Genomic DNA, 72,089 nt, shown 5'->3' with positions numbered 1-72,089 from the left:
CATGTGAATTTCGGCCAAGGGTTAGTCACTGACAGGTATATTATGCCCTTCAACATTTAACAGGTAAAAATAGGCAAACACAACAGCGAGCGTAGGAACTGAGCGGTGTGTGGAGGCAGTGCATGTGTGGAGGGATGGGACAGGTGAACCTGACAACAGGCTCGATTATCTTTATCTGGAGCTGTTTGAGTCAGCTTCAGAACAGGAAGGTGAGGCCTCATATTGGACCAAGACAGAGAGGGTGCAGTTTTCCAGCCATGCTTCTGCTACATGCTTAAAATTGTGTTAGGCTCCCTGCTGCATAAAAAGCTACTGTTAGTAGTCTGTCTAAAGCAGGAATGGGGAACTTCAAGCGCAGGGGCCAAATGTGACACACCCACACCACCCAGCCTTTATACCTTTCCTAGTAGACAGCATCTTAAAAAGCAGAGACATCACCTTGCCAACAAAGGTCCGTATAGTAAAAGCTATGGTTTTCTCAGTAGTGATGTATGGAAATGAAAGCTGGACTATAAAGAAGGCTGATCACCGAAGAATTGATGCTTTTGAATTCTGGTGCTGGAGGAGACTCTTGAGAGTCCCATGGACTGCAATAAGATAAAAGCTATCCATTCTTAAGGAAATCAGCCCTGAGTGCTCACTGGAAGGACAGACCCTGAAGCTAAGGCTCCAATACTTTGGCCACCTCATGAGAAGAGAAGACTCCCTGGAAAAGACCCTGATGTTGGGAAAGATGGAGGGCAAAAGGAGAAGGAGATGACAGAGGACGAGATGGTTGGATAGTGTTCTCGAAGCTACCAGCATGAGTTTGACCAAACTGCGGGAGGCAGTGGAAGACAGGAGTGCCTGGCGTGCTCTGGTCCATGGGGTCACGAAGAGTCGGACATGACTAAACGACTAAACAACAACAACAACACTGTACTCTTCCCAGGCCACACTCCTTCTTGAGCCACATTAATCAGCAGCCCTGATCTGCACCCTCCTTGAGTGTTTTTTGCCTGGCTGGAAGGCGTCCTTGATCTCTGATCATGCCTCTTGCTTGCCTGGATGGAGGATGTGTTAATCTGGGGTTTGCTCCTAGTATTGTATGTCTAGTATTTTATTATTTAACCTAATTTATATAGCACTTCATCGGAGTATAACCTCTGAGCAGTTTACCAGAACTGTTGAAATTATCCATAAGAACAGTTAACAACAATTCAAAATAACTAAAATCAACAGGAAAAAGAGATTGAAACATAAGAACATCTACAGGTGTGGGTAGCCTTGCTTCAACAAAAATGCTTTAAGGAGGAGCTGGAAAGAGTAGAGAGATGTCAACAGGCAGGGACTTACAGCTGCAGAACTGCAGAAGGATTGTATATATATATAAATTTTATTGCATTAGCCATGTGGCCATAGCATGATATACATTAAAATAACAACATAAAATGGGGGTGGGGAGGTAAAGGTAGATATCGTCCTGGGCAAATACTTAAAGAGAAGAAAACACACACACACACACACACACACACACACACACACACAAAACTGCTGAGGCTGGAGGAGGGCCGTTAAAGGGTCCTTCAGCTCCTCAGATTTGTCCTAACTCCATTGTCCTTGTACAATAAGGCTACTTGGAACTTCGTTCGACTGTGCGGCGTATCGACTGCAGCTGTGGTGTTAAGGAAGAAGTTAGTGCCGCTTTCCTCTTCATCACACTAAGCAGGAAGTTAGCTGTCATCTCGGTAATCCAACAATCAGAATCCTGCAAAAAAAGGGACACTATCCAAGGCTGGATTGGGAGATGAAGCTTGTTCACGAGAGGGGTTAAAAACCGAGATCTTTCATCTGTCCAATTAGGACAGAAGAGCATTACATGTTCCATAGTCTCCAGGGCCACGTCATTACAGGTGCATGTTGTAGCCTTTAAAACATATTCATGTCCAGATATTACTTCTTGCAAGTGAATGATTGGCACTGTTACTGATTCTGCACATTATCCAAACTCTGGAAGTCTTTATGATCTTATTACCCTTTTCTCATCATCTCACAATATGGATACCATCCTTCAGTTAACAGTAGTTTTACCAGGATATTGCATCTTGATCATTGTCTGCTGACTGTGGCTCCAATCCATCGCACAGTTTTCAGTTCTGAAACCCACGTAAATCAATAGGGCTTACAGGCATATACTTTTGTGCTGAATTCTGACTTATGTATATTCAGTCTCTTTTTACAAGCTTCTGGCTATTATTGATTTTTAATATTTACTTTTTGAGGGTGTTAGTGACAACATATCCCCAAAGCAAGGGTTCAGCATCAATACCCTTTGCTGCTGAACTTAAATAATAACCCTGTTTGGCCAAAGTAATGGATATTAATGCCTATTATTATCTGAATAGGGTGGCCTTTTGAGATCTTAATTATATGATAGCTAAAAACAAACAAATGGGGAAATGCTGATGTATAAATGCATGGTGAAATTATATGGAAAATATTCACCAGTTCCCTCTTTTTAAAGAAAGCATAAAGAATGATACAGGGCTCATTTTCATGGTGTGCTGCTTCAAGGCAATGGGACTCATCAGCACAATAAGAAGATCATGTCTACTCTGGCAATGCTATTACAGAACTTAATGTTGAATGGTTTCTTTAAATGTAAAGGTTCATCATTGTTCCACTCCATGTGTATGTCTTTAAGGGGCCAGAGCAAGGGCCAGAGCAAGATAACGAGACCCAGCTTTACAGCTGTGAAACGTAGCAGGTGCTGCTGAGTTGTATTTGATTAAGGCGTGTCAGCATTTGGGTAGAGTATATAAGGAGCAGCATCTAGCTCTCCCATTACCCTGGGGGATGGGTTGGTGGTTGGGTCTGGTTTGTTGATGTATTTAGTGTAAATGGAGTTTTTGTTTTTCTTATTAAAACCTTCTTTAAGTTATTTTTGAGTCCCTTCTTTTTAATGCATGATCTCCCCAGCAAGCTCTCTGCAGCGTTACTATACTGCAAAAAGCCAACATCTTTGGTTATGGGCCCAGCTGCTGAGTGGATGACTGCATATTTTTGGACTCTGAGAAAGGTTTGAAAACTCCTTCTCCTGTTAGCGTAGTTTTTGTGGGTCTGGAAGAGTTCCAGAATGGTTGACCGGGTTCCTGAAGCTGAGAAGGCTCTGGTCTTCCCACAGCTAACAGATGAGAACTATAGTTTATGGTCTTTTCGGGTGGAGGCGCTTTTGACCTCTAGAGAAGTATGGACCTATGTAACTGATGACCCTCCTGACCCTGTAACTAATGCTTGGTCGAAAGGAGATGCAAAAGCCAGGGCGATAATTAATTTGGCAGTCAGCGACCAGCAAGTAGTCTATATAAGAAATAAGAAAACTGCCAAAGAAATGTGGGACAGTCTTGCAGCAGTGCATGTTAGAAAAGAGTCAGCGTCTGCATTGACGTTTTTCAAGCAGTTGTACCAGACGAAGTTGCAGCCTGGTGGAGATTTGGCAGCACACTTGAGACGTCTGGAGGCAATACGCGGCGAGTTAATTCAAAGGGACATGGAGATACCTGATATTCAGTATGTTTTTATCATCCTTTGTTCCCTTAATGAGGACTTTGATGGTATAGCTAGCCAGATATCTGCCGTTCCACCAGCACAATTAACTGTGGAAGGGGTAACGGCAAGATTAATGGGCGAGTTGGATAGAAGGGAGGCTTGTGCCATAAGCACTCCTGTTTCCAGAAAGAATGAGGAACGCCATATGCAAACCTGTGGTGATACAACTGCATTTAAAGCTGCAAAGCGTTGTTGGTTCTGCAATAAGCAAGGACATTTTGCAAGGGACTGCAGATCCAAAAGAAAGCAAAGTTCTCCCAAGCCTGTTTCCGTTCATCAATCACGGTCGTCAGCCCAGCAGCCGGCATCGTATAGTAGAGACAGAAACAAGCCGCGAGCTTTTCACGCTCGGACTACAGATCGTAAAAGAATTAAAGGTGCCAAGTGGAAGTCTTTTGTTGTCGACGCAGGTGCATCTCAGCACGTCTGCAATGATCGAAGCTTGTTTATTTCTTTCGAAGAGGAAATTGGTAATGTACACTTAGCCAATTCACAAGTCTTGCAGTCGCTTGGCAGGGGTACCGTTAAACTTGACTCTTTAAACATTACAATAGCGAACTGCATTTACTGCCCGTCAGTGGACAATTTATTGTCAGTAAGGTGCTTTGCCCGTCAAGGCATAACTGTGCGTTTCTTAAAGTCTATGTGTGAGTTTTTCGAGGGGAACAAACGTCTATTGTATGCCCGGGAATCTGATGGTTTATATAGACTGTATTTTCGCACCTACTCCCAATCGCCTATAAATTGCAGAGTAGCACAGTCAAGCCAGGGGTTAAGGAATGTAAGGCCACATTCTGGGTGTGTCCACGAGGCGCACAGAATTCTGGGACACCTGAATTTTGCTGATGTAATTAAGGCAAAGAATATTGTCAATGGCCTCAACTTAAAACCATGTAAATTCTTTATGCAGTGTCTATCCTGTTGCAAGAATAAGATTAAGGTTGCATGCAAGGGTAGGTGCTCAGATAGGAAAGTAACTGAGCCATTTGAGCGTGTACATTGTGATTTAGTTGGGCCACTCCCACCCTCATTAGGAGGTTCAAAGTACTGGCTTACTCTCATAGACCAGTATAGTAGATATTGTTGGACTTATGCAATAGCTGAGAAGTCCCAAGCATTTGAGAAGTACAAGGTTTTTTGCAACTGGGTAAAAACACACTTTAACAAACCAATTAAGAACCTGTTTTCTGACCGGGGTGGGGAATTTGTTTCTGAGGATTTTGAGAAATTCCTGGAAGCGCAGGGGACTACTCATGAGTTATCTTGCCCCCGAAGTCCCTGGCAAAATGGGCTTGTTGAAGTTGTGCAGCGTGACCTGCAGGCAGGGGTTAAAACTTATCTGCACGATGCTAATCTGCCCAAAGCGTTTTGGGCTGAAGCACTCCATGCTTTTTGTTATGTTAGAAATCGCAGTTATCATTCTGGTTTAGATGTCACCCCCTATGAGAAGCTGTTTAAAAAACGCCCTAATCTGAAATACCTACGCATTTGGGGTTCAGATGTAATTATGCATTATCCTGCTAAGCAGAAATTGGGTGAACGTAGTGTTCAGGGAAAATTAATGGGCTACCAGCAGGGGGCGTACAGAATTTACATACCAGCAACTGGCAAATTTCATATTACCAGAAGCATGATACAAACTGTAAATTGGAATGGGGTTGCTGTTTTCCAAGATACCGATGGTATAAATGATACTGAGGAAGAAGAGGAAGCAGCAGCAGCAGCAGGAGGAAATGGTGATTCTGAATTAATAGAAAAAGACAAAAAGCCTGTTGAATCTGATAATTTGTTTGATGATTTAAAGTCACAGGCATCTGAGGGGAGGTTAGATTCTCTTGAGTTTTCTGACCGTGAGCTTAGCCTACAGGCACCTCTTCAGTCTGACAATGATGATTTACAACCTGAAACTAGTAGTTCACTCAGTCCCATTAAGTCTGAGGAGTCTGACTCTCCTTCCGGACTGAGACGTTCAGATAGAAAGAGGCAGAAGCCACAACGTTTTGCAGATGAACATTTTAATACTGTGTATGCCAATAAGGTGGTTTTTGAGCCAAAAAGCTACAGTGATGTTCAGAATTTACCTATGCACCAAGCTGTAAATTGGTATAAAGCTATGAACTCTGAGATAGCTTCTTTAAAAGAGCATAACACTTGGTCTCTCGTACCACAAACCCCAGATATGAGACTTATTGATTCAAAATGGGTTTATAGAGTGAAAATGAATGACAAAAATGAAGTTGTAAGGTACAAGGCAAGACTAGTTGCTAGAGGTTTTCAACAAATTCCAGGTGAAGATTATGATTTGTGCTATTCACCAAGTGTAAAATATGAAACAGTTAAGCTTTTGTTAAAAGATGCATCACAATGTGGACATTCTGTTTATCACCTAGATATAAAAACTGCATATTTGTTTGCAGATTTAAAAGAACAAATTTTTATGCGTGTCCCTGAAGGCATAGACGCTGCTGAAGGTTTGGTATGCAAATTAAATAAATCCCTTTATGGTCTGCACCAAAGTGGAAGGAATTGGCACCAAACTTTAGCAAAAGAATTGCTAGATATTGGTTTTTCACAGGGAAAGGCAGACAATTGTGTGTTTATAAAGGAAAGGGCAAACTCTGTAACAAAAATATGTGTGTATGTAGATGACGTATTAATTTCTACAAAAACCAAACAGGAATATGAACAGGTAGTTTCACAGTTACAGAAGAAATTTGATGTGGTAGAATTAGGCATTGCTAAAAATTACTTATCCATGCAAATTGAGAAAGGCAAAAATGGATCTTTTCTGGTTCATCAAACTGCAAAAATTGATGATCTAGTTGAAATGCTACGTTTAGAAAATGCAAATGGGAAGGAAACACCTATGGTGTGTGGTTTCACCTTTACAGGTGAAGATAAGCCATTTCCTAACAAAACTTTGTATCGTTCTGCTATAGGCAAGCTAAATTTCATTCAAAGAATCTCAAGACCAGATATAACTTATGCTTTTCACTTTCTGGCAAAATTTGTGGAAAAGCCCACTACACAATGTTTCTCTGCTCTTAAGAGAGTGGTAATGTACCTTAAACATACCAAACATTATAGGTTGCAGTTTACATCAAGTATTGACAAAGGTTTTGAAATTTTCTGCGATGCATCTCATGCAGTAGAACAAAATAATTGCAGGGGTGTGTCTGGTATGGTGTTTTGTTATAACGGTTGTCCATTTGAATGGAAGTCCCAGACACAAACCATTATTTGTCTCTCTACAACAGAGAGTGAATTATGTGCATGCGTTCAGGCCACTCGTGATGTAGAATGGTATCTGCAAGTATTTGCAGACCTACAGATGCAAGTAACACTACCAGTAAAAGTTTACCTTGATTCCCAGAGTGGACTTGCTATCCTGTGTTCAGAGACCAATACGCAGCGCACTAGAGTCTTAAGATTACGTTTAGAATTTGTAAAGAAACTAATTGCTGATGAAATGGTTGTATTTAAATATGTTCCAGGTGACAATCAAATTGCAGACATTTTTACAAAAGCACTTCCAAAGGTTACACATGAAAAACATGTACAAAGTATGCTTTATGTTTTTGTTCCACAATGATGAACCGCAGGGGAAATGTTGAATGGTTTCTTTAAATGTAAAGGTTCATCATTGTTCCACTCCATGTGTATGTCTTTAAGGGGCCAGAGCAAGGGCCAGAGCAAGATAACGAGACCCAGCTTTACAGCTGTGAAACGTAGCAGGTGCTGCTGAGTTGTATTTGATTAAGGCGTGTCAGCATTTGGGTAGAGTATATAAGGAGCAGCATCTAGCTCTCCCATTACCCTGGGGGATGGGTTGGTGGTTGGGTCTGGTTTGTTGATGTATTTAGTGTAAATGGAGTTTTTGTTTTTCTTATTAAAACCTTCTTTAAGTTATTTTTGAGTCCCTTCTTTTTAATGCATGATCTCCCCAGCAAGCTCTCTGCAGCGTTACTATACTGCAAAAAGCCAACACTTAATCATGTCAGCCAGGACATCAATAGTCCATTCATCTGCTCATCTTCCGATGTAATATATTCCATCATCTGCCAGCAATGCCCTTTTGTATTCTTCATAGGACAAAGAGGCCAAGATAATAAATGGACACAAATCTGACACCAGAAATTGCAATATTCAAAAAACTAGGGGGGGGGGGGTATTGCAACCTCCCAGGACATTTTATTTAATTATCTTGAAATGTCCATCCTTGAACAAAGAAACTTCAAAGGCAGACGGCATCTTGAAACTGTTATATTACAATTAATCGAGAGGTCAAGTTAAGAAGATTGGCCTGCTGGATCAAGCCAATGGCCCACCTAGTCCAGCGTCCTGTTCTCATAGTGGCCAACCAGAGGCCTATGGGAAATCTGCAAGCAAGAGCACTCTCACCTCCAGCAGCTGGCATTCAGATGCATTGCTACCTCTGACAGTGGAGGTAGACCCTAGCCATTATGGGTGGCAGGCACTGATGTTGACCTATCATCTGTGGCTCAAATGGGAATAAAGGCTGTGTGCGGTTTTCACTGTTTTATGAATGAATACAAAACAATCCTTTATTCAAAACTGGGATATGTTTCAGAGTTATTTACAAAAATGTAACAGTGATATAACATCTGTGGCAGCATCCAAATGACCCTCGTGTGAAGTGAATATTAAGAAATAAGGAAAAATGGTACGACATGCTGTAAGAAAGTATTAGAAAATATATCAAGAGGGAAGTAATAATTATAAGTACATTCAACATTACAAATGTTAATTACATTGGGAAATGATGGGAAGTCTACTTTATTTCATTTTACTTTATTTTGCTTTGTCTTATTTTATTTTATCTTAGTTTATTTAGAAAATATGGGGAAAGAGTAATTTAATATTTAACTGTAAATTTATGTAAGGTTATTTTTTTCTTTGTATGTGTGGATTTAAGATACTGTATGATATCTATGAACTTCAATAAAGGATTAAAAAACAAACAAAAAAACCCAACTTTTTTATGAATGGCCTCAGTAAATGATCACCAACTGAACTTCAGCTTTTCATTCCATTCTGACCTCAATTCATGCATAAATAGCTGTAACTCAGAGGATAACATTTAATGCACCCGAGAATTAAGCCCATGAAAGTTTATGTCATAATAAATTTGGCATGAGCATAATAAAAATAAGTACATTTTTTAAGGTGACACAAGCAACACTTTTGCTTGCTTTTACCTTTTAACACAAGAAGGGCACACCACATGGCTGATGACGTCTTTTGTGCACTCAGCTGTATAAGGGTGGTATTGACGGAGTCTTTTTTTCCATCAATCCATTCTTCACCCCACTTAACAGATGCACTGGATTCAGATCTGCCTTTTAAAAAAACTGTTCCCCTGCTCCATCTCTGCTCCATCAGTTGTCAGGTGAGCACAGCAATACATAACCCATGAAGGTTGATTAAAGGTAAAGGGACCCCTGACCATTAGGTCCAGTCGCGGCCGACTCTGGGGTTTCGGCGCTCATCTTGCTTTATTGGCCGAGGCAGCCGGCGTACAGCTTTCGGATCATGTGGCCAGCATGACTAAGTCGCTTCTGGCGAACCAGAGCAGCACATGGAAACGCCGTTTACCTTCCCGCCGGAGCAGTACCTATTTATCTACTTGCACTGTGACGTGCTTTCGAACTGCTAGGTTGGCAGGAGCTGGGACCGAGCAACAGGAGCTCACCCCATCGCGGGGATTCGAACCGCCAACCATCTGATCGGCAAGTCCTAGGCTCTGTGGTTTAACCCACAGCGCCACCTGCGTCCCTGAAGGTTGATTAACTGAAAGCAAATCTTAAAAGAACTCCTAGGAAGGTGGGAAACAAACAAATGGGAAGTACTCCCCACAAAATGTTGAACACAGTACTAAACAGTTTTGTGCAGCAATTTTCTGACTTCTCCTTCATTTTTTTTTAATCTGTGTTTTACAATTTCTTTGGGATTTTTGTAGAAGCAGGGACTCTTCATACGTTTTGTAACCCCAGGAAAGCAAACGTAAAGACAAAGAAATACTCACCTTAAGGAACACACTGTGAGAACTTTACAGTGAGACCATGATGGGTTTTGATGCTTCCCATCCAGGTGACCCAGTGATACTCTTATTTAACCATCGATTCTCCAGATTGAACATGCCATACATATTTTAACCATTCCTGAGAGTTTCCTTCCAGTCCCCTCCCCGGAAGAAGGAGGGGGAATGGCCTGCCGGAGGCTGAAAATGCAGGTGTTGGCAGGGGAGTTTTGACTCAACGTTCCTGGGCTTGAAGGGAAGGGGAATGGCACAGGCAGAGCAGAACTTTTTCTGCTGGGACTGACTATCACTTTCATGGGACTGAGATGTGGATTCCTGGAGCCAAAATCCTGGAGGTAAAGGTATGTAGCCACAGGAGTTGACAGGAGCTGAAAGAAGGAAGAGAAATGTTAGATGGGGGGAGAGAGACAAGTTGGGAGGAGAGGCTCAGGCTTGGGGACCCTGAAGTCAAGGGCTCTGGAGAGTCTCCCTCAAAGGGAAAAGCCTGCAGGACTATTATTCCCTGGAGAGGCTGGCTGGTGAAGGTGGAGAGGCTGCCTTCAGTAGCCAGAGGGAGAGCCTGGCAGGTGGTTAAGCTGGGAAGAGCTGATTTGGAAGAATGTTTGGCTCTCCCGAAGGCAAGGAGCAGCTGCTGGGTTTGCTGCTGCTGCAAAAAGCCTTACGCAGCACAACAGGAGGCAAAGTGGCAAGAGCGAAAGCGGGGTGGGATATGGATGTGCAGGGAAGGAGGTGCCTAGAGACATGGAAGCAACAGCAGGCCCTGACCCCTCAATAAGCCACACGCAACTGATTGTAAGGGTTTCATAGAAGGTTGGCTGTGACATCTGGAACTTGGGGGTCAACAAACAGTCAAGAAGACTATACTCCAGCACAGTACATTTCAGCACAAATCACTTGTAATTCAATCAGGAAATCAGTTTAATCAGGACATCTCTTTCAGCAAATTAAATGTAAGTCTGGCACCATTCAGTGGCAATAAAGGCCACTTAGCAGGACTGGTAATAACACAAAATTGGGATGGCTTCAAGTCATGTACCATTGTTTAAGCCTCTGCATGTGTGTTGCAAATAGCTGTTGCCTCATCTGGCTGCATAAAGACAGACGGCAATTGGAGGACTGAAATCCACCACTGATGCCTGCTCCTAGCAGTTACTGTACTTCACTCACGTCATGCCAACTATAAAAATTGAATACCTAACAGCTGGCCTGGCCAGCAGCCTTTGGCTGCCGGCACGTTCTGTTCCTGTCCTGGTGTGATGTCACCTCTCAGTTGAGGATCCTGATGCACTGAATGAGATAGCAGCTTCCTGAACAATGGAGGGGGGGAAACTCAGACCCGGAGCCTAACTGTGACCCCCACATCTATCAGGCCCTCAGTATTTTCGCCAAGGACAGAACCTCCCCAGACAACATTTCTCATAAACTCTGCATTACAGCCTCCAAATGCATACAGAGCAAAGAAACGTAAGAGAGGAGGGGGGTGGGCCTTTCCAAAATGCATGGTAGATCACTTCAAGTTGGGGATAGATGGAACAGTCTATTTCTATTCCATGTCAGCTTCATATGAGTTCAGTCAAATCAGTTCCATCCCATTTTCTCCTCTCTCTCTCATGTGTAAACCAGAATCCCCCCATTTCTGTATACATTTTTGTTTTTATTTATTTTTAAATAGAATCAAAATGCCACTGCAAAACTTATAGACATGCATTTTGATCTGCACATTAGGTTGCTTTGCTTTAGCAGGCAAACCAAATAAAAATATCCTTCATATCTAGTTCAAGCTGACTTCTTCTTTTGCTTTGCTCCCACCTTTATTTCTTTTAGTGCTTCAGAGCCACTCTGACGTTTGCTGCAAACTAAAAGGGTGGGGGGATAGCGTGGGGCTGGGGAGCTGGGAGAGAGAGAGAGTATGTGTTAACACACTGTTAACATACTGTTAACAAAGACTTAAAAACAAACAAACAAACACCAAGACATGATAGTCAAATGAGAGATTCACACAGAAATGCTAATTTTGTGCACACTTCTTGTCTTTTTAGTGCACCAACAGGCTCAGAAGGATTAGATCCATATCAATAAATGTCAATTTCCTGGTATATAGAAACTGATACGGAAAAGCAGCCTCAATGAAATACCATAAATAATAAAAGCATACAAATGAACTGATTTTTATATTGGTGCCGAAACCAGGGTGATTTTCAGAAACAGGTGTGATTTCTTTGCTCAATAATATTTACATTAGCAAATGATTCTGATCCATAACAACAAATGCTTTTATGAATATGGAACCACGGAATAGATGGGAGGATCCTATTCACATGGATACCTCAGCACCGGTTGCTGCTGCCACAAAGCTGGGCAGGTGAGTACTGAATTCCGTTGACTGCTGCTTTGAAATGGGGTTTCCACCTTTAAGTAATCAGCCACGCCCCTCCTTCTAATAAGTCAGATTGTATAAGCCTTAGCCTGGCTGACTTTTTCTTGTCTCCTCACCAGCTGACCAAGCATACAGACACCCTCCCCTTGGGCAAAGGGTTAAGTCTGTCTGAAAATATCTCCAGCAGCAAGAATACTTATTGCAAAATATTGGAAGACCCAAGATTTGCCCACCGTGGAAGAATGGCAGACGCAACTGATAGACTACATGGAATTGGCAGAAATGACTGGCAGAATCCGAGACCTGGGAGAAGAGGCAGTGGAAGAGGACTGGAAAAAGTTCAAGGACTACTGTATTTACAAAAACATTGTAAATTGTATGAGTGTTAAGAAAGATGCAGGACTGAAAACAACATGGCACCAGCAACTTAGTTGAAAGAAACATGAGAATAAGTAAGATCTGTGAAACAAGATAAACTTTGGAATAACATTATGTCTTAATTAAGTATTTAACTATTTGATAACAATGCTTAAAGTCGGGGACATAATATTTGAAAACTACAAAATAAGTGTTGAAATAAGGAGATAAATTGCTGTTTATAATTCTATAACTGGGAACGCAGAAATGGGAGATGTGAGGAAGTCCAAAAGCTTAAGAAAAGATGGATGTTGGACATTTGATTTTGTGGTGTGCTTGTTATTATATGTTACCTTTGTTGTTTTTCTCTGTGGTTTTTTGTGTGTTGTATCTGGGTGAGGGTGTTATATGTGAACTTAATGCTTAAAATCTTTAATAAATATTTTTTAAAAAATAAGTCTGTCTGAAAATATCTCAAAGACCATCTCCTTCCCTACAGACCCTCTCAGGTGTTAGGCTCTACAGAGGAGGTGTTTGCAGTAGTTCCAGCACCCTCAGAGGATCACGAGGTGGTGACCCAGGAGAGGACATTCTCTGTGGCAGTCCCAAAGTTGTGGTGTTCCTTCCCTACAGAGGGAAGTTGAAGACGCATCTCTTTACCCTGGCCTTTGACACTTAAGATATGTATATTTAAGTCCACTCTTAAAACTGTTTATAATGCAGTATTTTATGTTGCTGGAACCCTTCCTTGGCCCTTCTGGTGAAGGGCAGTTAATAAATCTAATAGGTGGATTTCACTGGCACGCTCTTCCGGTCATTCCAGCTTGTCAGACAGAACAATCTCCCCTCTCCTTCCTGCCCCTGTTTCCAGGGTTCTCCCAAGCCTAAACCTATTTTGTCATGTATGGGATATGTGTGGGGGAGAAGATGGGGGAAAGCCCCATTGCACAATTGGATGTCCTTGCACAGGGCTTCCACTGATGGGCTGATTGGGTGATGATAATGATGATGGTGGTGGCAGTGGTGGTGGTGATGATTTAGGAGAAACACCAAAATGAAGTCTATAATGAATGTGGGCAGGTAAAGTAAGCCAATGAAAAGAAAAACTATTGGTGTTACCCAGTAGTAGTTGGTGCAGTGGAACAGAGCTGTGGAGCCACCTTCCCAGCACCAGTGTCACTACAGTCTACCTGAATGGGGATCAGGCAGGGAGATAAGGTCAGGGCTACAGAAACACACAAGTGGAACCAATTCAGTACTCCTGATGGTATGCCTGCACAGCCCCAATCTTGCTGCCACCCTTTCCTTCCCTGCCCCGATCCCATCCAGGTAAGCTTTAGCAATGCTAATGGTGGGAAGGTGTCTCTGCAGCTGTGCCCCCGCATCATCTGCTTCTGGAGATACATGACTAGAAAACAGAGACAGGAGGCTGGGTAACTGAAATAATTGTGTAAAAAGAACAAAGAGCAAGAGAATGGTTGACCTTGTCAACGCCTGCAGAAAGATGAAAGAGAACAAAAGAAAGTTGGTTAGGCGCACAAATAAATTATTAGGTATTTTAGCAAGAGTCATTTCAGTGGTATAAAATGTATGAAAAACGTGTCTGAGGGGGATTCAGTAATTGAATTAACAGTACGCATTTCAAGACAACGTGGGGGAAAAACAATACCCTGAAATCAGGCCAATAAATATCACAGCAAAAAGGATCCAGTGAAATTATTTCTCAACTAAAGGGGAACTGATCACTTTTAAAATTACATACAGCGAATTGTCACTTCTTAATGTTGTCGAGTGCATATAATGTGATTTGACTTCCTTTTGCTACGTGCTGAAGTAGCCTGGTAGCCTAGATCTAAAAGCAAAAGAGAAAGCTAATTGGAAGAGAGGATGCTCAGCAGTAGAACATAGTTTTATTTCGGCCCACCTAATGAACAAATATTGATTTGGAGAAAGAGAATCTTTTAAAGCCATTATTGATTTAAAGACAGACTTTGATACAAAAATTTGAACTGTCTGGATGAATATTGTGGTTGCTATTCCAAACCCTTAATGGGAATGAATAAGATAATGTGTTTGAGTGCTCTGTCGTCACCATCATCATCAACAACAAAAACTATTATGGTTGTTAAAAATAACAACAAACAAACAAACAAATAAATAAATATTAGCCATGGGAAATCAAATTTGAAACCTAGAGGTGTCTCAAAAGTAGCTTACGACCCAGGAGACAGCTGTACAAAGGAAAAATGCTACTACTGTGTACACCCAAGCTCATGGGCTCAGCAAAAGCAGACATTTGGGAATTCAACTCAAAGCATTGCACTTTTCTACCAATTACTTTTTCCTTTTCTTGCAATCAGCAGTCATCCAGACATGACAGCTTGGTTAAATTTTATCATAGGAGAACTTTAGTTTCTGGCAAAATCTTCTTTGGCATCTGCTCTTCAAAGAGAAGCTGGAATACAAGGTCATGACATCAACAGCTGTCTTAAGAAATAGCTTTGCACAGTTCCCAGCTCCTTCCAGTCAAGCAATTCCTTCACATCCTTCAGAGCCACATTAACTGGCAAGCTGTCCTTGGTGGGCTCTGCACCGCTGCCATCATCTGTGGCTATGGCCTCTCCTTCTTGCCTCTATATTTTCCTGCCAAGAAATCTGGCAGACAAGCAACAAAGGAGATGGCAACAACTTGTCCTCCTCTGAGCTAGTGAGCAGCAGTGGCAATGAACTGGCAGATGAACAAATGGGTAGCTTTCAGTGTGGAGGACCAGCAGTCACTGCTTGCTCACTCACCTGCTGTCTCCTCCTCCTGAGCAACTCTGGGAATTGGACTGAGCACATCCAGTCCTCATCCCCTGCCAGAATGAGAAGGCATGTGACCAAGTGCTCTCTGTGGGAGTGGTATAACAGTGAAGAGCTATAGAGCTATGGTGGATCGGATATCGGTGGCAGTACAGGGGCATCAGCACTTGCCCAAGAATGCCAGCCCTTGCCTATAGTCCGAAGAACATACAATCCATGTATGTTAATTTGGATATTAGTCCTTACCTTACCAATTCCTTTCCAAAGCAGCAGTGTTATTTGGGTTCTCAAGTCAGAGTTTGAATTTTGTAAGTAGTAACCCAGTGAGATGGGGAGTAAATTACTATCGGTGATAAAAACCACAGATTGTAATTGAGATGAATCAAGATGAATTCAAGGCCTATTAAGTATGCTTATATTATGTAAGCTGCTTTAGGACCCAGATGGTGAAAAGCGGGTTATAATGATTTTGAATAAAAACATTAATAGTAAACTAGCATTTATTATCTTCATATAGTCGTTTCCCCTTCGTCCCATCACATGATGGTTGGAGAGAACAGGAACCTGTTTATCAATCCCATCCCCTCTGTTCCTCAAGGCTTAGCCTCACCATCTTCTACACGTTGGGGCTGGACTTCTGCAGTGGGGAGCCATCTCTACTTATATAAGCTTCCCACACAATTCAGAACCCTACATCGTGTAGGGATTCTGCATAAATAGAACACTGCAGTGGTTCAGCCCCAACACATGGAGGAGGTGGGACGGGGCAGCCAAGAACATGATGGAAGAGCTTATCTGTTTCTCTTTTTTTCCACTGTTACATTAAGGTCTCCATATTTCTATAGAAATTTATCTGCATTCTAGTGTGAATTTCTCCTAATAAACACAGTTTTGAATGCACATATTTTTGCAAGCATTTTCCCTGATATAATGCATTTTGGTATATTATTCAACTGGCACGTGCATTTTATACACAGTTCCCCCTAATATATGCATTTTTGTACGCATCGTTTGATTGGAGAACTGAGTTGCAAGATGTAGCAGATAAGTGCAGATGTAGAAGGATGACAGTGTTTAAGTTCACATGTTGTTTAAGGAAGTGTGGATTTGATAGACTTAGCTTTAAATGGGTGCTGAATTGAATTTCGTCCCCATCCCTAGCTGTGACCCTAGAAAACATAAGAACTCTTATACTGAGTAACTCACTACTGTCGACTGCTTGAATAAATGCACATTTCAAAGGGTAGCATTTTGGTTGCATATGGCTTCAGGAAGTGCAAACTGAGTAATTTCTCATGAAAATGCAAACAGAATTGAATTTATTCCCTATCCCTATGGAGGAGGCAGGGGCAATAAGCAAGTCCCTGCTCTGTTACCCCTCACACAATGGGGGGCATATGAGCACAATTCTTGAACAAAGGCCGCTTGCTGGGTAAAAGCACAAACCAAATAGCACAGGAATAATGTGAGAAATAGAAAGCACGGCTTGAATAATTTTTAACAGCAGATTTCCATATGCTTTCATGACCTTATCATTTTGGAAATAACCCCCCCCCCCCCAAATGCAAAAGATCTTACTTTCTCAATTAGATGTCCCGGTGTGAACAACTTGTAAGCTTTATGTAAATTTACAAATAAGAAGCAACTGGTTTGCTGCTGAAATACCACTAGATTTTCCTGAGTACAAAAAAAATCCATCTGTACAAGAGTATGAGATAATCATATCATCAGTGTATAATAATATCTAAGACATAACTCTTGGAGGGTGTTATCGATCCTCTTTCAGACCATCCATCACTCCATTAAAATCAAAGTTGAAAGTTGAAAACCAAAGGAGCCAAGAGGCAACCTTGTCTTACATCTCTTCCTGACAACTCCTTATAGTCCTTTTCATACGTGCATATATATATATATTGTTACATGATGTGTCCTAAACCCAGAAAGAGTTTAAGAATTTTAGTATTCAGTGCACTAAGAGAAAAGTGGCATGATCTGAGGATTCCTCTCGACCGTCACTATTAAGCACAATAAATACACTTCCTTTTTTAAAAATGGATTTTCTTGTGGTTGCGAGACAGGGAAATTCCCTGGAAAGTGTGGGGTGAACAAATGACTAATGGGAAGATGTGTAAACACCCCACAATGAAATCAGGATGAATGCTCATTATCCCAATATTCCCTGGAGTTTGAGAATCGCAGGCTGTGGCCCAAGTGGTACATTCTTGTTGAAATGCATCTGCTGTTGTCCTGTGGCCAAACCTCAAATGACGGAACTCATACCAGAACGTAAAATGATATAACACAAGTTTTATGTGATTTCCCCATCAAACAATGCCAAAGTGGCGTAAGTCCTGGCTGTAAGCGTGGGGGTCCAGACTGGATGCAGAGCTATCTCAGGTCAAGAATTATTGAAACCCATTGCGTCTATCTTGAGCTCAGCAGCAACTATAGAGGGGTGAGGTGGATCTGGCTGCATTGCTAACCTGCCTTGCCAACACTGCCTGCCAGTTACTGGAAGAGGGAAAGAGGCAAAGCAGTTGGGAGTTGGACATGCACTGAGCTCCCTGCTGCCTTGTCCCTCTCGCTCTCAGGAACTGACAGTGATGTGCAGCATTGGGAAGCCAGTTGAGCAACACAGCCCTGCCTTTCCCACTGCACCAGCTACTACTGCTTGAGATGTGATAATTGAGCAGTTCTAAATGCCATTGTAGGGACGCGGGTGGCGCTGTGGGTTAAACCACAGAGCCTAGGACCTTGCCGATCAGAAGGAGGTTGGCAGTTCGAATCCCCGCGACAGGGTGAGCTCCCATTGCTTGATCCCTGCTCCTGCCAACCTAGCAGTTCGAAAGCACATGGTGCAAGTAGATAAATAGGTACCGCTCCAGCGGGAAGGTAAACGGCATTTCTGTGCGCTGCTCTGGTTCACCAGAAGTGGCTTAGTCATGCTGGCCACATGACCTGGAAGCTGTACACCGGCTCCCTTGGCCAGTAAAGCAAGATGAGCGCCACAGCCCCAGAGTCGTCCGTGACTGGACCCAACGCTCAGGGGTCCCTTTACCTTTAGATACCATTGTAGACAGGGGTTGTTATTTTTTAACTGTTGAAACAGTCCCAGTAGCACCTAGCCTTGGCCTGAGTTTTTCCATTTGTATTTTGAGGATAAATATGCTGTTCTGTGAGATGATGCTCTTGTAAGGATTACTCAGCTAACACTTGGATCATTCTAAAGTATTTTAGATCAGGGACCTATGGCCCTCCAGTAATGCTTCTCAATAGGCATTGAGGGAGTTGCCACAGGAGGGAAGAACGCTCTTGTGCCTGGGGTTGTGTTTGCTGGTTTCCCACAGTGGTTGGCCACTGTGAGAACAGGATGCTGGACTAGATGGTCCATTGGCCTGATCCAGTAGGCTCTCCTTTTGTCAGGGATGATGGGAATTTGAATCCAACAACATCTGGAGGGACATACGTTCCCCATTCTTGGTTAAGACCTTCAGTGGGGTCTGCTGAAGGTAAGGGGGGCAGGGCAGATAAGCTCTTGCATTTGGTATGAAATCAAAGCACTCCAACAGCATGCACACATAACAAAATGGGGCTGTATTTATTAAGTAGTAATACACTACTGAATAGAGTGTGATCTTTGCTGTGCTCAACTGCTGTCCCAAAATGATATTAAATTTCAGCATTATTATGCTGGGAAGTGCTCACCGAAGCCATTTCTGTTGATTCAGAATGGTGTTTACTGAAATATGTATGGCAGTTTACCATTCCTTATAGAAGATAATATTGTATGTACAAGAGCAAATTGAATAGATGTAGTGCAGTAATTGACATCAGGCAGACAAAGATGGTGTGTTTGTATATTCAGGAGCGATAAGGTTTCTCTCAGGATTACCTCTCAGCATATTCACCAAGTTTAATTTTGTACTGTTACTTATAACTTCTTATAACTTATTACTCATTGAGGGGGCCGTTGAAGGGAGGGTAGGAGAGGACCCTGCTGTTAATATTTTCTTGGAGAAATATGCACAAACACTTCCCACAGCCCTACACTGGGGAACTTTACAAAGCAGTTTCATTTCCCTTCATTACTTCTCCTCCAGGTAACATCTCCATCAGTGTAAGGTCAAGCTGGGCTGATTATTTTAGGCAAACAATTTGCTGACTATGCAAATCCTCTTCTCTACCTAAATTCCCCAGTGTATTGATTGTGTGTTACAATTAGAGGCCAAACATCTAACCCACTTATCAGATACTGTTGTTGGAATTTTTTTATTTTTTTATTTTGCTTTGCTGGAAATGCTATTGGGTATTGGGAAATGTAAGGGTAAATGGGATATAAGCTCCTATTTATGATTTCCTGGAGGGAGTCGCTGCTCTTTTGTGACATGGTAAAGAATAAAATGCATGGCTGTAGATGTATGTCAATTGTCATGGAACCATCTTTTTGTCTTAGCCTTATGGAACCTGCTTGTTAAGACCATCAAAGTCCATGAGCAGCTGTAACCACTCGCTGTTTCTTCTTCTTCTTCTTTTTACAACACTTTTGAAATTGAAGAGAACTGACACAAGGGTCTGTTGCTCAAAGATGTGCATAAAGTTTTGGCCCACCCTAAACTAGATCTTTGGGCTTTAGAATGAATAAGCTATAAATTCACTCAGAATCATGACATTGTTCTGCCAAACATGTATTTTGTTTTATAGGCAATTGACAATCTTTTATATATGACAGTTCAGTGAAATGGTATCATACACCTGAGATGGTTCAAAGTTAGAGAGGACGAAATGGGGTGAACACCTTGTGGTGGTGATCACATATTGACTGGGTGTAGATGCCTCTTCCAGCTCCATAAACCATGGTTTATGAAGTCAATAACGAGCACCAGACTCACACTCTTCTCTCTCATCCATTCCCTTGTACACCAGCTTCAGTGCTTCATATCTGACTTGCATTTAATCAGAATTAGTTGTTCCATCCAAACTGTGGAACTTTGGTTTGATTTTGGTTAATTAACCAGGGTATTAAGCCATGGATCCTAAGGAAGCAGTACAAACCCAAGATCCACTGGGGTAAGGATCCAGGGGGTCTTTGGCTAAGCTGGGCAATTCCCAACATAGTTGAGCCATACCAATATATGCCTCACATTTAGGCTCAGCCAGAAATATGCTGGCAAACTCCCTCATCTGAGCTCAGCCAGGGCTAAGCCGAGTCTCAGCCAGACCTTACATGAGCAAGAGTGAGGGCATTCCAAGGAGTGGCAGGGCTGGGACTGGGCAGGAGAGACTTATGTTGGATCCTAACTCTGTTCATTTTTGTCACAGGATGCAGCAGAACCTATGACAGTCAAACTCTATCTTAAAGGTTTGTTTTCCTTCTGCCAGCCTGAGGCCAGCTCAGCCAGCACTAGCTCTGTTCCTGAACAGAGTTTGGAATCAGCGTGATTACTCTATCTTAATTTAAATTGAGTAAATTCCACCTGCTTCCTATACTTGGGGTTGCTCTGTCATTATCCTAGTAAGTTAACCAACACTAAATGACTCAGTTCTGACATAATAGGGATTTCTGGTTTAATGCAAGCCAGGAATGAAGTGCGAGGGGAGGAGAGGATGAGGGCCAAGGCTTTATGGGTCATGAGGCTTGTACAGATAATCTCAACTAAGCCAATAGATGTTCCTTTCTTAGCTTCCACACAGTTTCCAAGGTGCTGTCCATGGTTCTGATATTGTGTGCCTCTGTGAAGACATGATCACGATGTGCTCATGAGTACAGCCCAATACAGAGAATAATAGAATCATAGATTTGTAATGTTGAAAGGGACTCAGGGTCATCTAGTACAACCTCCTGCAATGCAGGAATGTGTAGATGCCCTGTATGTGGATCAAACCCACAACCTTGGCATTATCAGTACCACACTTTAACCAACTGAGCTGTCTTTCACTAATTAGTCAAGCCATTTATATTTGGACTACATTTATATTTGGATTCCATGCTCTTTTCCCTTCACTAGGTTCTCTGCAAGCTATGGATGGTATCCAACTGCTGTTCTTCCACTGTTGAAAAGCATCCATCAGTAGAGTGGAGAGGAAGTCAAGCAATTCCTCCACCCCTCTGCAACTCCTTCAGATGTGTCCTGGAGGGCTGAGGGATTCAGGGAGTGCAAGGGAATGGGGTGATAACAAAAGTTGCCTCTCTCTCTATTCCACTAATGAATGGCTCTTGACATTGGATGGACACTAGCTGGACACTAGCGGACACAGAGCAATGGATCCAAACTACAAGAAAGAAGATTCCACCTAAACATTAGGAAGAACTTCCTGACAGTAAGAGCTGTTCAACAGTGGAATTTGCTGCCAAGGAGTGTGGTGGAGTCTCCTTCTTTGGAGGTCTTTAAGCAGAGGCTTGACAACCATATGTCAGGAGTGCTCTGATGGTGTTTCCTGCTTGGCAGGGGGTTGGACTCGATGGCCCTTGTGGTCTATTCCAACTCTATGATTCTATGATTCTATGAATATTTATTATTATATTTTTGAAATAGCTTTCTTTCCTGTGCTTCCCTTATTAAACACCTTCCTGCATTTTATTTCATTTCAAATGAGTCAGGATCAGCTGAGCAATAGGTGTTGTTCTTGTCCCGAGACAAAGATTGCCTCATGTTTAGTATTTACTGCTGTTTTTGATACCACAGGCTAGCCAACCAGTAGGTGCCCCAAAGAAAGAGGGCATCATTGGGAAGGGATGGGAGAGTGTGCTGATGCCATTTATAACAGGTTTCCAGAACACCTGGCACATATGGGGGGGAAATAATGGCAGAAGATCAAACCTATCCATTCTTAAGGAAATCAACCCTGAGTGCTCACTAGAAGGACAGATCCTGAAGCTGAGGCTCCAATACTTTGGCCACCTCATGAGAAGAGAAGACTCCCTGGAAAAGACCCTGATGCTGGGAAAGATTGAGGGCACAAGGAGAAGGCGGCGACAGAGGATGAGATGGTTGGACAGTGTTCTCGAAGCTACTAACATGGGTTTGACCAAACTGCGGGAGGCAGTGGAAGACAGGAGTGCCTGGCGTGCTCTGGTCCATGGGGTCACGAAGATTCGGACAAGACTAAACAACAACAATGGCAGAAATAATAAAACAAAGAGGAAAGGCTGATGAGAGTGATAGCAATTAGGGTGTGTGTGTGTGTGTGTGTGTGTGTGTGTGTGTGTAGGAAAATGAGGGAGAGCTGTGATACAAACCAATGGCAAGATAATTTCATCACCTGCAGAATGCTGAAAATGACAGAGTGGAATTGGAAGAAATTTCCCCAAGCAGACAACAGTGAAGGAGCTCACACAGAAGACAATGGCAGAATCATTAGATAGAAACAAAAAGAGTCAAGGCCCCCTGTCCTGATGAAATCTCAGTAGAGCCACAAAGAGCCATTTAGGTCAGGGAGAGTTGACTTTTTATTGACTTTGATGAATGGCGATACTTGAGAAGAAAATATGCTGGTTGTATAGCACAATAACTATATCACCCAACCACAGTGGCTCCCATATATAAAAATAAGAGCTATACAAGGATGTGACAAGTGCAGAGGGATAAAACCGACGCCTCATGGAGACATTATGGGAAAGAAGGATTGGTTGCAAACTAAAGCAAGATGTGTAAGGAAGATCATATTTTATTTTAGGACTGGAAAAAGCCAGTGGAGACACATTCCCTTGGAAACAGCATGTGGTGCAGAAGGAACTTTGGCATGGGTGGTAATGCATTAAAATATGCATAGGCATGAGGCACCTGCAATGAAATCAATAAAACCAAGCAAACATCAAAATGCTGTAGCTCACTTTGCATGCAGAAGGTCTGAAGGTGATATGGAAGTCCATAGACCATACCAGGATAGAGGGACGTATACCCTAGCTGGTGGTATAAGGCAATTTCCTATGTTTCCCTATGTTTTTCCTAAGCCCATAGCTTGTCCTCAAATCTCGCAGCAGGCCACACCCTTCTGCAGCTCTGCTCTGTGGCCTCCTTGAGTACTTCTGCCTGGCAGGAATGTGCCCATGAACTGTGATAATGTCTCTTGTTTAATGGGCCCAGTACCAGTATCCACAGTAATGCCACCCAAAAAAATCTTACACCTTCCAGTTTCAGTTACCTATCCTTGTTCTATGTTAACCAGGAGTTGGCTGGGCCAGCAGACACAAGTTCCAGTGTCAGGAAACACCATAGCTTACACAATATTACAGTCCATAAGTTTCAGCTATACATTAAAGGTATTTTTCTTACTGTGTGAACAAAACAAGCCAGCCTGTTTTTCTGAAAAACAATACATGGGAGAAAGATGTCACAGTCCTATAATATCCCATTTCTAGTGAGCATTGCAGTACACAATTGCTTACATAATTCAGCACTGGGGAAATGTGGTTCATTGATGGAGGATGGAGGGATGAGTGGGGGAGGTAGAAACACCTGGCATTTACATGGGTGTAATATAGCAAAAAGGGACGCGGGTGGCGCTGTGGGTAAAACCTCAGTGCCTAGGACTTGCCGTTTGCATGGTCGGCAGTTCGAATCCCCGCGGTGGGGTGTGCTCCCGTCGTTCGGTCCCAGCGCCTGCCAACCTAGCAGTTCGAAAGCACCCCCGGGTGCAAGTAGATAAATAGGGACCGCTTACCAGTGGGAAGGTAAACGGCATTCCGTGTGCTGCGCTGGCTTACCAGATGCAGCTTGTCACGCTGGCCACGTGACCCAGAAGTGTCTGCGGACAGCGCTGGCCCCCGGCCTCTTCAGTGAGATGGGCGCACAACCCTAGAGTCTGTCAAGACTGGCCCGTACGGGCAGGGGTACCTTTACCTTTAATATAGCAAAGGTCAATTATATATGTTGCCCCACCCACATTAGTTTCTGTCCACACCCACTACTGACATGTGACACCCAGACATTTGCCCATGGGGAAGTGTGACCCACTTACCTCAAAGTAGGTCTCATTAAGCTCAATTGAACTTAAATCTGAGTAAACATACACAGGATCTTGCTGCATGTTCAAATACTGGGAGCTTCATCTGGTGCAGACATTAGCATCATTAGCATCTCTTTGGCACCAGGCAATGGCTTCCTCTGCTCCAAACATAACTCTTTCAGTCTATTGCTTTGTGATTTATTTTTTTGTAGGTTAACTTATGGTGATCCTGGTATGTGTGTGTTACTGCTTGGGGAATGACCACTTTTAGTGCATTCATAAGCTTTTATTTCTTTGTAATTTTGACCTTTGTTTTTTCCTGCTGTGGAACACCTTGATTTAGTTTAAAGCGGTTGAGGGGGAATCATTTAATATTTAGTATATTTTCTGCTCACTTACCTGAATATACTTCTGAGTTAATATGCATCAGATCGGATTGCATGGGATCAGGCTATATGTCATTCTCCCTTGTCTGTTTTCCAGTTTGCCATTCCTCTGTGCTACAGATAAATGAGCTAACAGAGAGATCAGATTATACCACAGCCAAAGCTAAAATTTAAATCTTTAACATGCCAGACCAAAGGCTGACTCATTCTATCAGCCTGTTAATAGTATTTCAGGTTTCCAGCAGGATCCTGCTTAACCAACAGGGAAATGTAAAGCCTCACTTAACAATGAGAAAAGAAGAACTAGTGCGTGTTAGAACTGCTATGCTAGCAGTATCTACCATCCCTGAATCTAATTACTCAAATATTTCAGTATTTTCCCCCCTGATGTTTCAAAGCACATGAATGAGGAACTTGTGGCCCTCCGATCATTGCTAGACTCCAGCTCCCATTATTCCTCACTGTTGGTTCTGCTAGTTGGGGCTGGTGAGAATTATAGTCCAACAACAAAGTGGAAAGTCTTTATTTAATTTCATTCTGGCAGGTGGTATTATTAGGTTTGAGCTAATGAGAACAATCCTTTCATTTGCTGTTGCAAAGAATCGCTCTGCCCTGAGTTCCACTGCTCCTGGATTGTGATTTAACTAGGAGAGCTTCTCAAATAAATTATGGGACTGAACTAAGTTCTGCTTCATTTCCCCCTTTTGTGTTACTTGTGTTTCCTTGTAGGAAAACCAGTATCAATATCAGTTGTGACATATGAGGAGGGGTGGAGGGACACCACCAATTTCGAGATCCCACCACCTCACCACAGTCTTGCCCTGCCACAGTGAGCACAGCACTGCAACTCTCAGGAAGATGCTACTGCCATAGTCGCCGCACCCCACTCAACTGCTCATCATTACTACTTAATATGAGCATATGAATAAATGCACCACGAAAATGAAGTGATGGAGGAGTCTTAAAATGCTGCTTCCATTTGAAAAACAAGGCCAAATGTGTTGGAAACTCAAAAGCTACAGAGTAATTCGGGTGAGACTTTTCAAAGCACCTCCAATTATGATCAACTTCTGCAGATCCAGTATTGGGAAATAGCAGATCGGCAAGTGTAGAGGTGCTGGACTAGGACCTGGGAGACCAGGGTTCAAATCCACACTCAGTCATCAAGCTCAGTGGGTGACCTTGGGCCAGTCACAGTTCCTCAGCCTAACGTAACTCACAAGGTTGTTATGAGGATTAAAATGAGGAGGAAGAAGACCAGATGGTTTGACTTCAAGATACTACAGATCTTTGAAAGAATAGTTAATACAACCATTGCAGGAAGTCTGTAATGAAATATTGGAAGGGAGAAAGGCACCAGAGTCGTGGAAGGAAGCTTACATTACACTTATACTGAACATAGAGACTGAAAAGACACAGCTCAAGAACTACCGCCCTATATCGCTGCTTAATGTGGATTACAATTTTTTTGCAGATATTTTGGCTAAAAGATTAAAAAAGGTGTTAGCAGAAGAAATTCATAAAGACCAAGCTGGCTTTCTCCCGGGCAGACATTTGTCTGACAACACGAGGAATATAATTAATATTCTAGAAAAACTACAAGTGAATATCAATACTAAGGCAGTCTTGATATTTGTGGATGCAGAGAAAGCCTTTGGCAACATTTCTTGGAGTTTCATGAAGAAGAATCTACAGGGGATGGGGGTAGGTCAAGGTTTTGAAAATGGTATAGGTGCAATTTATTCAGAACAAAAGGCAAAATTAATTGTGAGCAATGTAGTGACAGAAGAGTTTAAGATTGAGAAAGGGACACGACAAGGATGCCCAATTTCTCCATTGCTCTTTATATTGGTCCTTGAGGTTTTGTTAAATATGATTAGAAAGGACCAAGAGGTTAAAGGTATACAAGTGGGAGCTAAACAGTACAAACTGAAAGCATTTGCTGATGACTTAGTATTGACTTTACAGGAGCCAGAACCTAGTACTAAAAGGGTATTGGAACTGATTCAAGAATTTGGACAGGTAGCAGGTTTTAAGTTGAATAAGATGAAAACTAAGGTTTTAGAGAAAAACTTAACTGTGAATGAGAGAGAGAAGTTTCAGGAGGAGACAGGACTAACATTGGTTAAGAAAGTGAAATATTTAGGGGTTAACATGACTGCCAAAAATGTGAATTTATTTAAGGATAATTATGAAAAATGTTGGATTGAAGTGAAAAAGGATTTAGAAGTATGGACAAATTTGAAGTTATCATTGTTAGGCCGAATTGTTGTGATAAAAATGAATGTGTTGCCAAGGATGTTGTTTTTGTTTCAAACATTGCAAATTTTGGATAAGATGGATTGTTTCAAGAAGTGGCAGAAAGATATTTCCAGATTTGTTTGGCAGGGCAAGAAGCCTCGAATAAAATTTAAGATATTAACGGATGCCAAAGAAAGAGGTGGATTTGCCCTGCCAGACCTTAAACTTTATTATGAATCAGCTGCTTTTTGCTGGCTGAGAGAATGGCTGCTTCTTGAAAACACTGAAGTGTTGGATTTAGAAGGTTTTAATAATGCATTTGGTTGGCATGCATATCTGTGGTACGATAAGGTAAAAGCACATAAAGCGTTTAAAAATCATATTGTTAGAAAAGCATTGTTTAATGTTTGGATAAGATATAAGGATTTGTTAGAAAAGAAAACCCCAAGATGGTTGTCACCAATGGAAGCAAAGGCACAGAAAAAACTCAATATGGAGGCCAAATGGCCGAAATATTGGGAAATTCTGGAACAAGATGGAGACAGAATAAAATTGCAGAACTTTGAAAAATTGAAAAACAAAGTGCGAGATTGGCTCCATTATTACCAATAATGGAGGCATACAATTTGGACAAAAAAGTTGGTTTCCAGGTGGAAAAATCAAAATTGGAAACAGAACTGTTAGAACCAAAAACCAAGAATTTGTCAAGAATGTATAACTTGCTGTTGAAATGGAACACTCAGGATGAAATGGTGAAATCAGCTATGATTAAATGGGCACAAGATATTGGACATAACATAATGATGGCTGACTGGGAACAGTTATGGACCACAGGTATGAAATTCACGGCATGTAATGCCCTAAGAGAAAATTTAATGAAAATGATTTATAGGTGGTACATGACACCAGTCAAGTTTGAAAAAAATTACCATTTGCCCGACAATAAATGTTGGAAATGTAATGAGACTGAAGGGACATTCTTTCACCTTTGGTGGACATGCCCAAGGATTAAGACATTCTGGGAGATGATTTATAACAAAATGAAAAAGGTATTCAAATATACCTTCCTGAAGAAACCAGAGGCCTATGGGAAGCCCATAGGCATCCAGTTGGCCATTGTGAGAACTGGATGCAGGACTAAATGGTACAGAGTGTTCTTATTCAAAGTGACATGTCAACATTTTTGAATTAAAATTTCCAGGCTCATTTCTGATGTTCTGATGTTCTTATCTGATGTTCTTAAACTCTTTCTGATGTGCTGAGTTTGGGGCATCCTGTCTGCAAGAGCCATTCAAACCAGAGCTAGAAACCTTTGGATAGTTAGTTCCCTGCTTTTTGTGGTGAGCAACTCAAGACTCTGGAGCAAGCATTTCCAGAGCTATTACATTCTCCAGGGTGACTTGGGCAGCCTGTCATTTGCCTTCCTGGAAGTGGTAAGGTGTAGCAAAAATTTAGATGAAGAACTTGAGACCCAAAGATACTGGAAATGTCAGGAGGGCAACCTGAATAGCAGAGCTACAATTAAGAATCTGAACATCATCTGCATTTCCTGGAAGATCAGCACACAGAGTACTGAACAATAGCTATTAATGCCACATTGGGGAAAATCACTTTTTGTAGTGAGATAACCACCCCTAATCCTGATTTAAACAAGAGATAGTGTCAGATTTGTTAATGAACTCTAATTCTGTTGCATCTCACTCTCACTGCTCTCCATTTTTGCAAATCTGAAATGCTCAGAGAGAGCTCCAGGAAGATCGAAGTTGTTTGTTCCCCATTGATTTCTGTGTGATTTGTTTTGTATCTCTTCCTATCAAGTGCTGCTTTTGACTAAGTCATATTCAGAGTAGACTCAGTAAAATCAATGGACTTACTCAGTAAAATCAACGGACTTACTGACTTTAGTCCAATAATTTCAGTGGGTTTACTCTGAGTATAACTTAGTTGGAGGCAAACAACATGAACCAGCATGTTGCAGGTGTGAGTTATGTGATGCTTACCAAGTCCCCAGTGAATATGATACAAACATCTGATGCAGAAGGAGATGAGCAGCCTTATTTTGGACCATTAATTACATGCAACGAAGTGCAGCTAGAGATAGATCTTGGCCATTGCTTATAACAACACAGTGGGATACGAGTGAATGGAGGTTTTCCCACTTTTCCATGTTAACATTATAGAAGAACTTGAGGTTGTGGCACAGTTATGCTCTCCCCTGGATTGTCATTTTAGGATTTCCCAGCCCTTCATCATGTAGAACTGAAGACGTCACATCCTTCCTGTCAAGCTCCCAAATATGCAACCAACAAGATGGGTCTGATAGCAACAATGAAAGAGACCCAATGGTAATGCCAAACACCAATCTATCCCAGCTTCCAAAAGGTGTCAGACATGCCCACCTCCAAGATGAGGTCTGATTAGCTGGCGACTGCCAGCTGTCATTTAAGCCCAAGGAGGGTCCTGAGCCCTTAAAATGGGCAGCAGCTTTAGTCCCTCTGTTATGCATAGAGTGCTGGACTAGATGGACCTTTAAGAGCATAAGAAGAGCCTGCTCAGGCCAATGGCTCACCTAGTCCAGCATCCGCTTCTCACAGTGACCAACCAGATGCCTATGGGAAGCCTGGAAGTGGAACGTGAGCAGGAAAGCACTCTCCCCACTTGTGATTATCAAAAACTAGCATTCAGAGGCATATTGCCTCTGACAGTGGAGGTAGAACATAGCTTTAGTGGCTAGTAGCCATTGATAATACCTGGTCAAAACCAGTAAGGCACTTCTTAGCCAAAGGAAATGTGTGGAGGATGTTGTGCAGCCAATGTTATGAGTCTCCTCCTTCAGAACTAGCATTGCAACGAGTAGATGGAGGAACAGAACGAACCTTCATCATGGCATTTCATTTGCATCTCAGTGATCACATAGCTCAGAAACAGCTGAACCACTGTAGTCCTCCCCCCCCCCCAGTGTTCTGAAACCCATTTCAATCCTTCTTCGCTCTAACCCACATTCTCTGATTTAAGCAGGCCTGGTCTCAAGTTCCCTCTGGCTGCTGCTCCCGGCTTTGAAAATCCTCCTTCCCTGAGTCTCCCTGACAAGAAGAAAAGAGGAGCGGAAGGCGTTTTGCGGTAAACAGCAAGAGTTTTACGCTGTTAATCAGCATTTGCAAATGAAGATTAACACAACTGCAAACAAGCCCGAATGTGATAACTCCAAAAGCCTGCCCCGTATCTTAATGAAATCTACAAGATATATTTATATGAATAATAATGAATCTCCCAGCTCTTGATATATACTGTAATTTGTGCATGCAGATTACTCGTGACACACACAATTGTTTTGCCTCTACAAGTTCCCCCAACTTTAAAGAGCTTACTGACAGCTTGCCTGCACTGTGGAGACATGTGCCTGACAGAACTGCCTCAACTTTATTCAGCTGCAGCAGGAGGGCTTGCTAGCTTTTCTTTTAAAAATACATCCCATTTAATTTCTACCTCCCCGAGGACATCAGATGATGCCTGAAGGACTCTCTGAAAAGCCTCTCAGCTTGTGTGCAGTGCTTTGCAAAGGGAAACTTCTGCTAGAGGGATGATGGCACCCAACTTCCTCGTCTTGGAGTGCTGGAATGGATTTGGAAGGGAATCAGAGTTGGAGAAGGTGATGGAGTGCATCACACCTAAGTCTTCCTGCTCATTCTATTTTTGCTGGGCAGTGTATAAAGCTGTGTCGGAAAATGTATGGTCCGTGAGCTATGGTGCCAATGCAGGACAATGCCCTGCTTTGCCTGGGACTTTCTGAGTGATATTATGCTGCATTGCATGTTATTAACAGCTGGTGATTTTGTAAGGTACTCAGTCAACCCAATCCAAAGTGTGTTTCCTTAAAAGTAAATCCCAGAGTTCAAATGAATATCTGTCTGTCTGTGTGTCCACCTTCCTTCCTTCCTTCCTTCCTTCCTTCCTTCCTTCCTTCCTTCCTTCCTTCCTTCCTTCCTTCCTTTCAAACTATTTATATATGACTTTTGAGGAGGAACTAACCATTCACCTTTGACCAACCTCCTAGAGGGCCTCATGCCAGTGGATCTGATTAAAATCGATGTAGCCACCTCACACTTTCATGCTTACACTTACCACAGATGCTAAAACTAGAGGACATACAATACCACACACACACCCTGGCTCAGTTCATCTATAATTATCAACTGAGAAAAAGAGTAATTGGCCCCTTCCACCCATCAAATGATCAATCTGGTGACTAGAGATTGGGAAATTTGCTTCCCCCATCAGGCTACTGGGCTGGGCAGAGATGTCTGACCTTTCTAACACTTCATTTATTTTAACATTTACTTTTCTGTTTGTTGCTGCTGCTGCCAAACTTGGTGGGATCTAAAAGGCAATAAATTTCACTTAGGAGCCAGATCACACCCCAGGGAAGGGGATTAGCTATCTCTGGTCAATACTGGCTGGCACCAGGTCTCCAAGGTTTCAGACACATGCCTTTCACAATCCAACCTATATACAGCATTTGACCTGTGCTGATAACTAATAATACTGCTATACAGAAGTTGTGTGAGTGTGTGTGCTAGCTAGCTTCCTGGAAAGTGGACTTCTGTTGCTTATCAGGAGGGAGAGAGGAGGGGGCAAGGTGATGGGGGGGGTCCCACCCTGCCAATCTTCTTTCCCCTCAGCAACTCACTTGCCAGGAAGATAGCGTAACAGGTCTGTCCCACCAAGTGACCCACTTCTGCTGCTACTGTTAATGAAGTATTAAGAAATATCCACAGCACAGTTCTCATTTCTCATAATTTGTAGCCTGTGTTTGTTTGTTTGTTTGCAGAGTCATCTTGAAGAGTGGCCCAGTAAATCTTGTTGCGAATGTTTTCCTCCCACAGCAATCTGTTTTAAGTGTTCACCCCTGAAATTTGAAAATTGCACCTGTGGAAACGAGGACTTGGGAACAAAGTGGACTTTAATTGGTTGCTACTAGAAGCAACTGCTTCTGTCCAACGAACACTTGCTCCAAATAAAATCACCAACAATTGAGTAAACCTTGCTATAGCTTCCTGCCTTCAGAGATCAATTGAGAGGCCTTATGAAAGCAATCATAGTGTGCCCCCCAAAATAAAGCTTTGCAGTGTAATTGGGTGGACTGACAGCCAAGCTGACAGAGGAGAGCTTTGGAAAACAATGGAGAGTCTCCCCTTTTGTACTATTTTTCCTTCCATTGCTCTACTTCCCTTCATGCCTGACAGAAGCTGCCTCTGGGTATTTGAGACAGATTCCATCTGCTGCTCAAGAATTCCAACCACGGTTCTTCAGGCGAGGAATATGGCAGAGCCCCACATGCTGTAAGCTGCATGGATGGAAAGATGATGTTAACCAAATGTCCTCAAATGCCTGGAACACAGTTACTAGGGAGAATGGGGTACCAGCCAGCTTGAAACTCTGCTTCTAAGTGTTCACTTGGCTATCCTATGGGGCAGATAGCTTGCTTTAGTGTCATTCTGTGGGCCATTAAGAGGGGGAAATTGTGACCCATGCCAGCACTGGGGAGCCATCATTTCCTCCCATAATGCCCCTCCAAATGATCCATGTGCTGATGTAACATCATTTGGGGTAGTGTAATGTGAAAGAGTGACCACCACTTTCTAAGAAGAGCATGATCCTTTCTTGGGCATGTTCATCTCCCCACAGAATTCCACCACAAACCTGATTTCAAGTCATCTGAAAGGTGGATGTTATAGTTTTGTTTATGAAGCTAACAATGTTCTTAACCTTGTTCATCTGCTCTTCAAATCTGTGCAGAATATAAAGCAATTATACATATTACAATTACTTGGTAAAATGGTATGTTAAAATTACATGCCTGCATAGACTTGTTGAAACAAAAAGACAGACAGACTTTTTTTAGCCAGTCCTGAATACAAAACAAAACATCACACTGCGCTTTCTACCCATTTAATAATTATTTATGACTCTTTAGTGAGGGTCAAAAGAAAGTTTCAGCATCTGAAGGATTCAGCACATATAGCTTTTTCTAGTGGGGGTAAAAATAAGGATCAAATGAGGAGGGGAACCTTTTCTGGCTACTTCTACAGGAATCTTTTTAGCTATATCCAATTAAATGCTACTCTGAGCAAACCTATTGAAATGAATAATTCTAAGATAGTCATGTACATTTATCTCAGTGGGTCTACTCTGAGTATGACTAGTCATGGATACAACCCATTGTTGTCTACCAACACTGGAGATTATATAGTCTCCAATTTCTGGGATAAGGCAAGTCTTCCCAAACCATGATCCACAGGCCATCAGAGGTCGACAAGCTTCATTCAGATACTCTTTCACATGTCTGTGGATCTGTGCTTGATGGTAGGATTCTGCAAAATTCAATAAAATGCAATATATAATAAAGAAGATAACCCCCCCAAAACACCTAGCACATTAAGGTCACTGCAATAGGCAGAAAAATCCTTAAGTGGTCAACCCTCAGCAATCTTCAAGTGGTCCATGGAGAAAGAAGTTTGGGAACCACCAGAATAAGGCAAGCTGGATTTCATGAGCTAGAATGCAACTCCAGTGCTTGCTAATAGTTGTCGACACTGTTGTGTCTTCAGGCCCCACAAATAGAGGTCATTGGGAGGCAGAGGCAAGCACAAAAGAGAGGGAGCCTGCTTCCCTTCAGATGTTTTAGCATCTTGCATGCTTTCCTGCCTCTTTCCACTGACATGGCAGACGTTGCCTAATTTGGTCTGACAATGAACTTTGGATGCTGTCAGCTGGTGGCATCTTTCAAGGTATCAAGCATCGCATGTGCTTATTGTAACCAGTCAGCTCACTCTCCACTCCACACGGGTTAAGAGAATGGAGCAGAATTCGATCGTCTTCCAGAAAAAATAGTGTGCGTGTGTTTCCCTTGCTGCTTCGATGATGAGATTTCAAGGAGGAATATGGTTTCATAAAATCACAAATCATTTAGCTGTGCTCTGAGATGCCTTCCACACACACCTGCGGGTTATTACTGGTGTCGGTCTGGCTATCTAGAAATCTGACTGTCACAGAGCATAACCTGAACTGCTTATGACTGGAGCAGCCTCCAGTAGCTATAAATAGATGTTATTAGTGCCTAGCGATTCTGTCCACTTTTATACATCTCTCTCTGGTTACTTCTACCTCCCTTGCTGTTTTCCCTTCATCAAACACTTGACGGGCCATTGTTTACTTTGGTCTGTTGCTTCAAAACTCAGCATATCATTTCAGATGGGCAGCCTGTTTCTGGAGCAGCTCTTGCAACTGTGGAGGAGGGGGGCTCTTCAAGTACCCCTAGTCAGCCGGTGGTATTTCCATTCCAACAAGGGATGTCTCCCTTGCTGCCCCATCTGCTTGTAACTGCCTCCCAGAACCTCTGCTTACTTCATTCATATAGAAACCCACCTGTTCTTAGAAGCCCTTAGCATGGCCCTCATGTTTCCAGCAGCAGCTGACATGGTGGGTAGTGCTGTGGAGCCACTCTCTCAACACAGACATCTCTGCCATTTACCAGAACATTGTGGGGACAGAGTAGGGCAGCAGCAAGGTGAGGAATGTTTGGTGCATTGGTGGGAGTGCCAAATTTGCTCCACTGATGTACCTGCATAGGCCCAATCTGAGCACTGCCATTCTCGATCTCCATACCATCCTGCTAAGTGGCAGCAATGCCAGTGTCGAGAGGGTGACTTCACAGCAGATTATGGACATGATAAAATCACGGAATGAAAGAGTTGTAAGTACCCCAAAGATCATCTAGCCCAGTGTTTCCCAAACTTAGGTCTCCAATTGTTTTTGGACTACAACTCCCATCATTCCTAGCTAGCAAGACCAGTGGTCAGGGATGATGGGAATTGTAATTCAAAAACAGCTGGACTGTTTGGGAAACGCTGATCTTGCCCAGCAATGCAATAAATCTACTGCTACATTACCCCTTGATAGCAGCCATCCAACCAGCTTAAACACCTCTAACAGCACCTTGCAGGGTTTTACCATCCTTAAAAAGAAACTGAATCTAAAGCAGGTTCTACTCTCCAGACTATTCTGCACCAATTCGCCGCTGTTTCCCCTTGCTTAGTATCAATTGACATGAAACAGAATGAAGCATGAATGTCAGTTGATAATTACCAATTAGCAGCTTCAAATATCATTTGCTGTCAGGTAGTTCATAGGGTACTGGATGGTGTGTGTTGTTGTTCTTTTCATTCAGTAATTTGAAGCTGTCCATATGCAAACCAGTGCTGCTCTCTTTAAAGCATGTTACAGGCAAAGATCAATGTCATATCATACAAATGGAAGAAAACACGAAGCCATTACATGTGTTTGGGTTAATTAAGCAACTGCATGCAAAAGTTTAGTGTTACTGCAATATTTCTTCTTCTTGAGCACATAAGCATTGAAATCTGTGAGCTGGGAGACATGCTAGATGTTCCACAGCAGATACATGTAACAACTTCCTCACATTTATTTATTTTTAATATGAAAAGCTGCCACAGTAGGCTGTACATCTGAGCAGAAGCAGGGTAAGAAAATGGACTGCTTAATCCTTTTACCTCCAGTGGTTTTCTGATCTAAATCACAACCACCCCCTAAACTGTTTTTTCACCCAGGGGTGGAAGAAAACTCCCTATCTTTACCTCTGTAAGTGGAACAGCACCTTGAAGAGGAGGAGAACACTCAAAAGGGAGAGGACTGAGCAGCCTTCATATTCCTCCATTGAAGGCTCCTGCAAAATGCCCTGCTATGTTTCTGCTATGCTGTGTAACATCTAATTTGTCTTGTGATGTTTACTTTTATATAAACAAACAACCTCAAATTGGTGGGTGGATGCTGAAATGATGCTTGTGAAATGATTGTATTTACCTCTCATTCAGGGTGCTGAAGTGTCCTAATTTAAACAAGAGTCCTTTCTTTTAAGGGCTGTCACGCCTCCCATTTGAAGGCATGCTTTATTTCAGGCTCATCCAACAGGTAGATCATGATCTACCTGTAGATCACTTGATGTCTGTGGTAGATCACTGGCTCCCCCAAACAAGCTCAACAACTTTGATTCCCCTAAAAAAGTTCAACAGTGTTGGCCTGCACCCCAAAAAAGGGGGTAGATCACTGCCAGCTTTTAGCTCAATTGCGGTAGATCACAGTGTCTTGGGAGTTGGCCACCCCTGCTCTATTTGAAGGGCTGTCTGGCCCAAGTCTGATTTAAAGATCAAAGAAGATAAAGAACCCTAAGAAGGGAGCACAAGGTCCTTGAAGTTGCCTATCAATGGACAACAGAAGGAGCAGGCATATAGGCCCTTGGACACATTCTTCTCCACTATGATGAAAATCACTGCATTTCAAATAATAGTAGTGATTTCTAAACATCAATCTCTATGTGTACATTTGATGCAAATCTATGTCCTCTTTGGTTCTCCGTTTTGTTTATGCCATTCCTCTCTTTTTTGTGATGTTTAAGTGACCCCTCTACTCCTATTCCTCTTTTCTTTATACCGTAAGCCACTTTGTGATCTTCAGGTGAAGGGTGCTATATAAAATTAACAAATCAATAACACTTTCTTCTTCCTTTCCTCCACAGTCCTTGTTGTCTCTCTCTCTGCTGACCTTTAGACTGCAAGCTCCTTGAGGCAGAGGTCTGTCTTCTTTGATTATGAATACTTGCAATGCATAAGCACTGTGTGGGAATGCTAGCTTGCAACCTTAGAGAATCAGGTTACGGCTTGCTTCTCATCTTCACCCTCCTCTACCAAGTAGGACTGACTGCAGACAGGAGAGGCCATGGCTGTGTTATCTCCTGCTTTAGAAGCAGATTTAAATGTCAGCAGATTTAAAGGTAAGGGGTGTGTGTGGATTCTCTCACCCCCAGCCTGGCAGCCCTAATCATATCTATCAGTGGTGTTACACAAGTGAAGAACAATAATGTATGATAAGAAAGAACACTGAAAGTAGGAAATGAGAAGAGAAGTTTACACAATAGTTTTTTTAAAAAAATAAAAATACAACAACAAGCAGTTCTTGTCCATCTTGTGTGTATCTTCAAATGGGCAAATGTAATGAGTCAACCAAGTGATGATAGATATTATAGTTTGCATCTAACTAAATCATACTCAGAAGAGATCCACTGAAATCAGTGAACCCAATGAACCTGCTTGAGGTTCATCTGACTGGCTACTGTGAGAACACAATGCTGGCCTGGATAGGCCACTTGCCTGATCAGCAGGCTCTTCTTATGTTCTTAAGCTAGTTGTGTTCGATAGCTTTAATGTGTCTACTCTGAGTAGAACCAGCATTGGATACAACCCAACCCAATATCCTTGATTTTAGAGATACTTTTCACCAATAGTGGATGGTGGGATGGAGGTGCTTACCTCAACTCCCAGCAGATGAATCATTGCTGCTTAGTAGGAGCAGCCAGGCTGTCTGGAGAGTGGGGAAGGGCACATGCAGAAGCACCAGATCAGCTCCACTGGAGCCTTTGCGGTGCATCAGTGCCTCCCCCTTGCCCTCTTGGTAAGCATCAACTCACATGCCAGAAGGGCAGGTAGACACCTCCATCCCACCACACCATCCACTACTGCTTCTCATCTGTGCAAGAGATTGTATATGGACTAGAGTCAAGTCAACATTTCTCAAAAGACTTTTTTCCTGGGAAAATAGTCAAGATTCTTTTTTTTCTCCCCTTACCCAGAAAAAAATAAAAATGAAATATGACCACTTTACTAAATTTTCTTTACATATCCTCCACCATTTCCTATACTGTTGTTGTGGCTATCCCTCTGACTCAACCCAAAGCCCTGGAATGATCCTAGATTCAGAGAAATTGTGAAAGATGCACAATGGTTGGTGGCCTGCCAACATGGCTGCTCCTACTGCCCTTTGAAGTAACAATTAAGAAAGACAAAAAATAGGGGGAAAGGAAGAAGCTGCATCAATGCCACTGCTAATTGTGAGTCCTACCCTTGAGAAATGGTTGGAGAATTACTCTCTCCCTGCCAGTGGAAATTTGGTGAAATGCTCCACCACCCCTTTAACTTACAAATAGTGTGAAGAATTTTGAGAGGCCATTTGTGCGCCACTCTAGCGTGGACAAAACACAATAAAATAAATGTATTGTTTTGATCAGGCTCACTGAAGTAATTCAAGCCATCTTAAGCCTGTCCCATAAAACTCTTCTCAGCTCCACTCAAACTGACAAAAGAAGCCTATAATGGACTATCAGTTTCCATAACTGCAAGGGAAAGATTGTAATGGCTCAGTCCTTAGGCTCAAGGTGCCATCAAATAAATAATTTAGGGGAGGGGTACTGAGTGCTGCACTCAGTGCAACATCATAGATCATTTGTTCTTCCATTTCCAGATTCTGAGGGACTCTGAGGCATTGGGATGCAGGCCACTCAGTCACTTGACAAAAGCTCCAGCTTCTTCAATTACAGTCATTTTAATGTTGGCATATTGAACAAATGTTTGCTAGCATGGCAATAAAATATAATTTATGTTAGGACATAATGTTGGGACATAATCTGGATATCAATGTTGCTTATAGCCTCATCCCTTATGCATGGCTACTAAAAGTAAGCCCCACTTACTTGCATGATGGTTGCATTGTGTCCAGGAAAAGTGCGCATAGGATGAGCCTTCCTCTGGGCGGTAGCTCTGGGAAATTAATTCTTCTTCCACATTGGTGAATGCAGTGGTGGAATGCATGTGTCTCTCCATAGGCAACTCTCTCCCAGGCTCTGAAACCACAGGTCCTAACTTTTCCCTCCTCTTCCTCTCATGGCCACCAGCTACTAGAGATGAATGAATCTGTCAGTCTCAGTTTCCCTCAGTCTCCTTTTTCACATTGTTAAGTTTAGTTCACTCCAACACTTTGTGATATATATATTTTTAAAGTTCTGCATGAAGATTGGGGGCATTTACCCTAACACAGTAGTACCTTGGTTCTCAAACTTAATTTGTTCCAGAAGTCTGTTCCAAAACCAAAACATTCCAAAACCAAGGCCCACTTTCCCATAGAAAGTAATGCAAAATGGATTAATCTCTTCCTGGCTGTTGAAAAACTACCCCTAAAACGCTTCTTCAGCACAATCTCTCTCTCTCTCTCTCTCTCTCTCTCTCTCTCTCTCTCTCCTCTTTCTCTCTCTTCAAAGTGGCTGGGCTGCAGAGCGCTTCCGGGATGCTTCTCACCTCCCAATCAGCGTGATCTCTCTAAAAACGGAAGCGCAGCACTTAACTTAAAATTAAATTAAAACACTTAAAATTAACAAAGCCACACTTGAACTGCTGTGATTTCTGTAATCTCCAGTAAAGGTTTGGGAATCAAATTCATACTGGAACTTGTTTCCAGAGAAGGCTGTATGGAAGTATGGAGGTGTTCCATATACACTCATCCACTGGTAGTATTGATTGAGTGATTGATTGATTGATTGATTAGTAGGAGCAAAATTCTGTGGCTGGTGTATGAAGAATAAACAGGGCACAGCCAGAACAGGTTGCCATACATGGCACAAAAGAATGAAACAGGGAAAGGAAAATAAGTGTGTTAAGACAGCAGTCATATACATGCTTATGTGCTTACCTGGGAGTAAGTCTTGTATTTGCAGGCAGCCTCTGTAGGGATCACTTGTGTGGGGCATGGCTGTCACACACATTGGAAGCAGGAAGGGGCACTGTTAGCCTTGCAATGTACTAACTCAGCAACCCTTACAGGATCCTGGCTGTATCTCATTCTTTTCAGTTAGAAAATGCTTTGCTAAATAAGTAAAACCAGTATGGCAGTGCTGTGTAGCTGGAGTGTTGACCTTGGACACCTCAGTTCAAAAATCCCTGCTCAGCACCTTGAGTAAATCACTGTTTCCCTCAATGTAATAACAGAATAAAATGGGATGCACCCCACCCTGATCTCCACTGAGGAAAGACTCATTGTATATATTATCTTATTCTCTTGATTACTTGCTTCCCCAGCTATGAACAAAGCACAACAGCAATAGCAACAGCAATATAACAACAAACAAACAAGCAAACAGCATTTTTGAAAACCGGCCAGGGAACCAATATGACAAATGGAATAATATTCCTACTACAAAAGTACTACCTCTTTAAATGCATATTGCAAATACAGGCAACAGCTTTGCCTATGAAATGTTTGCTTGACAGGAGCATGTAAGAGCAAGGGAGTCCTGTCAGGTGGGGGAAACCACTGGTGACCCTTCAAAAATCCATTAAAAAATTCTGTGCCAACCTGTCATTTAAGTCTATGCAACTCCAATGCAACTGTGGTGACAGTAATCAGGTATGCTGAATCTCAACAGGTGACAAATTATGTTTCTCTCTCTAGCACAGCAGCTAATAACTACCAAAAATAAAAACAGCAACACACCAGAAGTCCTATCCACTAAGTAGAGTAAAATAAACAAATAAGACCCCCTGAAAAAGCCACACTTGAAATTTCTAGGGCAAACTATTCTTGAGCTATGGTATGCCCATAATAATAATAATATTAAAATTGTAAAGAAGGTATCTTCCGAATATGCCTTGGATTTCAAATTGCACATTCCAGAGACTCTTCTGATAGTCTTCAAACCTGGCCAAAAATAAATAGCTGAAATGGATGGAGCAGTTCAGAATACTGAATGAGAAGGAAATGTTAGACTGCCCCCACTTTATCTATCTCTACTGATGGATATCATTGAAGTGCCTTCATGTTAATTAATGTGATAATTGGAACTTTTTTAAAAAAAAGATTTAAAATAAAGGAAACCTGCTTCAAACCTTAATTATGCAACTGCCTCCTAATCAACATCCCTACCAAAGCTCAATTGTTCACACAAAGCCATTAGTAATCTAAAGCTCTCATTTATCATAGATAATGTGCTAAATGATCTTCCTTAATTGCATTTGAAATGTATCACTATTCGGTGGAAACTATTCTGAATGGAATTGCACATTAAAAAGAATCCAGTGTATGCCTTGGTGAACGAGAATGTCTGTACACGTCTAGGGTGTTGTTAAGCAAATGTCGAAGCAATGATTCTTCAACATCAACATCAACTTCGTTGGACTGGTCATGTTGTGCGGATGCCTGATTATCGTCTTCCAAAGCAACTACTCTATTCTGAACTTAAAAATGGAAAGCGTAATGCATGTGGTCAACAAAAGAGGTTTAAAGACTGTCTCAAGGCAAATCTAAAAAAATGTAGTATAAATACCGACAACTGGGAAACACTGGCCTGCAAGTGCTCCAATTGGAGAACAGCTTTTACCAAAGGTGTCATGGACTTTGAAGACACTTGAACTCAGGACGCAAGGGAGAAACGTGCTAAGAGGAAGGCACACTTGGCAAACCCTCACCATGATTAGCTCCCGCCCAGAAATCTATGTCCCCACTGTGGAAGGACATGTGGATCCAGAATTGACCTCCACCGTCACTTACGGACTCACTGTTAAAACCGTGTTTACCAAAGACAATCTTACTCGGCTATGAGTGATCACCAAAGAAGAAAGAAGTTAAGCAAATGTCCAGGATGGAGACATGTGGCCAACCATACATGTATCAATGTAGGTGATACTTAGCTAGATGGACCAAAGGTCTGGCTTGGCATAAGATAGCTTCCCATGTCTTCTTTTTCAGCTAGTGTCTCCCACCCACCTGCCACCTGATTACCCCTGGCTGTGATGGCTATTCCTCCCTATTCATCAGCCTCTGCCAGCCATCTACTCCTATTCTCCCCTGGTTTTGTTTCACAACTGATTCTCAACATACCACCAGTTGAACGATGCAATTTGCTCCCACAAGAGGCAGTAATGGCCACCAACTTGGATGGCTTTAAAAGCAGATGGGACAAATTCATGGACGATGAGGCTATCAATAGCTACTAGTCATGGTGGTGATGCTCTGCCTCCATTGCTGGAGTCAGCAATGCTAGTTGCTGCAAACCGCATGGGGGACACAGTGCTCTTGTGCATGGGTCCTGGCTAGTGGCTAGCCAGACGTCTACTCCAGCAGAGCAATCCTTAGCTGCACACTCCTGATGTAAACCAATGCAGCAGCTTTATCCTTCCTTTTCAGAGCTGGAAAAAAAATGCTGTTTCTTTTCCAACCCCATAATCAAAGGGAGAGTCCTGAGAAGAGAAACAGGGAGACTGATGCATACATTAAGTAGCAGGCCTGTGTATTCCCCTGCCATCACTGAAGGCTGCTAGTGCCCTGGATATGCACTGCTTCCCCTGCTGTCTCTAATTATACTCCAAAATGTGTACCCAGCAGCATGCAGCTTCATCAAAACTGCTGGACAGAAAAATATCTCCAGCACCCAGTTAAAAACGGCTTATCGATTTCAGTGGCAAAGGGAAGAATGTGCTCAGCTTCACTCCCCCCCATTGAGAACAACGCTATATTTGGGTTGGATTGTGCCTTTACTCTTGTTCTTGAGCTGTTATTTATATTGGTGTGCAACATAAAATTAATTAAGACAATGTTTAAGAGGAACTGTCACCACTCTCTCACTCACTCTCTGTTTTATTTTACATTGCTTTCATTGTTTACTGTTAATTATTACTTTTGTTTAATAATCCTTAGGAATACACACACCCCAGTCATTTAGTCAAAGGTGTTTTTAATTGATTTTCTGTTACTCTCAGCTTTCACATAAGCCTGCACAAACTCATTCATAAATCTGTCTTCTTTGCATGAAGTGTTTATTTAATTAAGGAAGATGTTCCATTATAAATAAGTTAAATATTCTGAACTTAAAAAAAATGTTCTTTTTAAATTAGCATGTTTCTGAAGCTAACAATTCATAGACACAAAGTACACAAGCACAAGAAGATCAACGCATAGGCCAGTTTTGTTCAGCATCCTTGTCTTCACAGTGGCCAAACAGACGACTATTTTCCAATAAATAGAGAAGGAGGATAAGAGCCAGCTCCCAGTCTTGTTCCCCAGTGACTGGTATTCAGGGACCTGCTGCTTCAGGGACCATGCAGAGTGCATGGTGATTGACTCTGATGAAGATGGCCTTCAGGCTGCTTCCTCAGTGGAAAAAGCAGAAGATCCAGCCCTGTTGGAAGATATAGCCCTGCCACCATCGTTTGACACATAATATGTGTCCCATGAAGTACTTTTACCTTCCCAGTCTCACAGAAGTCAAAGGCCACTCAACAAGGTGAGGACATTTAATCACCCAGACATTCCTCTAGAGAGCTTGAACCTTTCAGTCTCACTGTTCTGTTGTTGTTGTTGTTTAGTCGTTTAGTCATGTCCGACTCTTCGTGACCCCATAGACCACAGCACGCCAGGCACTCCTGTCTTCCACTGCCTCTCGCAGTTTGGTCAAACTCATGTTTGTAGCTTCGAGAACACTGTCCCACCATCTAGTCCTCTTCGCCCCCTTCTCCTTGTGCCCTCAATCTTTCCCAACATCAGGGTCTTTTCCAGGGAGTCTTCTCTTCTTATGAGGTGGCCAAAGTATTGGAGCCTCAGCTTCAGGATCTGTCCTTCCAGTGAGCACTAAGGGCTGATTTCCTTAAGAATGGATAGGTTCGATCTTCTTGGAGTCCATGGGACTCTCAAGAGTCTCCTCCAGCACCATAATTCAAAAGCATCAATTCTTTGGTGATCAGCCTTCTTTATGGTCCAGCTCTCACTTCCATACATCACTGCTGGGAAAACCATAGCTTTAACTATACGGGACTTTGTTGGCAAGGTGATGTCTCTGCTTTTTAAGATGCTGTCTAGGTTTGTCATTGCTTTTCTCCCAAGAAGCAGGCGTATTTTAATTTCATGACTGCTGTCACCATCTGCAGTGATTGTGGAGCCCAAGAAAATAAAATCTCTCACCGCCTCCATTTCTTCCCCTTCTATTTGCCAGGGGGTGATGGGACCAGTGGCCATGATCTTCGTTTTTTTGATGTTGAGCTTCAGACCAAATTTTGCTCTTTCCTCTTTCACCCTCATTAAAAGGTTCTTTAATTCCTCCTCACTTTCTGCCATCAAGGTTGTGTCATCTGCATATCTGAGGTTGTTGATATTTCTTCCGGCAATCTTAATTCTGGTTTCGGATTCATCCAGTCCAGCCTTTTGCATGATGAATTCTGCATATAAGTTAAATAAGAAGGGAGCCAATATACAGCTTTGTCGTACTCCTTTCCCAATTTTGAACCAATCAGTTGTTCCATATCCAGTTCTAACTGTAGCTTCTATGAAAGCTTTCACTATTCTATGAAAGGCTCATTTTGCCTCTAGGCCGCTGTTGATTATAACATTTCCCTGTAGCTGCTGTAAAAAGATAATGCTTCAGCCTGCAGGTCCCTTGGAGCTCTCCATGGTCCTGTTCTTGTTAGTGCTGTGCCAAAGACTTTTATGCTTTTTCATCCATCCTCCATCAATTAATGAGAACCCTGTTGCACCCAGACCTTGCAATCACCATCTGAGGCCCTTCTTTGTGTGCCTCCTTCACAAGAGGTCCAGAGGGTGACAACATGAGAACAGGCCTTTTCTGTGGTGGCCCCCCAATTGTGGGATGCTCTCCCCAGGGAGGCTTGCCTGGCCCCTTTATTACATATATTTATGCACCAAGCAAAAGTGCTTCTCTTCAACCAGGCATTTGGCTGATTGACATTTCATGGCTTTTAAAAATGTGTTTGTGGGGGAGGTGTTATTGGTTTGTTTTTGTTTTATTATGAAATTGTGTTCCCATTTTGTATTTTCCTGTTGCTAACTGGACGAAGAGTTGTATACAAATTTAATAAATTTTAATAAATTTGAAGAGCTGTATGCAAATCCAACAAATAAATAAATAAAAAATAATCTGAAAATATCAAAGAGAGTAGAAAAATTCAGTGAAGTTCCTTATAGGTGGGCTACAGGGTTTTTGTCATGCTTACTTTACAAGGGGTATTTTTCAGCGTCCTTTCTTTCAAGCATCTCACCAATGGTATGCAAACTGTGGCCTTCCTGAGTTCCTACCCTTCCATTACAACCTAGGGAAGACATCATTAGGCTTTTCAGATCAGGAAATGTGGAAGCTGCAGAATGATGAAGAAAGGTTTACCCTCAGCTTCAGCCCTCAGTAATGATAAAGTAAGTGCCCCGAGAATGAGGCAGAAAGATGGAATCCTCTTTCCCAGGGGAAGAAAAAAAAATGGAGGAAAGAGTTCATCATGGCACTTTTTTCTGAGCCGTAGGAGGGAGGAAGAAAAAAAGGGAAACTCTGATACTATTGCCATTGCAATGGAATAGAAAGAGTGAAGGGAAAGGAAGAAGTATTATGAGCTCAAATTACACAAATGAATACACCATCCATGTATGCAGTTTGATGATTGATCAGGATACACCTCTTTCCCCAGGCCTTTGGTTGAGTGCATGTTTTCTCTCCTCCTGCACCTCTGTCAATTGCTATGCCTCATCGCTGCTTTGTTATTCTGATCTTGGTTGTTTTTGTGGTTTTATTTTATGATTGCAATGCTCATTGTGCTTAATTTACTACTTATTTTTGTAACCCGCCCTAGGGACTTGGTGAAGAATGGGATGAAATTCCAAATAATCTGAATGAATGAATGATGATGATGATGATGATGATAATAATAATAATAATAATAATAATAATAATAATAATAATAATAATTTATTTTTATACCCCGCCCATCTGGCTGGGTTTTCCCAGCCACTCTGGGCAGCTTCCAACAGAACACTAAAATACAACAACCTATTAAACATTAAAAGCTTCCCTAAACAGGGCTGCCTTCAGATGTCTTCTAAAAGTTTGGTAGTTATTTTTCTCTTTGACATCTGGTGGCAGGGCGTTCCACAGGGCGGGTGCCACTACCGAGAAGGCCCTCTGCCTGATTCCCTGTAACTTGGCTTCTCGCAGTGAGGGAACTGCCAGAAGGCCCTTGGCGCTGGACCTCAGTGTCCGGGCAGAACTATGGAGGTGGATGAATGAATGAATGAATGAATGAATGGTACTGGTCTTTCAATGCAGCCGCTAGGAGAGCCCCTTTGCTCCCATCTCATTCTGTCTCCTGCAGCCTGATGGAATGGCTGCTGAAGAGGACAGCTGAGGCAGAATAATTCTGTCACCAAACCAGCTGGCCTCTGAGATGGTGGAGAATGACAAAGAAAGATACAAGTGCTACGAAACAACCAAAACAAAGTGTTTGCTGTTCCAAGGTCTTCTTTTGAAACCTCGGGTTTCTTCTACAGAAAGCGTAAGATTGGATTTGAGCATTAGTTAGACTCTGTTGAAGCATACATCTGTCTTAATGCTTTCGGGGAGGGAAAAAAATTGAATGCTCAAATTGCCCTCATTATAGTGAATCACAATGGTGATTAATAACTTTGCTTAATTGCAACCTATTTTCTTTAAATATAGCATGCGCGTGAGCTTTTCAAGGAAACTTAGTTGCTAGAAGTGGGAGATGTGCAGGAACAGAGATGAGTCATACTTGATCCGTAGACAAGCAGATAGCGTGAGAGAGTTTCAAATCAGAAAACTCTGGAAGCTTTGGTGGGTATTTGCCCTTCATCCCCTGAACATTTGGGGGGGACGGACGGAGGGAGGGAGTTGAGTGGGAGAACTTCAGTGAGATTTTTCACAGCTTTTACCTTCACAACCAAGTTATAATTTTATGAGGTGGTTGAGTTGTGTAATCTTCCCTTTATTTTTATTTTATAGCAGGTAGGGGTCCTTAGGACTGATATTTGAACGTGGTCCCCCCAGGTCCCTCTATCTGGCCCTAAGAATTCTCCTTAAGGCAGACACCCATCCCCAGACATGTCTCCACTATGTTACTTCATATCCTCTTCAGCAGCTTCAGAGTTCAGGCTGTAACTCTGATAATGTCTCTTGCTTCCCTGAATGGAGTACAGAAGGGTGCGTGAACATGTACAGAAACCAGCTGACTGTACAAAGGTAAACTGTACATTAATTGCCTCCTCCACCTTTTGCTTCTAGCCGCACCCACCCATGACATGTGGCCATCAGAAGCTTGTCCAGAAGGGAATAGGATTTGTTCCTGCTTTACAGCAGGAGTAGTAATCTGCCAGTCTTTGAGCCAGTTCCATCCCTCCAAGCCTTTTGAAATGGCACACCAGTTGCCCCCTTGGTTTTTCCAGCTGCAGAAGATATAGCTTCATGGAAAAGGCATGGTTTTCCTCAGCTTGGCCCTGCTGCACCTTCTGAATTTTCCAGCCAGGCCCTCTCCCTCCTGTCTGTCAGCATTTTTTCTGTGAATTCATCCCTTCTGCATTCATGGTGCTCATGTTTTCAGGGCCTGAGCACCAGCTAATACATCCAGGAACTATGATTCAAGACAGCTCAATAAACATGGCAGTACTACCTGTTTCCAGAGTGCTCTGACCTGCTCTGATGTTTTCCAGCAAAAGAAGAGGAAGGGGTAACATGGCAGGGCTGGTTAAAGCTTCACCACTCAGACCCACAATGGGGAGTGAAATTGCTCCTCCTGTGCTTTTCACCAAGCCCTGGCAAAGCAAGCAGGCAAGAAAGTTGAAGTCCACACACACACAGTGGCAGAAAAGTGCACCTCATTTTTGCTGGTTGGTGAAAAGTTTCATAAAATGGGTGGCAGGGATTCAGTACAGCATAATCCATCCCACCAATCTACAGTGTTATGATCTAGCTTCTTATTAGCATTAAAATACCAAGCAAATCCTCCTATTTTTTCTCAGCCAAATAAAATGTTCAAAAATGCAATGTACTGTGGTAAAATGTGCATTAAATTGCAGGTATTAGTGGAAATGACATGGAAAGATAGCTTTGCAAAAATGTATATATTACGCAAAATGACATGCAAATGTGTATATTAGGAGTAATTTACCCTAAAATACTGCTGGATTTTCAAGAGGACTTCTTTCTATCAAATCCAAACTGATGTGGAAATATGGAGAACTGAACCGTAGATTGGAAAAATAAGAAACTAAGAGAAACCAAACAGGCAGATTCACCCAGATTGTGAAGTCCAAGAGGTGGGTATTTATACAAGGCAGGGAATTTCCAACAGCAGAATTCATATAGTCAAGGCATAAGCTGCCCACGAAACACTGTCTTCTTAATTGCCAAAGCTAACAGTGGTTGAAGGCAATCAAGGAGTATTAGAGTTTGTCTTTTCCCATCTTGTCTCATTTAATGTGACTCGACATCACGTCATAGCCTTACAACAGAATATCGCTGGGAAACTCTGAGGGAGAAGGTGGAAAAGGACACAGTATCTCTCCTTCCTTTTTCCTGCTTAGTACAGATGTGTTGGGTGTGGGGCATTGCATCCACCTCTGAATAGGGCAAGACTTTTGAGCCCCAAATACAAAACAACGGCTCTCCTATCCACTTAAATCTCCCTTTGTGTAGAGATTTCCAAAAGGGATACATGACAAATTTGAAGAAACATGAATCGTGTAGGCTGTTTATGTTGGCCAGATTCAACATGTTTCCCTCGATGGTAGTGAGAGGAAGATACCTGGCTATCCCAGAATTAGAGCGTCTCTGCAAATGCAGAAAACAGGAACCCAATACTCTAGAGCATATATTCTTTTCCTGTGATTTTGGCAGTTATGCCAGAAAACAATTATTTGAGGCCCTAAAATTTAATAGACAGAGTTTTACACAACCAACTGCTCAGGACCTGCTGGCGGACAGTGATGATCAAATTACATTATTAGAGGCTGAATTTTTAAGTGCTGTCCATGAAGAAAGAATGGGCCACGATAAAGAGACTTAGTGGTTTTTATTGCTAGGTGATGTTGCTGTGTTGTATTATATTATCTTTATACATCGATTCATTTCTTGGAGTTAAGAATAGGACTAGGATAAATTGTGTTCGTTGAGCCTGTATTTTATACAGTCTGTATATGATGTTTGTTTGTTAATGTGTGGTGTGTTATGCCTAATAAAGGATTTTGTATTGAATTACAAAACAACGAGGCAGAAACAATGATTGGGTTAAAGTAGAGTCATAACTGAGATCTGCAGCAAACTTCATAGCTGATCTGATGGAGCTGATGAAGTAAACTGTAGCAGTTCATAGAAGTTTGTGTCATAATAACTCTGCTAGTCTTTAAGGGGCTACAAGACTATTGATTCCTTTACATAAATATTCAGCATTGAAAGGCACGCACAGGATGGGATCCAAACTTAATCATACTTAGAGTAGACACATTGAAATCAACTGGACTTGAATTAGTCAAGGCTAAGATTTAACTCTGGGTGGTAATGGCTTAGTTTATCTTGGTGCATAATACAATGCAGCTGAAATGGATTAAGAAATGTTTCGAAATCCTTCCAGTGTCTATCAAGATTTGCAAGGTATTAGAAGTAGCCTGCTCTTATCATTCCCCGAAATAACCCCAAACGGCACTTGCTGTCCAGTCTTTGAAACACGGAGTATGTGGGAAATAGGTGCTCACTCTATTTGCTTTTTTTAAAAAAAAAATTCTATAGCCAGTCTGATTATATCAAACTATACACTTACATTCTATCCAAAAGTTTCATACAATCTAGGTGATGGGAGTCCTCACAAGAAAGATGACATAAAGTTCAGCATGTCTTATTCACCCTCGGGTGGAAAGCTGCGTTTTTCTCTTTGTTGTAAAAATGTCATATTTTCAACGAGAGGGAGATATATATAAGAAAATATGCTATTTGTCAAGCTCCAAATATCAGACGTTTCCATTCTGTAAAGGCATTCATTGGTCAAAATTGTTTATTACATTCATGGAGATGAAGGGAAAATTGTTAGCTGTGCAAATGGGTTAGCAAAATAAAGGCACATTGCAGTGTGTGCGTGTGTGTGTGAGAGAGAGAGAGAGAGAGAGAGAGAGAGAGAAATATCTCGTATGCCTGATTTGCCAAAGCAAAAATTACAGCATATGTCTGCCAGAGTGAGGTTAGACAAAACTTCCCACTTAAAAACAAACAAACAGAAACATTTTAACATGGCAATGGGAAACTTGTGATTCTGCATATGCTATTAGGGACTCCAAATCCCATTAGCTTGGAGCAATATGGCCAGTGATCAGAGTTTACGGGAACTGGAATCCATCAACATCTGGGTCCTTATCTGTGTTTTAACATAAGTTTTCAACAGTGGTTTGTTTTGCAGAGTACATTTAGTTAAAAACTGCTACTTCAATGTACCTTCCAACATTTCACAAACAAAAATAAGGACATGTTTGTAACATACCTAATATCATGGTACGATCCATGACATATACCTTTCCGCTGACAGCCAGAGTTGTTGTTGTTTTAAAAAAAACCAATGGGGATAATGAAGGGGTTTTTATTTCATCCCAGGGGCCACATTCCCTTCTGGCCAATCTTCCTAGGGCCAGATGCCAGGGGTGGGCAGCACCAGAGGCAAAAGTGGGGAGAGCAATGGATGAAAAACTTACCTTAGTACAGTAGGCTCGTTTCTACACACACAGACTCACATACCCTTTTCTATCTCCATCCATAGATGCAGCAGGCATTTATAGGCACATTCAAGGACAAATTCCAGCCAGGCAAAAGCCTGTGGGGTTAGCAACATAGCATGGAGTGGAACTGGGGCAGTTGCCACAGGATCAAAATTGTTAGAGGTGCAAAATTTCAAAACCCAGTGCTGCCTCAATACAGCTGCATTCTTCTTTCACTGGGCTCCATTGAAAATGGCTTCTCCATGTAAACCAGGGATTGATCTCTGCAGACAATGGAACAACTCTTATTTTCTTATTTCTGTGTCTGCGATCTCCTGGTTTGGCGGATGCCTTTAGGTGGTTGAATGTGTATGCGTACTCTGTTTCCCTCCCACCCCACTCCGTGTGGCCCTAGACACTGGCAACCCACTCTATGCCACTGCATGGGATATGAAGCAGGGCCAGTGAGGGGGGTTGCCTGGGGGCACTTAAGAGGGCCAGCTGAATAGTTGCTGGGGCACATTTGGCCCACAGGCCTGAGGTTCTTGAACCCTGATTTAAAATGAAATCCTGGCCTATAAATTCATACTTCCATCTATACATTCTGCAGCATTGCCAGCAGAGATACAGGCTGCAGTTTCCCTATTTAGGTGTGCATGAGTGTTACATGGGGAAAGCTTCTGACAGGGAAGCATTTATAACCTTTGGTTTGAGCAGGAGGAGATACAAACCCTTACATGTATTCTGTCAGCCCGCCAGCCAGTTTACTGTACTCTTGCTCCTTGGAGATTAAAGAGCCAGATCTTCAGGGACATCTCTTTCCCTATCAGCCAAAGAAATTGGGACATTTTCTGAACCTCTACAACCTTTGCAACTGGATTTTCATCTGCCCAAAGGCAATTTTGGACAGATCTGGCTCCATTAGTATCCCAGGAAACCTACACTTCTCTTCTGAGTAGCCTGTGTGCTTCTCAAATGCCAGAAGGTGTCTCTAAAAAGGACTGTGATCCCCCTTCAGAATCAGCCATTGCCATGTTATATTGTACTGTTTACCACCTGAGTGAAGGGATAAAGGACTGCATACAACACAGACTGAATATATATTCACAGTCAGAGCAAAGAAAATAAGGAGTACTGAAGTATTCTGAGAAAGTTATATTTGCTTCAGTCTAGTATTTCCATGGTGCTAGGTGGGAACTCTGGTAAACATTGCAAGCTCTACACAAGCAGGGGCTTCCATGTTTATGCCCATCTCAAGGAATGCTCTGTGAATGAACACATCAAAAAGTATTGCAGCAGACTTATAATTGACTGCAGTCTACTTCATCTTGGCCATGAAGTGTCATCTTCAGCTATCAGGGTGCATTTCCCTCACAGAGTTACTATTCTCAGAGTGGCTTAACAGCCAATCCCTCTTCCCAGGGAGCTCTGGGAACCGCAGCTCTGCAAGGGGAACAGGGTTCTCTTACTAATTTATTTTATTTATAAAAATATTGATATAGCCCTGCATTCTGTTCTAACAGTGGCCAGTTGCTGCGGTTTCCAGCAACTGGCATTCAGAAACATTCCTTGGCTCCAACCATGGAGGCAGAGCAGTTCCTGAAAGTCCTGAGATGCCAGCCAGCAAAATTTAGTATGTCTGTTTGCCCCCTTTGTGGGTGGGTGGCTTTGCAAGCAGGCCCCGGGCCTTCCTAGTAAACTAGCCTATCACTGACTGTATCATGTTCCTGCCATTAAATGGGCCAATGACGGCGAGAGGTAGCAGGCGTTCCACCCACCCTCCCTCAGATTAGGTTTTTCATGGATGGTACGACCTTGCTATAGACAATGTCGGTCGCCTAATTTTCAGGGGGCAGGGCATGAATTTTTTCCACTTGGCTAATTGGCATTGCCATTTGGGCTTTTGCCTACCTTGTAGCAATCGTCACAACTGTGTAAGGTGGATAGGCATTGGGTAAGCCTAGTCTTCGTTGGAGGGGAGGTTGTAGTCTCCGCCTGCCCCTCCATGGGTAAGGGTATCCGGGAGGAGTGGTTCCTTTCCAATGCCTAGATGGGGGCTAGGGCCATACCACTCCTCACAATGGGGACCACTTGGGAGACACCCCAATTTTACATAGGTCATAGGGCACCCCCCACCAGCTTCACCCTTAGAAACACTCCCAGCGGATGGGCAGGAGTGACATACGCAGTTGCTTACCACAATGCCTATGGCCAAACATCACTTCTCTAACCAATAAAGTTGTGGCCTTATTTGATCCCAAACTAATATCCTGTGTGGTGTCTAGTTATGTACACTTTAGGGAACAGGGTGGTCACGGGGCCTCGATGCGCAATAGAAAAAAGAGCCTGTAATTCTGATACCTACACTCAGTCTGCTTTCTTCTCTTTGCTGCTTTTGGTCCGTGGCTTGCAGTGAAAGCAACATGTGGACATGAATAATGATTGTAATGGCAATGTTTCTCATTCAAAAATGTCCCTCCTGTGTTAACAGAACAGAAGGAACAGCAGCAGATATCTGTCACTTATGCTGACAGCTACGCTCATTATTACTGTATACCTCCTGCCTGGGCCTGACCAGCAATTATTCCCTGCTGGGGAAAACAGAGAAAGAATGAATGTCTAATGTTCATGGGCTTTTTTTGTTTTTATTTTCTTTCAATCTTCATCTGGCTTATTTTGTCTTCCAGCCAGCAACAACTTCCAGCAACCGTGGGGTTCTGTGCAGTAGATACCTGTCTCCAAGGTGTGAGGGCACTGCCATCAAAGTGCGCTCCAGTGGGCCCCCTTCAACATCACAACTCCCTTCTCCTAAAGCAGGCTTACAAGCAAGAGCAGCCATGATTTTACCTAAATTTGCAGTGACTGGCTGCAAGTCACCTGTCATAGGATTTCCCCCTAATGCCCCAGCAACATAGCTGCACTCTGGGGCATTATAGGCACTTTTGAATGGTAGCTTCCCAGTTGTCCACAGCTGCCATTTGGTAAGCTGGGACCCAGGCCGTGGGCAATGGTGTGCCCAGAGAAAGCATCTGCACTGGTGGGCCCTGTCACAGTTCTAGAACTATGGCAACTGCCCTAGGATGCCAGATCATCAAATATTCAGTTCACCAAAAATAAATTGCTAGAGCCATGGTTCTCAGAGGAGAGGTAGACCTCATCGGTGTGGTCCAAACAACTGCTACAGGGTCACAGGCTCCATTCCTCCCTTTGAAGTAGCTGGGAGGATGGCCCTTTTGCCCTTGTGCACCTGATGCACAACACAATTCTTCGTATCAGGGATGTGGGTGGCACTGTGGTCTAAACCTCTGAGCCCCTTGGGCTTTTCGATCAGAAGATCGACAGTTCATATCTCCGCGATGGGGTGAGCTCCTATTGCTCGGTCCCAGCTCCTGCAAACCTAGCAGTTTGAAAGCACTCCAACGCAAGTAGATAAATAGGTACTGGTGCAACAGGAAGGTAAACAGCATTTCCATGCACTCTGGTTTCCGTCACGGTGTTCTGTTGTGCCAGAAGTGGTTTAGTCATGCTGGCCACATGACCCGGAAAGCTGTCTGTGGACAAACGCTGGGTCCCTCAGCCTGAAAGCGAGATGAGTGCCGCAACCCCATGGTAACCTTTGACTGGACTTAACTGTCCAGGAGGTCCTTTACCTTTGCCTTTACAATTCTTCATGCAGACAACCAAGCTACTCTAGGGTAAGATATCTTAATCTAGGGTAGTTTTGTGGGCAATCAGTCAGCCAATTTTTTAGTGTCTTTTTGGTCTCACAAAGGGTGCCATATTACCCAAGTCCATCACTGACGTGATTGATTTTGGAAAACATCCAATCCACCAGGATTTCCCATCCATATGACTTTCTAATCTTGCCACCCCCAGCCTAAAATTAATTTGAGATGTCCCAGTTCCATTGGTGGGTTCATAGTGTGGTGGGGTCCAGCCACTCTGAAAGGGACAGGATGTGCTGGGCACACACATCCATGATGGATTAATTAAATGATGCAATCATTGTACCAAAGTAGCAACACGGTCTATCAATCTATTTAAAAATCTTTCTAAACCACATAGTTGTTGCTGCTTTTTTTTAAAAAAAATTAAGTAGTGTAGAAACAATACAAATCCACATGAAAACAATATCACAAAAACAGAAATCCAGTGATACATTATTCATTCTTGTGGATCAGGGGGAAATACACAAAAAAATGTATTTACAAGACATCTAAAGCAAATAATGGATTATGCTTCAGGTATAGCAGAGGGAAAACCATCCCAAAATTTAGCAGGTAACAGCAGAAAATGCCCATTTGGGGATCACCATCCTATGATCTTCTGTAAGCTGTGGTGCCATGAATAAAAGTTCAAGAGAAGAACTAAGTCAACACAGGGACAGACAGTCCTTGAGGTAACGTGGTACCACATTGTTCAGTGCTGTATGTTAGCAACAAGGTCGTGAACAGCCCTCCATTCCCCCTCAACACATGTCCCTGAATTTGGACTGGCAACATTTCTCGTAGGTCTTCCCCACCCATCCCTACTGCTAATCTTGGAATCTCTACCTAGTTATATAAAAAATGCAGGTTACATTTCTGCTCGCTTAAACTGTGTTTCCTTTGCTGTGGAGCAAATACCCACTGCTTCCATTCTGATTCATAATAGCAGTTGCTGATGGTTAACTACTGCTGTTAACTTAATATTCTTGCAGATTCAAACTGAGCCTTTGAATGGAATCTGATAACCCGGTCCTGCTGTGAGTCTGCTGAGGCTCCAGTTTATGTGACGTCTGGGAAGTGGCAAGCTACAATACACGTGGAAATTAAAACTCCATTGACACCTTCCTGCTGGGAACATTTGCTAACCCCCCTTAGGACCACTGAACTTCTGATCTGTTCCTTTCTGATCCCATAATAGCCATCTGTTAATAGTTCAAACCATTTCACGGGGAACAAGAGGGTGGTCCTGGGGCTTTCAGAGCAGGTGACAGCAGCATAAGTATGTGCCTCATGCTCTCTGGGGCCCAATAACACCAGAATGCTTTGCAAAACTATTTCTGCAGTGGGACATGGCATAATTATAATGAAAAACACTTCATAGAGCCATCTGGACTTTGCTTTCTAAGCTAATCCATCCTGAACACTCTTTCTGAAGCCAGGAAGGTGGGGATTCCCTAGATTAAATTGAGACAGAACACTTGCCTGATGTTTAAAAATACCTGGTGCTTTGCCATGGCAATAGAACTTAACCAGAAAAGGAAATGCTGTGGGCTCAGGAGGAAGGCACCTCATCATGATGAGGGTCGGGAGATGGAGAGGAAGGCAAGGCCAACCGCATCATAGTGGTTAGAGGAGCCTCCCAACATGATGTTCCCAATCTGGCTGGCTTCTTTGTGTCATGGCCACTATATGGACAGCTCAGTTGGTAGGAGCATGATGCTGATAATGCCAAGGTTGCAGGTTCGATCCCAGTATGGAGCAGCTGTATATTCCTGCATTACAGGGGATTGGACTAGACCAGTGGTTCTCAGCCTTGGGTCCCCAGATGTTTTCTGTCTACAACTCCCATGATCCCTAGCTCACAGGACCAGTGGTCAGGGATGATGGGAGTTGTAGGTCAAAAACATCTGAGGACCCAAGGTTGAGAAAGGCTGGACTAGACGATCCTCAGGGTCCCTTCCAACTCTACGATTCTACGTCTGGTTTGCTCCTGACTCCTGCCTGAATTTCAGCTCTGACCAGTAGCCATTGTCAGGGACCGGGCAAAGGAGGAATGGTGAAGACCGCCTCCCCAGCATGACCCTTCCAGAGGAGAAGAAGACAGTTCAGAATTACAACAGGGGGTTGAGGGAGGTCACAGCTCAGAGGCAGATGAGGGGGAAAGCTGGGAAATAATGGGAAAGGAGGAGAAGGAAGCACCAGGAGGGCAACAGCTGAGAGACACAGTGTCTTTAGAAAGCATTCCAGAGCTCCCCTCTCACAGAACCCGGTGAGTCTTGAAAGTAGTAGAGCAAAGGGCTCAGAAGCAAAGGGCCCTCAGTGCCACCCATAGAGGAGATGATGAAAAATTAGGAAGTGGGAGAAAAAGAGGGTGGACAGTCACTCAAGACAACGCCATTATTCCAAGAGGCTGCATTCCAAGCCTCTCTCTGTAAATATTGAATAAAAAGCAACTGGTAAGAACTTTTCTTTGTCTTATCTGTTCCCGGCAACCTGGAGTGGGAGTTGTTTCCTCTGCCCCCTGACAGGCATTGGCACACTGGTAGGATGCACTGAGTCGCTGCTGCTTATGAGATGGGGAGGTGAGGGGAGACAGAAAGGCCAGCATGGTCCAAATGCACTGGCCAACTCAATGCAGCTCTTCTGCATTTGCACCAGACAACCTCCTTGCTGCCTCCCCACTTGCTCCCCAGTGGGCAGGAGAAAAGCCTACCAGATATCTATCTCCTCAACTGCCTCAGGCTTAGGCTCCAATGTTCATAGGCCTGAATATCCTGGTTGTGCCACAACTAAAGGAATTTGATTTTAGTTGTCCTTGCTTGCTTTTTCGATTATGATGCTTAAGCAGCAGCCATTAAAATCATTCCAGCCATTTAAACTTTGCTGCCATTCCATTAAGAGAGCTAGTTCTTTTTGAAACTCTGCATGGGTAGATAATAGATAAAGCTAGTTCTTTTTGAAACTCTGCATGGGTGCTTAGCAAGAGCAGACTTATGTTACACTTGGCCTGGCCAGGCCAGAGGCAGTGCATAGTATCCATACCCTCCAATGTGCATGCATGTCTGTGTGGATATGGATATGGATACATACATACTTTTCTTTGTATATCTGAACATGAGTTTCAGTGCTTGCAGTAAACAGTGCAGACCTTCTTATTAACCTGGATTTATTGGCAGCAATAACATTCAAAGCAGCTGATTACAATGTCCATTTCCTGGAACTGCCCATTGCACAGGAGAGTGGTTAACCTTTTGCTCACAGCAAAAAAGAAAAAGAAGTAAAAACAGACACAGAATGGAATTCACATTTTGAATGAAATTCAAAATTAATATCCTTTACATCGCTTCCCTTGATTACATTGTTCCCCTTCTTCAAAGTGTTTGTTGATTCCACAAAATCAGAAGTAGGCATTGTATAGGGAAAACAATGCTTTTGATAGGATGCATTGTACAGATTACAATCAAATCTATTTGTTTACACACAAGCTGGTGACTAGCAGGGCTGTGCACCATACCTAAAGTTGTGTCTCATTCATTCCTTACGGGGTTTGAGAGGAGAAAAGGAAATCAGAGGACACTGCAGTTCTGAGGATTCAATAGGCCCATAGGGAATACAAACTACAGCAGTTGTTAAGCCTGGCATATGCACATAAAACAGCCCAAATTTGGAAGTAATATTTAGTAACCTTTAGTAAGGTTAGTATTCCAAATGCAGCTGGTGGAGGCAATGATTTATCAATCTTAGTGAGGTTGTTATTACTTACTTAGGAATATAGGAAGCTGCATCCTGCCATGTTGGACTATTTGTTCATCTAGCCTAGCATTGACAGTGACTCTCCAGGGTCTTTGGCAGAGGTCTGCTCCCTGATCATTTTTCTTTTCTTTTCTTTTGTAATTTCTTTATTTAGTTTTGCATAATAATCATATACAACAAACATAACAATTCCAAAGAAAAAACAAAAGGTTCTCTCGAACTTTCAGACCTCCCTCCCTCCTTCCATGGGTTCCATTTCTAAATTTTATCCCTGCATTTCTTACTGTAATCTATCCATAGTATCCAAAGTTCATGTTACTTTACAAGTGTTATTGTATTTCTGCTAATGTTTTCAACTGTTTACAGTGGTCTCTAAGATATGTTATAAAACTATTCCAGTCCTTAATGAACCAAAAAAAAAAAAATGGTCTTCCTGATTTCTGATCTTTCCCATCATTTTTGCCATTTCGGCATAGATCGTCAACTTGGTCTGCCATTCTTCTCTGATTGGGACTTTGTCTTCTTTCCATCTGCCTGATCATTTTTCATCGGAGATGCCAGGAATTGGAACGTGGGATCTACTTCATGAAACGTATGTGCTGTTCCACTGACCTGTTTAGCATCATTTGTGGGTGCCAGGACTGAGAAGTCTCCAGGCTTTCAGGGTCCATTTTTGTTATTTAATAGAACCCCAAGTTACACCAGTTGGAACTTGGCTCAAAAGAATGAAATAATTCTTAGCACAAGAGGGTAAAAATAGTACCAGAACTGAATTGAGCTCACAGTTCTTTCACATCCCTGCTTCCCATCCCTGGATACAGTGTTCATTTGTTGAGGCATATTTCTGAACATGCCTTATGCAACCTGAACACCTGACCAAGTAGTCTTTTGTTGGTGTTTTCACTGCTTGGGTTAGTTTCCATGATTATTTCCTCCTATTCCAGATTAAAAGACTCATCTTCTCCCTATATATGGTTTTTGGGAGAAAGTAAGGAGGTAAATTGAATGCTACAATTTTCCAGCAAAGGGTCCAATAAGGTTCATGTGTGCATCAACATGCATGCACCAACATTATGGACTGGAAGAAAATTCTCAGGAGATTTCCTTCCCAATATGTTTTTAGGAGAGCTCATGAATACCAAGCCAATTCTTGTTTAAGCCAGGGAAGCTTTCCCATCAGTATATTTGAGGGAAGAAAGAGGGATGGTGGGTAGCACCATCTGAAGTGTGAGGCAGGTGCTAAATTGATGAATGTTGTCCAAGAATGGAACACTCTTTTTAGAAATATAGATGTAGCCGTATCCCTAGAGTTCTCACAATGTTTTTGTAAGCCATCATTTTTTTAAAAAATGAACTATTAGAGTTACTTATAGCATTTACTAAGCAATTTCCAAAAATTCTTTTTAATCTCCCCCCATTTTTAATTTGCAATTGTAAGAAAAAAGAAAAGAAAAACAAACAGAAGCAATAATGAGAACAAAATAGCAACAAAAAAATTTATTGCCAGCTGACATTGACAATAAGAATACTGCACCAATTATGATTTAAACATATACATTAATATAAGCATTCCAATTAGGTGTTTAAATGCAATTGGTGATTATAAGCCATACATTCAAATGTCGAAAGGGTGGTGAGATCTTCAAACTACTGAATGATGGATTTATGTTCTTCCAGCTTTGTTGTGTAAGTCTCTTAGCCACCACAAAGGTTTGCAGAGCCCACTTTTGTTGTCCTTTTCTTTGTCCTCCATACCGCAGGAATATAATTTAAGAGTACGTAAACATCCACAAATATAAAGGATTTCTCCCAAGACCAAGTTGATACAAGAAATAATTTCTGACCAAAAAGAAAACACAACAGGACATCCCCCTTACCGAGCAAATTTAATAATGCTTTGAGACTGGGTATACAACCAAAATTGCCCTTGTTCATGGATGGATGGATCTGTCAATTTCAGTTTCTATGCATCAATTTCAGTTTCTCCCCCTTTTCATCTTTTTCCAGTCTTAAGTTCAGTTTGCCCCATTTCCACATCAGTATACTTTTGTGGACATATCTCCTAAAATACACATTTTGCCTAATGTACAATTTTTTTGGTTACCAGTCTTCCGATATGCAATGTATTTTGTTTTTGTATTCCATTTCCCCAAATATATTCATTTTTATACATATTAACAAAACTTTGAAGTATAGCTGCATTTTGGTCCTTGTATTGGTCCATGAAGTGTGGATTTGGCACTTTTACATAAAAATGAGAACTTATTTCCCACCGTATCCCAAGTTGCAACCATCCTGTCCTTTCTGAAGAACAGGCTGCTCCCTGCAATCAGGAATGTCTGAAAGCAATATATTTCAGAATCACTTGGAAACTCTTTCTTGCTTCCAGTTTTCACTACTTATCAGAGCTAACACCCCCTGGGCTGTAAGGAGAATCTCATCCATACATTTCTAAACCCTGGTTGCTTTCCTCTCTATATGGCCAAGGAAATACATTGAAATTAACAGAAGTATTGCCTGATGGCTTGGCGATGTGCTGATAAATAATACCAGGCAGTTTCATCAGATGCACTTGCAACCCTACAAGGAAAGGTGGGGAAGGGCCAAGAACACCAATGAAGCAGAACAAGATTATAGATCAATTTTCAGAGTACGGGAGAAATCTTTCCTTCTCTGGACAGATTGCTTGCCGAGGATCATTAACCATTTAGGACATACCTTCTTTTTCTCTCCCCCACCTACACCGCACTGTAATTACTATCCAACTAAGCAGTATGAAAATGAAACCCCATTATGACAAAGTAGTATCCCATTTGTTTTCAGAAACTAAACCTTCAAGGCTGACTAGAACAAAGAGGTGCTTTGTTGAAGTTTAATGCACTTGGTTTGAAGAGAATAGAAGGGTTGTGGAAACAGCAAGGGAAAAAGAAGTTTCTGTTGTACTTGCTTTACTGAATTATTCCAGGATGGAACTTCCTCTATGTTTACTAGCAGTGGCGTGCGGTGAGTGGAAGCTTCTGCCCTGGCTGGGGAGGGAGGCACGATGCTCACATGCATGACATCAACCCTCCCCATCACCCTCACAAGCTGGCGCCTCTAGACATAACTATTCCCTTACAGAAAATTTCATTGCATGTCACTGTTTGTGATCTCCACATGATTGTGGAGTTTGCATGCACCAGAGTGCTTCTCCATGGATGTTGCCCTGATACTGCCAGGCTAGGCTCAAGGTCCAACAGTCAAGAAGGCTGTTTCTGTAGAGGGAAGCAAGAGGCAGATGGGGATCATCAACCTGGAAAGGTAGCCCATCTAGGAGAAGGAAAATTCTGATGCAACACAGAATGGAGGTTAGAAGAAGGTTCTCAAACGCTCTGTTCTGACTGGGTATGCACTTGAGACATACACTTAGGATGGAAGTACAGTGGTGGATATCTTGACATACATTGCAATGAGCCTTCTGTTCTGTCATTCTGTTGCCACCCAGTGAATCCTCTACAATATCATTTTCCGCCCCCTTACACTTTTGCTGCACTTTCCAATGTTTGTGACAGGCTGCAGAATAAAATTGACAGGATGCTTGATTTTCCAGAGTGTTAGGACAAAAGGCTCTTGTAAAATCAGTCTTTAGGTCTGTTGTATACAACAGAGAACATAGTGTTGTCTGACGAGCAGCACAGCTCTAGGAGGTTAGCACAGCTCTATAGGAGAGGAGAATATTACTTGAGGGCTGAGTGAGGAAGAGTGATGGCAAAGAGTTGGACTAGATTCTTTAAGACCCCTGTCCCTCATCAAACTCCAGCTCCTCAAGCTCCTCCCACCCCTATTCTTAAGCAGACAAGCCTCTCCAAGACATCTCCATGGGGCTGATGACAAGTCTACGTCTAGAACAGAATTCCAAACTTAGTTTATTAAAAATGCCAGTGAAGTAACTGGGCTCTTATTCTGAAGCCCTTTCCTGCACAGGTAAGGCATTTAGGGAAGCAAATCTCGCAGTATCGCATGTACTACCAGGCCTGTGGATGTCACCACATATCTTCTTGGGTACTTTTCCCCACTACTCCTTTTCAAACAGCCATTAATTCTTCCAATCTGCATTCATGGATTAAATCCCCAGCCACACAATAAAATTGAATCTTAGCTATTTTTGGCACTATATTGCACTGGATTTATGTCAAGGTAGCTAGAGCAGACACTTTGTCAAAATGTTCTCTCAACTCCCAGAGGCATAGAAATACTATTTCTTGAATCTTTCAGACCTGGAATAACAAAGAAAAATCCTTCAAAATGTCCTTTAGCATCTGATGGTGTCACCATATGGTTGGGCTGAGACCTGGGAGCACTGGATTCAACCCTTTCTTGACCATTGGCTCACAACCTCCGTTTTCAGAAACAGGAACCAGCTTGTCAGATTGATGTCATGACAGATGAGATCATGTCTTTGCATATCTGAAAGACTGTCATGCAGACTTGTTCTCTGCTACTTCAGAGAACAGTAGTAGAATTAATGTGAAGAAGCAGATTTCAGAAAACAATATGAGATGCTTTCTAATGGCATGGTTTCTACAACAGTGAAACAGAATGTCTTTTGGGTGTGGAGTTGGCTCTCCTTTGCTTATATTTATGCAGAATCTCAGGCTGGACATCCATTTGTCAGTATATCATAGATGCATTCAGCACTGCAGATCATTCACTGAGCAGGCAATTGGACTTAGATGGTCCCCAAATTGTACAAGCATGATTGCATAATCCTCTTCATACTTCCTTGAGAGTATCCATCATTTAACTTGGTATCACTGACTTTGCCATCAAAGAGCTATGGAAATTATTCTTAACACTATTCAGTGTTGCTAGTTTTTCCAGCAGGAAATGATGACACAACTGCCATATTGAATCCTGTAGGAAATGTAATAAAAACTTCCATATAAAGGTTAACTTTTCATGTTGGCTGTCTGACAGCAGCAGATCCACATACCCACATTCTCTTCATCTGTATTAATTTTACAAGCAATGCAATTAAGGAAGTGGTACTATCTCTTCAGAGGGAAGAAAAAAACCCCAGTATACTGTAATACTGTAAAAGACAGGAACTATGACAGGCAATCATTTACACCCTGAAACATGAGCATTATTATACTTTGTCTGATGGTTTAGTGGAACTGTTGACCCACTTCCTTGTGTCTTTATTTGATCCTCCATAATGTCTAAATGGCCCATTTTTCTCCATGATTTCCCCTGGCAGCTAATACCCCAGCAGAAATCTCTGCTACTAGTTTCATATAACTTCCCCCCATTACCACATTGAGATGCTGTTAGTCAGACCTTCTCTAGAGTACCGTGTCCAGTCTGAGGTGCTGCACTTTACAATGATATCAACAAATTGGAATAGGTTCAGAGGGGGAAGTGGTAGGGCAAACAAGTCCTAGAGGGAGGAGGTTGACATAAAGGCTATGTATCACATGGAAGAGAGAGAGAGAGAGAGAGAGAGAGAGAGAGAGAGAGAGAAGGGAGACATGATAGCACTCTTCAAATACTTGAAGGACTGTCTCACACAGAGAGAAAAGGGCTTGATCTCTGAAGCCCCAGAAGACAGTGCAAGTTAAGTTACAGAAGGGTACATTTTGGCTGAATATCAGGAGACATTCCTTGTTGGCCACAGCAGTTTGATGGTGGAAGCCATGTTCTAGAAGGGAGTGGGCAGGCTTGCTCTTGCTGGAGATCAGTGAGCTGGAGAGCCATTGATTGGGAATGCTGTCCCTCTGAACTTCTGCAACAAGTATGGAGCCGGCCAAACTAGTCTATCAGCTGGCTTCCCATGCTATGATTTAGGGATTCTAATCTGCTTGTTTTTCTGTACTCCAGAGAACGAAATAAGCAGAGGGAAGAAACAGAAGTTGAAAGGTACAAGGCACACCCTCATTCGAAAACAAATTCTCAGAAAGCATATCAGAAAAAGCACATTTTCTGAGAGTTTTTGGCTCAGCTGAGGAGCAAGAACTAAGAAAACAGTCACCCAAAATTCTGCCCCCAATTCAGGGACAGCAACATTGCCCTAGATATTCTCCATTTGGAGAAAAATCCCCCACCAGTTGCTTTTATCAAACATGTTCTTATCTGCATTTTCCCAGCTAATATCTTTTTTGAGCAATCTTGTCAAATTGCCATCACATCATTCTCATTTGATCTCTTTTATGATCCACAAATATCAAAGAGCAAACAATACAAACTCTAAAAGATCAGAGGAGTTTTAAACAGAAGGCAATCAACTAGATGAAATTGTCACCTGGTAATATTTTGGAATATATCTGAAGGGAGATTACAGTTGTGTTTGTTTTCTATAAAGCATGATGTTTTCTCTCAGGGAAACAACATTTGTTCCCTTTCCTCCTTTTGATATTTGCATTTAATTAAATTTCATTACTTGAAATATTGATTTGATTTCAGTATTTTACAGCATTATTTGTCCTTCAATAATATTGACAGCTTCCTGTTTGCTGTGATGCATTCACACGTATATGACAGTATTTGATGATGGTGGTGGACATTGATTAATTAATCATCTTCTAAACCAGAATCTCAAGACAATTTACATATAAAATAATTAAAAATAGTTAAAAACAGAAAAGCAACAAGTACATTTAAAACAAGCCTAAAACCCCAACAGCCAAACACTCATAGTAAAGACCCATTTATCCAGCTGGGACAGAGTATTGGAATAAAAATGTCTTCAGTTGTTTCCAGAAAGTGCAGATGGTGGCCAGCTGTCATATATTGACAGGAATGCAAATGCTGGAAACAAGGGCAGCCCTGCTAAAAGCCCTGCTCTGAATTACTCTCTTGCAGACCACAGGGATCTGTTGGGCATATAAGAACTAAGGTGGTCTTTCAAGTAACCTGGTCCTGATAAATGTTACAATCTTTAATATATGACTATGTTTTCTTGGGTCGCCTGGAAGTATTATACTGTCCATTAGGAGAATGGATCAAATAGGAAGAAAAACCTTTCCATTCCATCTAAAGCTGTTTTCATGGCTGACACAAAAGTGACTTTTGCAGTTAGGCGGTCAGTCATGCAAAATGTAGATACTACATGGGGAAGAATGAACATTCAGTTTTAAAATGACCCCCTTCCATCATGTGTCCTTCCTTAACCCCACTCACCTCACAGAGTGTTTGTTGTGGGGGAGGAAGGGAAAGGAGAATGTTAGCTGCTTTGAGACTCCTCCTCCTCCTCTTCCTCTTCCTCCTCCTCTTCTTCTTCTTCACCTCATTCACTCATGTCACACATGAACACCTCAGAGAGGCTCCAAGGCATTTTTTGTGTTGTGTGATAATGGTCTAAATACCTTTTTCTGTGGGTTGCTAGCTGTAACTGAAAGAAAATTCTCAAAATTCTCCTCTATGGTTGTTGTTTTTTTTAATGTCAAATATTGACCGACAGATTCCAGAGTATTCAGCTCTTCTCCAAAGATTCACCGAATATTTGATATGTGTAGTTGATGATATTTGATTTCAATATTTGTCATTATTAATATTTGCCATGTAATAGTATTTAGTATTTGACCACTACTTGATGGCGATTATGCAACAGTAGTTCATATTTGACAGAATTTGATAATACTACAATATTTAATATTTGACCTAACTCTCTAGAAATGAATCTGTGTAGGCTCCATCCCTGCAGTTCATACCCCGGAGGGAATGCTGTACTGTGTGAACGTCTTCGTAGGCCTTGAGAAATAGTGATATAGGCAGATTTAATATTTCATATAGCCATAGAATTGTAGAGTTGGAAGGGACCCTACTGGGTCATGTAGTCTAACTCCCCTGCAATGCAGGAATCTCAGCTAAAGCATCCATAACAAATGACCATCCAACCTCTGCTTAAAAACCTCCAAAGAAGAAGAGTTGAATAACTCTGAGATGTTGAGTTTTGAATAGTTTATCAGCTTCTATATTCTTTGTGTGAGTGGGGGCCATGCCTGCTCCCTGTCAGGGACCGTGCTGAGGAGGGCTGCACTGAGAAGGAATGGTGGGAGCCTTCCCCCCACCTGCTCCTGATTAAAATCCTGAATCTTCCCAGGAGCAGGAGGACAGTATAGATTTGGAACAGTGGTTTCAGTGCAGAGGGACATAGTTCAGAAGGGAGAAGCAGGGAAGTACTGGATGGGGAACAGCTAGGAGGAAAAGCACTGGGGGGGAGAGAGTTAAGAGACTCACTTTCTCTGGAAAGCATTCATCCACTCAGCCCAAGGCCAAGAAGAGCAGATAAGGTGGCATCACAGAAAGCACAGTGGTTACGAACTAGGGAGTGGGTGACTAGGGAGGAAGTGGGTGAAACCCTTAATTGGGAGCACCTTCATCCCTATGAATGGATTCTTTGTTCTCTCACTGTGATCATTAAAGTCTCTAACTGGTAAAAAGACTCCTTTATCTTTGTTCTGCTTATCTACTGCCAAGAGAGGAGGAAGTCTGAAATCTGACACTTCCTAACACTGGCATGGGATAGAATTGCCTCAGCTTTATTTGCCAATTGGAGCTCAATATAATGTCTCATAGAACTCAATGTGGGACATTGAGAATGAGCCTGCCCTAGTTTCCATCCTTGGGCTCCAAATCTTCCTCAAGCTAGAGCGTGACAACAGGGCACAACCTGCTCATCCCTACCCACTGCACAGAACAGCTGCCCAGCAAGCTTAACTGTTTTCGTCTTTGGATTTATTCATTGAAGCAGCCCTCTTGAAAAGAGCTAGTGACTGGAAGACATCTGGATTCACTGTGAAAGGATGGTGAGCTAAAACATGGGACGCAGCCTTATCTGAACGATTGGCATATCAGTTTGATGCACTTAGAGGGGCAGCTAAATGGAAGGGATAACTTTGAGTGCATCTGGAGACCCATTCTGTTTTATGTAAATAGAGATGGAGTTCTGTTCTATCCAACGATGACCCAGATCACTTTATGGAGAGGACACCTGCATATTCCACCCTCCCCCTTCACCCTAAGCATAAAAGGTAAAGGTAAAAGGACCCCTGGCCATTAGGTCCAGTTGTGACCGACTCTGGGCTTGCGGTGCTCATCTTGCTTTACTGGCCGAGGGAGCCGGCATACAGCTTCTGGGTCATGTGGCCAGCATGACTAAGCCACTTCTGGCGAACCAGAGCAGCACACGGAAATGCCGTTTACCTTCCCGCCGGAGCGGTACCTATTTATCTACTTGCACTTTGACGTGCTTTCGAACTGCTAGGTTGGCAGGAGCAGGGACACAGCAACAAGAGCTCACCCCGTCGCAGGCATACCCAAGTGAAAAGAAGCATCCACGTACCAGTCTGGTTTTTGCAATGATTTTCTGTATTATAAAGGAAATATATGTCAATTCTTTGTGCTTCATTGATTCTTGTGTCATCATGTTTTTCTTGCTTTGTTCAAAATCTGATAAAAGAAGTTTTTTAAAAGGTTTGTTGCAAGCCCATTGACATGTGAAACTATATAGAAAAGTCTTTGCTCAACCAAAGTCTGTTGGGCATTAATAAGCATTTCCCTTTTTTCTTATGCGAGTTGCCAGTTATCCACAGCACAGTTATGATTATGTTGGCTGCAGTTGTCTCTTTCCCCCTCCCCCCGTTTGCTAGGCTCATGCATCGTAAACTAAGCTCACGCAAGCCCCACAGCTCATTGTTAATATGTATTGTACCAGAAAATAAATAGACATTATTGACAGAGAATAAACCTGTCGCATGTATTCAGGGACTATGGGAAGGAGAACACAGAATCTTTCTGATTTACAGGATGTTGACTGTATCTAAAATTTAATCAAGAAAACGTTTGTACTGAGGCAGAAAATGGCCTGTCAAGTGCTGTTTGATGACTTCTTAATTAAAAAACAATTATAAATCTTGGCATGAAAGGCGGGGCTAGCTCATTAAGAAACCTGGAGAAGATTAAATAGCCATAAAAAGCAGTCTTGAAGAAAGTTAAGATACCCTCACAAGACATTAAAATTCAATTGAAAAGCGTATCTGATAAATACAGCATGAATGCTAGATGTTCAGAGCCAACTTTATTATCAAAACTCTAAACTTTATCTGATCTGGAATAAGCTTAGCATTGATTTGCCTTAACCTTTCCCCAGTCTCCTCAGCTCAACTGGGAGCAATTTTTTCCATAATCACCCCAAATTATTATTTCTGGGGATTTATTTTTTTTAAGAAAAAAGAAATCAAACCCTCAGTAAGGCCTAGTTGAGTATATATTTTGTAATAAATACTTTGTCCATACAAGAAATTCCAGTCATTCCTGAGGTTGCACACTTACAAAAAAACATAATGACCTCAGTGGAGGAAATATTAGTCATGCCTAACACCTATTGACATATGTAAATCAGGTGTACAACTGATCTAAATGGAACATAAGCCCCAATAACTTAAGCATGACTACAGCTGGGCTCAGGAATGAGTGGCCCATGTGAGTTTCACATGTATTCATAAGTCAGTTCTGTCTCGTTTCCACATCAACTGCATTAAAAAGAAAAAAAAAGAATTCACAGAATTCATACCATTTTTGGTATTTTTTTCTGTAAAATGTGCATACTGTATTTCCATGTGTTGACACACATTTTTATATGCACATCATTCTAAAATAGTCATTTCCTACTAAAAATTCTAAATTCTAAATTTTTAAAGAAATTTTAGAATTCTAAAAACATTTATAAATGTTTTTATATGCATTTCAGTATTATTTTTGGGCAGAATACTTTATTGCAAAATTCAGACCTCTGAGAAAGTATGGTATTTCAATCTGGGTATTAGTCCATAAAGTGCAAATCAATCAGCACATTTTAAAAAAAACAGACGAGGCAAAATCTTTGGGCAATCCTCCCCAGACTTGGGTCAAGGTGAACCTGGATATCACAGATACCAACAACAGCTCTTCCTGAGACTAAAACTTCTTCCTAGCTACCACAATCACAAACATTGCTCCCAGCTATATCCATGATCATTGCACACATGCGTCATCAAGCATACATGGGTTGAACAATTGCATTGTGCCAATTTTCACATGCAGAGAACAACTCTGAAAGTGTTCTTGTTGAACTTTCTAATGCTTTTTGAATAGAGAAGGTATACATCAAGATCATACATAAAAATAACTGTTAACGGTCATTTCCACAGCTGCCCATAGCCAGATTGTTCTATGCATGTTGGTCACACAGAAGAAAGACAAAGAACAAATATTCCATGCTGTGGCAGGAAGGTTGACCACAGTAGCAAAAACAAACAAACAACTGGATGTAAGGAACATGAAAGGAACAGGACAAAGACCAAGTTTAAACATCTCTTTTGAGTAACAGGTAAAGGTGTTTTGAATAATTGGGGCTCAATCAAGCTGCTTTTCAATCCCTTTGATTAAATGGAAGGGATTAAATAGCTGAAAAAAGCTTAACTTTTGGTGAATTCCATTCTTTGTATATTTTGTTTGTTTGTTTTTGTGAAGCCCTGTAAGGAGCTGTCCATTTCTCAAAGGGTTGATGACTCCTACGGCAAAGGAGAAGCAAGGATTGCTTTGGGGGAGTGCCCTCTGAGTCTGATGAGTTGGGCAAAACCACATCCTCTGAACATAAGATAGTTCCGGAGCAAGTGACAGCGGCTGCCCAGGCAATCCTTCTCAGTCTCTTGTTGAACCAGAGTGGGGATTGAGGTCAGAGAACATGACAGGGAGCCCATACAACACAGCACCCATATAGCTCCTGGGCAGGAAGCCTGCAGAGAGCACACACAAAGTTGGGTGTAAGACTCAACCAGGAATACCATTTTGTTAAGCACCCAATGGAAGGGGCCAGGACATGCAACAAGCATGTTCCCAGCTAAATAAAAGAAGAGCTATTCAAATTTTTAAAAAAAGAAATGTATAACATCTTGAATTTTGTTTCCAGGCATGGTGGTGATGGTGTTTGTTCAGTCATTCATTTGAAGTGTTTATGACTGATTTATTGATTTTTTTTGCCCCGAGGCCCCCAAAGCATTATACATAATCATGGATAATATGGCAGTAAAATCACAAAATCCTAACATATAAACAAACAGAAGCATAGTCAGCAATAACGAAGGCCACAAAAGAAGCAGCAGCAGCAAAGCCTTCAAAAGCCTAAATAACTTATCTCAAAGAAAGAGATCACAGGACCTGATGTGCATTATTATTATTATTATTACTATTATTACTGCTACTGCTATTTTCAAAGCAATTACACCGCAGACTGGGCAACATTTTAAGATAAAATCTAGCATTTGAAATCTACATCTATCTTGGATAAGTCTGCCAAAATAAATAGGTGTTGAGAGAAGATGTAAAACAAAATTGCAAGGGGAATGTGTAGTGATCATTCCAGGCAAGCAGAAATGGCTAAAATTAGCAAGAAGACTGGAAGCCTTATATGTGTGCAACACACCAATCTAAGAGCATTTGGAAAGTTGAAACATTGATCCAAACCCCATCTGCTTTTGTCATTTCTTTTTCTGCTGTTTTCTGAAACAAGATGAAATGTAACGGAAGAGACATCCTGTAACAGAGCCTGGATTTTTCCGGCTTCTATCAGAGCTGCAAGTGTGGATCAAAAAGACTTATCTCAGGTTATCACTTTCCTTTGATTGCAAGTGTTGGTGGACCTGAGTCTTGACTGCCACTTATTTCTATGGTTACCTGCAGAGACTTGATCTTTAAGGAAGGCTTCGTTATATAGGATGACACTTCTGAATCTTTTTTTATTTCTGACCCTCTCCAATTTTGCTGAGCTCCTTTGCTTCCTGTTCAGATCCACAGAAGGTGAAGAGGTGGACAAGAAAGCCAAAATCAGCACCCCAGCACACAGTCAAGGGAGGCACCAGTGAACTATCATGATCTCAAGATCAGTTGCCCCATTTATCTAATTCACTGTGACGGGATTCGTTCATCCATCCATTTGTTCCAGTGTGCCAGTGGTATAATATTAATGTAGCATCTTAGTAAAGAATAAAGACAAAGCAATGTTCATGGAATGGCATGATTTCTGAGCTGCGAAAAAACTCCTTTTCAGGCTGAATGTTAAAAGGAAATTAAATGGTGTGGTAGGAGGATGTCTGAGAGAGAGAGGGCACCGTGTTAAGCCTTGCTTGCAAACTGTTTCAGTCTTAAAGATGGGGGAAGCCCTTGCAGTCTAATTAGGTTAGACAACCGTGACCCGTGCAAAAGATCAAAGGCGTGCTGGGACAGAGAGGCAATTGGAGAACCACCTTTTAGAAATACAGTTCATCAGTATAATTAGTCAGACTTGTCTCTAACGCTAACTGGAATGGATTCACAATTCTTTTGTAAGAGAACAGGAGTAAGTAAAAAAACACACCAGGTAGCCCTTATACTAGCAGAACTGAAAATTAAGGCATCCTTTCCTGAGAGAAGGCACATTTGCAATGGATCTTCTGAGATTCCACTACGGGTACACAAACTGCCCTATGTTTTGGGGCCCTATGTTTTTGGGGTTGCCCCCCCCATGAATGCCCCCCCATGTTTGAAAAGTGCAGAGGCTCCTTCTCCTCCTCCTTCTGCCACAGAGGGGAGCCATGTTTGGCTCTGCTCCTGGCTCCTTCCAATGTCCTGACGTCACATGTACAACATCAGGACATTAGGATGTTGGGATGTTGCGTGTGAGACACTGGTCTCCACCTCCAATCGTTCTCATAAGCTGGCACCTCTCTTCCGGTACATCCAGGGTGGGAATCAGGGGCCCTCCAGGTATTCTGGACTACATCATCCTTGACCATTGGGTATGTAGACTAGGGTTGATGGGAGCTGTAGTCCAACAACGTAAGGATGGTCACAGGTTCCACTCCCCTGTTTTTGAAATGCATGTGACTTCAGGCCTGGTAATGGCACTGGAACTGCCTTGTTTGCTCTGAGTGACATTGGGATGGTGAACAAAAAGCTTTCTAAGGACATTATAAAGGGCATGTGATTTGGGCCCAGGCTACCTGAAAGTTCATATTTTAATATGCAAACGTGCCTGGGTGCTAACCTTCTCTCAGTCCCATCAACATCAGCAAGGGATACTCCCATATTATGACATTCCCTTCCAAGAAGACTGGCTCCCTGTTTGATATCCTTCCTCTGGCAGGCTAAGGCCTTCTTGTCCAGACAGGCCTTTGAAAATTGAGGTGCAGGTGATGCTGATCACTGGACTGCTGGTATTTAATTGCTGGTTTAAAATGTGTTTTGATGTACAGTGGTACCTCGGGTTAAGTACTTAATTAGTTCCGGAGGTCTGTTCTTAACCTGAAACTGTTCTTAACCTGAAGTACCACTTTAGCTAATGGGGCCTCCTGCTGCTGCTGCGCCGCCAGAGCACAATTTCTGTTCTCATCCTGAAGCAAAGTTCTTAACCTGAAGCAATATTTCTGGGTTAGTGGAGTCTGTAACCCGAAACGTAT

This window comes from Podarcis liolepis (genome assembly GCF_965112155.1).
Source record: "Podarcis liolepis genome assembly, chromosome: 10".
Taxonomy (NCBI): Eukaryota; Metazoa; Chordata; class Lepidosauria; order Squamata; family Lacertidae; genus Podarcis; species Podarcis liolepis.
Note: the sequence above shows the minus strand (reverse complement) of the source record.